General features: G+C 34.7%; 5 protein-coding genes and 1 pseudogene across 5 annotated transcripts; 2 read left to right on the top strand and 4 right to left on the bottom strand.

The window, feature by feature from the left end:
* Positions 1–23,366: 23,366 nt before the first annotated feature.
* Positions 23,367–24,213, bottom strand: LOC146930298 (uncharacterized). Its single transcript, XM_085707527.1, has 2 exons — positions 23,623–24,213; positions 23,367–23,480 (listed from the first exon to the last, which is right to left on the bottom strand). Exons 1-2 carry the CDS (start codon positions 24,211–24,213, stop codon positions 23,367–23,369), a joined length of 705 nt encoding a protein of 234 aa, XP_085563653.1.
* Positions 24,214–26,633: 2,420 nt separating this feature from the next.
* On the bottom strand, positions 26,634–29,141 carry LOC146930297 (uncharacterized). Its single transcript, XM_085707526.1, has one exon. It carries the CDS (start codon positions 29,139–29,141, stop codon positions 26,634–26,636), a length of 2,508 nt encoding a protein of 835 aa, XP_085563652.1.
* A 1,410-nt stretch (positions 29,142–30,551) lies between these two features.
* LOC146930296 (uncharacterized) lies at positions 30,552–35,831 on the bottom strand (annotated as a pseudogene).
* Positions 35,832–41,923: 6,092 nt separating this feature from the next.
* LOC146930295 (uncharacterized) lies at positions 41,924–47,487 on the top strand. The gene is made up of 4 exons (XM_085707525.1): positions 41,924–43,235; positions 43,318–43,341; positions 43,524–44,107; positions 44,158–47,487. The coding sequence occupies exons 1-4, from the start codon at positions 41,924–41,926 to the stop codon at positions 47,485–47,487; spliced, it is 5,250 nt and encodes a 1,749-aa protein (XP_085563651.1).
* A 13,573-nt stretch (positions 47,488–61,060) lies between these two features.
* LOC146930294 (putative xyloglucan endotransglucosylase/hydrolase protein 32) lies at positions 61,061–63,957 on the top strand. The gene is made up of 4 exons (XM_085701865.1): positions 61,061–61,375; positions 61,524–61,624; positions 61,874–62,091; positions 63,081–63,957. The coding sequence occupies exons 1-4, from the start codon at positions 61,141–61,143 to the stop codon at positions 63,439–63,441; spliced, it is 915 nt and encodes a 304-aa protein (XP_085557991.1). The 5' UTR covers positions 61,061–61,140; the 3' UTR covers positions 63,442–63,957.
* Positions 63,958–70,494: 6,537 nt separating this feature from the next.
* On the bottom strand, positions 70,495–71,354 carry LOC146930293 (AT-hook motif nuclear-localized protein 28-like). Its single transcript, XM_085707524.1, has one exon. It carries the CDS (start codon positions 71,352–71,354, stop codon positions 70,644–70,646), a length of 711 nt encoding a protein of 236 aa, XP_085563650.1. The 3' UTR covers positions 70,495–70,643.
* Between the last annotated feature and the right edge of the window lie 735 nt (positions 71,355–72,089).

Here is a 72,089-nt window from a genome sequence, read left to right as displayed (position 1 = left end):
CTTTTCCAGGAACGTAACTTTTGAGAGAGAGAGCAGAATCCTTGTGTTTTTTTAAAAAAAGCAAGAATGATCATATGATGTGAGTCCACAGTATGCTAGTGTGTGCTTTTCAAATCCAACCATTGATCACCAATCAAAACTGACATGTGGCAAAGGTTAACAGTTTTTACAAAAAAAACTAACGGAGAGGACCATAATAGTAAACGGTGTAAGATTTAAAGGACCAAATTGAGACAGTTTAAAGTTAATGGACCAAAATGAAACGCAAAAATAAGTTAAGGGACCAAAGTCTGTATTTACCCAATCTTAATACCATAAAACTTGATAGGATTAGTAAATGAGTTCAAAATATCACACATAATCCTTGAATCACATGTGATAATTTTTCACACATTTCTAATTATTAATATTTTTCATCGAACAGAAGAAAATATATTCACGTTTTCCCTAAAATTAATACATATTATTTAATTTTTAATATTGCACATGCTTCCAAATATGTTATGTGATATATATTGGTCAATTGGTCCACCTGACTTAACACATGAGTATTTACCATCTATGGCAAGGAAAAATAGGTTGAGTTCACCCCATCGAACTTAATAAAAAGAATTAAAAGAATCATAAGTCTTTGAAAAAATAACTTATGTGAATAATTTTTTATCCAAACGAATGCAAAATATTAGTTGACTTTTTTTAAAATTGAATAAGTACAAAGTTTTTTTTTTTTGAGATGAAATACGTTTGAAGTTAATAAGACTTATGTGAATAAGAGTTTTTTTTTTTTTAATAATTATATGAATAAAAGTTGATCATTTAAAATCAAGTTTCTTAAATTTTATAGAATCGGAATAAAACTTTGATCGTTATAGAAAATCGTAGCAGCACAAAATTGGTAGGATTAGTAAATGAATTCAAAAGGAAATTGTTATATATATCAAACACTATCCTTGAATCATATGTGATAATTTTTTCACATATTTCTAATTATTAACATTTCCGTTTTTTTAACATATGTTACTCTAAAGGTCAGCACTCTATCATAAAAAGGGAGAAATAATATTCACGCATTTCCTAAAATTAATACAATTATTTAATATTTAATATTTCATATGCCCCTTTTTCAATTAGTTTTAATCAACACGTATCTTTGTTCCCAAATAATCTATGTCATATTCTTTACCAAAAAAAATAAAAGAACTATGTGATATATATATATATATATATATATATATATATATATATATATATATATATATATATATATATATATATATATATAGGGTTATGATAGAAGACACCTTTTGTGAAGGTGTCTTTTATCAAATTACTCTATGAGCTTTTGTGAAAAGACACCAACTTACTTTTATGAAGGTGTCTTTTAGCAAAGTTATAACTAAAAAGTGAAAATCACACCTTAAGGTGTTGCTTGATAAAAGACACCACCAAAGGGTGTCTTGTAACATAACCCATATATATATATATATATATATATATATATATATATATATATATATATATATAGAGGACATATCTAGTGAGAATGACTTCCTTATGTGAGAATGTGAGAATACATTATCAACCTTTTAGATTAAAATGAAGGGCTTAGATTTAAAGTACCAATAAAAACATACAATGGACCATCACCTTCTTCTATTCATCTCCACAACTGAGAAAAACATCTCCCTTCTTCTGTCTGTTCATCGCTGTCTTCCAGGATTGACCACAACCCTCCCCGACCTGAAGCACGTTGTTGCCACCTTCCACCACCTGTTCACAGTCGGAAACCCGCCGTCGCCATCATCACTGATTCGCAGTCGAAATCCCGTCGTCCCCAATTTCTTGTACCCGTTTGCAGTTGGAAACCCCATTAAAAAAACTTTTCCAGATCTCTCTATCTCTTTTGATTAATTATTGTAATTGAATTGATTTAGATGGTCGATTTATCAATTGGTACAATTTTGGTGACTAATTATATGAGATTCAATCTGGACATCAAATTTATTACATGAATTGATCAAGTAAGAATGTAATCAAAATTAAAATTAGATTCAATTTCTAACACCAGAAAGTAATACCAAAGGTTAGATACTCCTTAGAAATAATGATGCAATTGTTGTTTCAAAGAGGATGTTGTTTCAAAGAAGATGATTCACGCATGCCAACGATTTTGCAGAGGTGGGTTAGAAAAGAAGAAGGAGATTGTCTACTTTATGTTTTTATTGGTACTTTAAATCTAAGCCCTTCATTTTAATCTAAAAGGTTGATAATGTATTCTCACATTCTCACATAAGGAAGTCATTCTCACTAGATATGTCCTCTATATATATATATATATATATATATATATATATATATATATATATATATATATGGGGAATGCTACAACACACCTTCTCATTTTTATGAAGGTGTGTATTAGCAAGATACACCTTCATAAGTTGGACAAAAACACCATTGCTTTTAAATTAAAAATAAATAAAATTGAGGGTATGAATGTAATTTTGCTTCTTTTTCCATCCTCTCACTTCTCCTCTTCCCCAATACAACACTGTTAGCTTAGCTTGTTATCTAACAGATCAGGAGCTTGCCATTCACGAGCAAAAAAAGATCAAGATCCATGGCTTAAGTTATGAATTTAAAATGAGAAACTAATGAAGATGCCAAGTTCATGACTATTTTTTGTTATTAACTAATTAAAAAAAAAAACTGAATCCACTTTTATTAACAAAATTCTGGATCTGAGTTGACCGTGTTCAATTTCTCCGAGCAATCGACGTTAGCAGTTCTGGTAATGGCGTTGGTGATGCCGAATCGGAGATATGTCTGAGGATTGTGTGCATCAGAGATATGGCTGAGGAGGGAGGATTGTTCCGAGGAAGAGAACCAGACATCGGTTATTTGTCTGAGTTAGCGTCCTTCTTTTCCAAGAAAGATGACACCGGACATTTGAGAAGAGAAGTAGCTTTTCGATGGCGAGATGTGTGGCTGCGGCGTTAAGTCATCTAATCTCCGATCTCCGTCATTTGATCACTGCGTTTTGAAGAAGTGGGAGGGATGAGAAGTGAGAGGATGCAAAGGGAAGCAAAATTACATTCCTACCCTCAATTTTATTTATTTTTAATTTAAAAGCAATGGTGTTTTTGTCCAACTTATGAAGGTGTATCTTGCTAATACACACCTTCATAAAAATGAGAAGGTGTGTTGTAGCATTCCCCTATATATATATATATATAAGTACAAAATGTTACTAGTGAAGCACTCAAAATTCTTCACGTCTTGCCTAATATTACTACTAGACTAAAATGAAGTTGATGACAACCATAACCCTAATACAAATAACGCAACATACATTTCAACATTTAATTAAAAATTTACTAAACTAAAATTAACAGTAAATGGTAGAAACTCAAATAACTAAAATAAATACATTTGAAATGCAAAATGTTACTAGTGAAGCATTCAAAACTCTTCACGGCTTTGCCTAATATTACTACCTATTTATTATTTCTTATTGAATATGCCCTTCATCACCCCTATAAATACATATACAGAGTTACTATCTTTGGGATCTGATACTACACCGTTGCACACAACCTTAGGGGATCGACTTTATTACATAAGTAGATTACTAATCTATTATCATATAAGCAGTTCTTGTTGTATCGGCCAAAAACCTTGTTAATATCTTTACGGTGCTTCCTCAAATCAATTAGATCTTTTATCCATAGAAAAAAAGTACCTAGGCATATATATTCTATTTCTTCATAATTTGACTTCTATGAAGTTTCTTTCTTTGCTACAGCTCATAAAAATTGTAGTTTCGAACGATATATATGTAAAAAGCCTATTAGTATTAGTGTAGTTGTTCGTTCTTTTCTTTTTTTCTATAATGGAGATAGTCGCACGTAATGACAGATCACAACCATATTGTTAAAAGCTTGAGGTAAGAAAGGGTTTCGTTCGAGTGCCCTAAAATAATATTCTAAAGCTTATGTATGTTCTCCGTTACTTGTGTGTATAAGGCCTATGTTATAAAGTATATAACTTCGATCATAGGGATCAATTTCCAGCCGCATAGCCTCATAATAATTCTGTAAAGCTTCCGCATAATTTCCTTCAGATTGAGCCGACATCTATTACAGTCGTCATTCGGTTCAAAGAATCTTCGTTCCAGAACCGTACATGAGATTTTCATCTCATACGGCTCCACCTTTATGTGTATAATGATAAACATCCATGGAATCAAATCCAAAAAGATTGCAATATTCTCATTATCAACTTAGCGGGACTAGTATTTTTACTGGAAATCTCTAGCCAACCTTCCTTTATAGGATCTTTTATTAACATCAAGTATGTTATTACTGGATAAATAGTCACTTCGACAATTTCTTTGTCCTCAACGGTGCTAAATTTCCCGGAATTAGTCACTTCAACAGTCTTCGATGTTATATGGGTATCCAATTGTTAGCCAATATATTTTACTAGCTGTAATAAATATGGTCAAAGTATAGTTGACCTAGATTTAAAGAAGATTCGAACAGAGTGTTGTATTGAAAGCAAATATGGGTTCGAAGATGGTAGAAGACTTCGATAGAGCAGTTTTCGAAGGTGGTTATCAACAGTTATTCTTTAAGTCAGTTTGTATTTTAAGTTTGTTTTCAAATAAGTAAAACTGTCGACTTGTGGCAGTTGTAGTTTGAATTTCAAAGAAGTGTAGTTATTTCTAGACTTAGTATAAATAGTAGTTTTTCATAGGAAAAACGGGTCACAATTCCATCATACAAACTTACACTCAAAGTATCCGTATGGAAGCGAGAAACGAGTCACAAGTTGCAATGTATGAATCTGTGTACCAACTTTTATTTAATCAATACAATTTACCCTTTTTTCTTTAAGTGTTCTTGCACTTTACTTTGTTAAGTTCGATTGAGTTCAAGTGGATTGAATTCGATTGTTTTTATTGTATTTCTTACATTTTCGACACCAAAAACACAGAATTTCTAACAACAAGAACAAACACAATATGTCCTAAGATTTACTGGTTGATCTTGCAAGTTACCATTTGTAAACCAGCGGTTGTTTACGAAAATCCAACGTAAACAAATTGGCACGCCCAGTGGGACCGTTTGTGCTTTTTGTTTATAGTTTTTGTTAGAATTTCTTTTAATTCTGGTTTGTTTTGTTGTGTATGCAATTAAGAAATAAGAAATTGCTTCTTAATATGACACGCGCTAACAACCAAAAGAAAACAAATCCAACATCTTCAAATGAAGATGTGGATCAAGTGACGGTTGAAGATGATGTTCCATCCCCAGGGAATGTTAGAACATCACAGGCTGTTCCAACTAGTAATACAGTCACTCAAACATCGTCTCAGGCCATGCCTTCGATGGCCACAGTAATTTCTCAAGCCATGCCTTCGATGGCTACCCAAACTTCCCATGATTATCCAAATAATACTTCTATTCAAGGAGTTTGGGATCATAGATCAATGCCATATGGTATGCCATCATCATTGATGCAAGGCTTACAAACTAGTGGTAATATGTTTTCAGAGGATTTAAATGTTTCATTACCACAACTTTTTGGTCCTGGGGTATCTACAACATATAGAAGTCCCCAACAAAATTTAACCAACGCTTCTATGGCTGCCATTAGGCAAACTATGGAAGAAACTAATCATGATATGGTTAATATGATGACCCAACAAATTGGTACTGTCATAAATCCTTTAATTCGAGACACCAACACTAGTTATCAACGGTTGTCTGATCAAATGGAAAGAATTGCCAATTTCTTTGGCGCTCCACCAATCCAAAATAACCCATTGCCTCAAAATCGAAATTTGAGGGCAATAGAAATAATTGCTGATGAACCAGTGGTTCGAAATCATGAAAATATTGTCCAACCACAAGTAGTACAACCACAAGTTCAGGCAGAACCTGAAAGGCAACCCATTTTGGTTAACAGAAACCAAGATGCCGATCAAGTGGTTTTACAAGCCCGTCGGAACAATTTCGATGGTCAGAATAATATAGCGGGTATTGTCGAGGCTTTGTTAGCCCAAAATGGTTTTAATATGGGTTTACATAGACCAAATTTTGTGTCTCCTTTGTCTGAGTATGTTTTAGACGCTGAATTGCCTAGAAATTGGAAAATTCCAAAGTTTACCAAATTTGCTGGAGAAACTAATGAATCTACTGTCGAACACATTGCTAGGTTTCTCATGGAAGCAGGAAATATTGCAGAAAATGAAAATTTGAGAATGAAATATTTCCCAAGTTCTTTGACAAAAAATGCTTTTACTTGGTTTACAACTTTACCTCCTCATTCAATTTATAGTTGGAACCAATTAGAAAAAGCCTTTCATGAACAATTTTACATGGGTCAATCTAAGATTAGTTTGAAAGAATTGGCCAGTGTTCGACGTAAAAGTCATGAATCAATCGATGATTATCTCAATAGGTTTCGTCTCCTTAAGGCTAGATGTTTTACTTCTGTTCCAGAATATGAATTGGTCGAAATGGCTGCTGGTGGCCTCGATTATTCTGTTCGAAAGAAATTAGATACCCAGTACTTAAGAGACATGGCCCAATTGGCAGATAGAGTTCGACAAGTTGAAAGACTTAAAGCTGAAAAAGCTAGAACTCATAACAAATTTCCTAAAAAGGAAAAAATTGCCTATATAGAAACAGGAGATAGTGAACCTGAATTCGATTGGGGTTTAGATATCGTTGAAGACAATGATATAAACCTAGCAGAATTAAAAGATGGACCTCCATATGCTTGTAAAATGTTGAGGCCATCCAATGGAAAAAATCCTGAAGATCCCAAGAGTGACAAATATCCTTCTAAAACTTATACTTTTGATATTACTAAAAGTGAAGAAATTTTTGATCTTTTAGTTAATGATGGCATAATATTAGTGCCACCTAATATGAAGTTACCTCCTTTGGAACAAAGGAAGAAAAGAGGATTTTGTAAATTCCATGGTTTTTTAGGTCATAACTTATCTCGATGTACTCGTTTCAGGGATTCTGTACAAAAAGCTCTTGATGAAGGGAGGCTGAAATTTGGAGAGAAACCAAAACAGCAAGTGGATGGAGATCCTATGAAAAAGGCAGAGTCCATGTTTGCTGATGTGTCTGCCAATGTGGCAGAATCCATGTTTGCTGGTATTTCTATCAATATGGTGGAAATTTCAGATAATATTGATGCAGAAATGGTTACTGAGGACCATCAAATTGAAGAGCCAGTGGTTACTGAAGATCAATTGGCCAAGGAAATGGAGAAAGCATATCCAAAGGCTGAAGAAGATTTGGTTGATTTCTTAAACCGATGTAAAATATCTAACACCAATGCTATGCTTTGTCCTCGATGCAGTGCAGTGTTCGATAAAGAAGCTGCGAAATCTGTTGAAGGATATCAACCTCAAACAAAACGTAAAGGAGGGTGGTTCGAGAACCGTTCTAAATTTGGCTTTAACAAAAGAGGTGTTCCTTACAAGATGAAAACTTCAGAGAAGTATCAAGTGAAGAATCATAAGAAGACTTTCATTCCTTCATCGAAGTCTCCTATTGATACTTGGGTTTTCTCTGGGGGCAAGAAAACTGGTCATTCTGCGCCTCCAGCACCACCAACAAAATGGGTAAAAAGAGCTGTCAAAGTTCCAGACCAACCAGAGAGTTCTAATCCTAACAAGTATGCTTACAAAAATAACTATAAAGGTAAGAATCCTATGACTAGAACTCAATGGCGCCGTTTTCAACGCCAGAAAAAGGAAGGAGTTTTGAAAGATGTCACTAATGATGACAAAAGTAAGGGAAAACAACCAATAGTTTTCGAAATGGTTAAAAAACCAGCTACTGAAAGAATTTTCCCTCCATTATCTTCTGCTTTAAACATCTCCAAAGGGGATGATGATATTCTAACTTCTACTTTTTCAGATTCTGAACCAAGTCTTGACATTATATGTGTGGTTTCTGTACTACCAATTGAATATGCATATGATGTATCTTCGAAGGCCAATCATGATGATGAATGTGATTTCACTGAGGAAATGGCTCGTCATAGGCCTCTGTGTTATTATGTTATGAACAATGGCTGCATCGAAGATCAACATGCAGTGTTCGAGAAACCTGATGATAACATGAAGCTTCATTTAAAGCCTTTGTTTATTCAAGCTAAATTAAATGGTGTTGGAATTAACAAAGTATTAGTAGATGGTGGTGCTACTGTTAATCTCCTACCACAATCTTTTCTAAGAAAACTTGGTATTTCTGAATGTGATTTGAAACCACATAATGTAGTGCTCACTAATTATGAGGGATCTACTGGACAATCTCTTGGTGCTATCGAACTAGAATTGGTAGTAGGAAGCATAACTAGAGCAACTGTGTTTTTGGTAGTTCCTTCTAAAGCCAATTTCAATGCATTATTAGGAAGGGAATGGATCCATGCTGTAGGTGCAGTTCCTTCTACAATGCATCAAAGGATTGTGATTTGGAGGAAAGATGGTTTGGTAGAGAATATTGAGGCTGATCAGAGTTATTATTTCAAAGCTGAAGTTGATAATCAAGATATCAACAAAAAGAACTTTGACAAACAGCTTCAATTTATTGCACCATTCATGGAAAATGATGCATCAAGTTCTATGACTAAAGAAGAGAAATTCTTTGTAAAACTTGCACCAGAATGGGGTTTTCGTTGGAAAACTGCATTTGACGATGACTTCGTAGTGGTGAACAATGAAGATTGCCATGAAAAGATGCCTGTAAAGGAAACAGATTTGCTGAAGACAAGAAGTACTTCGTACAAGAGGGTTACTGATGACCAAGGATATTCAGCAAATAGAATCTCACCAACTGGGTGGGATATCAATAATTGATCAATGGTTGAGCCCAGCATATGGGAAAAGATTACGGCTTATGTAGCCGAGAAAAACTTCGATTTGGCTGAAACAGCCAAAGAAGAAGAGGTCTTCGATACTTCAGTAGAAAATAATTCTGATGACCTCATTGATGATAAAAAATTAGACTGTATTTACGATGATGAACCTTTGGGTTTTGAAGAAGATCCAATGGGATCTACAATAAAAATGAAGGCCCAAGATCCTCTTGAAGAAGTGGATATAGGAGATGGTTCTGTAAAAAGACCAACATACATAAGTTCAAAGATTCCTAAGAGCTTCAAAGATCGAATTGTGGCGCTTTTGAAAAATTACAAGGATTGCTTTGCTTGGGATTATCATGAAATGCCTGGTTTGAGTAGAAAAGTAGTAGAGTTGCAATTGCCAATCAGGACAGACAAGAAACCAGTGAAGCAAATTCCAAGAAGGTTTGCACCAGAGATTCTACCAAAAATAAAAGAAGAGATAGAAAGACTCCTCAAATGTGGCTTCATCAGACCTGCAAGGTATGTTGATTGGTTAGCTAATGTAGTTCCTGTTAAAAAGAAAAATGGAAGTATAAGAGTTTGTATTGATTTTAGAGATTTAAATCTCGCCACTCCTAAAGATGAATATCCTATACAGTAGCAGAAATGTTGGTAGATTCTGCAGCAGGTTTCGAATATTTGAGTATGCTTGATGGTTATTCAGGTTATAATCAAATATTTATTGCTGAAGAAGATGTTTCTAAAACAGCATTTCGATGCCCAGGGGCATTAGGATGTTATGAGTGGATAGTAATGCCATTTGGTCTTAAAAATGCTGGTGCTATATATCAAAGAGCAATGAATTCAATGTTTCATGATTTTATTGAAGATTTTATGCAAATTTACATTGATGATATTGTTGTGAAATCATCTTCTGAAAACAAACACTTAGAACATTTACGTTTATCATTCGAAAGGATGAGACAATATGGATTAAAAATGAATCCATTAAAATGTGCGTTTGGTGTTTGTGCAGGTGATTTTTTAGGGTTTGTTGTCCATAAAAAGGGCATCGAAATCAATCAAAATAAGACTAAAGCTATAATGGAGGCTAAAGCACCCTCTACCAAAAAAGAGTTGCAGTCTTTATTAGGCAAAATAAATTTCCTCAGAAGATTTATCTCTAATCTAAGTGGCAGAGCACAAGCATTCTCGTCATTACTTCGATTAAAGAAAGAGGAAATTTTTAGATGGGAGCCTGAACACCAAAAGGCATTTGAAGACATAAAGTCATATTTATCTAATCCTCCCATTCTTTCACCTTTGTTGAAAGACAAAAAGATGAAGTTATATATAGCATCATCTGAAAGAACTATAGGGAGTATGTTAGCACAAGAGGATGAAAATGGTGTAGAAAGAGCCATTTATTATCTTAGTAGAGTTTTAAGTGATGTTGAAACAAGATATCATCCTAGTGAAAAATTATGTCTTTGTTTATATTTCTCATGTATGAAACTTAAGCATTATATAAAGCCTTTTGATGTTTATGTTTATTCCCATTTCGACATTATTAAGCACATGTTATCTAAACCTATTCTGCATAGTAGAGTTGGTAAATGGGCTTTGGCACTCACAGAATATTCTTTAACTTATCAATCTTTGAAAACTGTGAAAGGCCAAATAGTGGCTGATTTTATTGCTGATCATTCCATTGAAGAACCTGTGACTGGGGGCATCGAAACATTTCCATGGACATTATATTTCGACGGGTCTAGTCATAAAAATGGTTCTGGAATAGGTATAGTTATTGTTTCACCAACAAATGAGGTAACCAAATATAAATTTCGAATTAGCCAATATTGTTCGAATAATGAGGCAGAATATGAAGCCTTAATAAATGGTTTAGAGATTTTGCTCGAACTGGGGGCAAAATGTTTAATTATTAGAGGTGATTCTGAATTAGTAATAAAGCAAATAACAAAAGAATATAAATGCCTCAAAGAAACTTTGATAATATATTACACTATAGTTAATGCATTACTTAAACATTTTGTTCAAATTGAAGTTCAACATGTTCCTAGAGCAGAAAATCAAGAAGCTAATGATTTAGCTCAATTAGCTTCTGGGTACAAACTTTCGAAGGAACAAGAGCAAGAGGTTATTGAAATTAAAACAAAGCGTAATTCGATAGACATTGTGTCTAACAAATTGTTAAGACCAAAACTTGGGGGCATGGAAGCATCTCAAGGATACCTTCAGAGTGCAAAATTTTCTAAAATTTTGGTCATTAACAATTTGGATGATGATGATTGGCGAAAACCCATAGTCAATTTTTTGGAAGATCCAGATGGCACAACTTGTAGAAAAGTCAAATATAGAGCCTTGAGTTATGTGATAATAGGCAATGAATTATTTAAAAAGACTCCAGAAGGAGTTTTACTTAAATGCCTTAGTGAAGCAGAAGCATATTTGGCTGTATCGAATACTCATAGTGGTGCTTGTGGTACACATCAAGCAGGCCATAAAATAAAATGGCTTTTGTTTCGACAAGGTGTTTATTGGCCAACCATGTTAAAAGATTGCATAAATTTTGCTAAAGGTTGTAAAGAATGTCAAGAACATGCTGGAATTCAAAAAGTACCAGCTAGTGAATTACATTCAATAGTGAAGCCTTGGCCATTCAGAGGATGGGCTTTAGATGTAATTGGGGAAATCAAACCCAAGTCATCCAAAGGCTACAAATATATTCTGGTTGGAATAGATTATTTCACTAAATGGATAGAAGCTGTTCCACTAAAAGATGTTACTCAAGATGAAGTTATAAACTTCATTCAAAAATTTATTATTTATAGATTTGGCATACCAGAAACTATTACTACAGATCAAGGATCTGTATTTACTGGTCGAAAGATGGTAAAATTTGCTGAAGAAATAGGTTATAAATTGTTGACTTCAACACCATATTATGCTCAGGCAAATGGTCAGGTAGAAGCAGCAAATAAGAATTTGATTACTATAATCAAAAGAAAAGCTAGCCAAAAGAAAAAACCCAAAGAATGGCATGAGTTTCTTTATGAAGCTTTATGGGCAGTTCGAACTTCTCCTAAAGAATCTATAAATACTACTCCTTTTCGATTAACATTTGGCCATGATGCTGTATTGCCAACAGAAATCTTACTTCAATCTACTCGAATTCAAAGACAAATCGAAATTCCAACAAATCAATATTTGGATATGATGTTGGATGAATTAGTAGATATTGATGAAGAAAGATTAATGGCTTTAGAAGTGCTTACAAAGCAAAAAGAAAGAATAGCAAAAGCCTATAACAAAAGAGTTAAATCGAAATTATTCCTGCAAGGAGACTTAGTTTGGAAAGTTATCTTGCCGATGGATAAAAAGGATCGATGTTTAGGAAAATGGTCTCCTAGTTGGGAAGGACCATGGAAAATTCTAAGAGTTTTTTCGAATATTGCGTATGAGATCGAAGAACTACAAGAAGATCAGAGAATTATACGCATAAACGGTAAATATTTGAAAAAATATAAACCGATGTTACAAGAAATTAAAATTACACAAGAGTAATTTGATTCGAAATAAAAACTTGGCATTAATTTAAAAATGCCAACTGATGGGCAGGTTACATCGAAATGCTTAAAATGGAAAAACCATTACAAAAGAAAACACAAAGTACTTAAAGATTAAAAAGCATTTAAAGATGGTTTTCACCATTCAGTTACAATCCCAAAACGATCGAGAAACCAGCGAATTTCTGTATCGAGACGACACCTGAAGCAAGCATTGACCAAGTAGTATTCATGATCTGGCCCAGGTAGAAGTGCATACCAGCCTCCAATTCTCCCATCTCCTGCACAGTTGTGGTAGTTGTTGCAAAAACGACGCCTAGTAAGCCAAATAGGCATGGGCCTATTCCACCAAGGACAGCGAAATCGATAAGTTGAAGTTCCTCCCAAAATGTCGCTTCGAAATTCTGCCAATCGATGTGTCCATGCAAGATCTTCGAAGTCTTCGAGGATGTTTTCTGGCATAGGCATGGAGAGCGCATTGATGAGAAGACGGTAGTACTTTGCACTCAGAGAGCCAGTGGCGTTGATAGCAGTAGTAAGGAGACGTTTCATTTCTTCAATGTTTTGATTAGCATCCAACATGTGTTGAGTGCTTCGAAGAATACAGAACATGGCGTTGCCATGATTCCATAGTCTAAGTTTAAAAGCAAACTTAGAATGAGCCACCATAGCATTGTTGTACCATTCATTGGGGTCGTAGAGAAAGTAGAGGACATCATTTCCAAAAGCCTTAGAAACTTCAGAATCCTCACTGACACGCCAATGCCTGCTATTGGTATGGCGAAAGGCGAAAAGATCTTTCCTGCTTTGAGCAGCAATCTTTGCAGCAATCTTGACTAAAAGATCATCACTCAGATTATCAATAGTGGTCATGATGATTTAAGAAAGAAAAAGCTTTGAGTAAGAAGGATTTTTCAGACGAAGACGAAACAAAGAAAAGAGTGATTTTTATAAAAAAGGAAAATCATATTTATAGTGGAGGGAAGTTGAAAGAAGTGGCTCAATCAGACGGTTCTTCTTACTTTGAAGATGATGACACGTGGGAACAGTTATTCCAATGGCCAATGGTTACTTAACTTTGTAACCTGAGGGAAGTTTTAAAGGTTTTCTTTTAAAAAGGATTTATCTGTGTTAAAAGGTCATTTATTGGTTTTATTTCTTTTCAACTTCCTAGACAAGTTTAACTTGTTGGGTTAAACAAAAAAGTTACTTTTTTGTTTCCTCATCATTAAAATGTCTTGGAAATTGTGCCAATCTTGTTTGGATTTAAATAAAATTTGAATTCGATATAAGAGAATAAGAAAGGAATTTCGATGATTGAAAAGAAATTGTCGTTCAAAATAGAAAATGGTCCACAGATTGTTATAAAGACATTACAGACCAAGATATTCGATAAGGCTGAAATAAAATAAAAGTCTTAGAGAATTAAATAGAAACAGAACTAAATCTCAAATGATGAGATGAGTTTCTCGATTTGGCTTTTGTATTCAGCCAGTTGAGTATCGAGAGCATGGTTGTCACTTGCAAGTTGAGCAATGGTAGACTCTAGTTCCTTGGAGAGCTTGAATTTGTTAACAGCTTCATTGGCTTCTTGATTTCTGGCTTCATCCTTAGCCAAAATTTCAGCTTTCTGAGCTTCCAACTCTTTAATCTTGGCATCGATGTCAACCACTTGCTGCTTTGCATTGTTTCTCTCTTGCTGAAGAGTTTTAAATTTCTCTTGGAAAGATGACAGTTCGATCACAATTTGATCATGATGCGCTTTCTTCTCTTCCATTTGAGCTTGATCAATTTTTCTCTTCTGGAAGTTTTGATTAGCACTCTCCAACATTGGTTCAAGATAATTAAACAGGTTTCGAAATTTCCAACCAGTTGGGAGAGCACCAAGCTTTTCGAATAAACTCCTGATTTCAGCAAGAGCTCCAGCATCCTTTTCAATCAACTCTAGCAAGTCGGCTTCGATGATCCTCTTTTGAAATTCTGCTAGCAGGTTGTTCTTTGAAGTCTCAGAGGGATTTCCCTTGGATGAATCAGAAGTTTGGCCAGTACTAGTTGAGAAAAGAGTATTACTCTTAGCTATCAAAGCAAAAGCATTGAAAGGATCATCTTTGGCCAATCGATCGATTTCTTCCAGATCGATCATAGGAGTATCTTGTTGAGCAATCATCTCTGCATCACCAGGAGCATTTTGTCGAGTAGTTATTTTTGTATCTTCAGTAGCAAAGTTTGATACATTATCTCCAAGGGTGGGTGCAGAATGAGATTGGTCATTGTTGAGTGATTCATCATTTACCAAGTCATCAGTGGGTGTTTCTGTTTGTTGTTGTTGAGGAAGATCCACTTTAAGACCTTCTGGACTGCTAGCATCATCATGCTCATCTTCTTTGTCTTCAGCAATTGGTGAAGTGGTCTTCGAAGAAGGAAGAACTTGTCCATGTTGTGATGGATTAGTTTGTTCTTGTTCGATACCCTAAAAAGAATAAGATAAATGCTTAAAACAAGACATTTAGAAATATTTCGTATAAAATATGGTTTCGATAAAATACCTTCGAACCATTATCACCAACATGTGAATGCGCACTAGAATGAGAAGTCTTTCGAAGACGTTTGAATGGTTTAGATGGTGAGATGGGGGGAGAACCTTCAGAAGCTTCCACTTCGACTTCCTTTTCTTGGACAAGTGATATTTGTTCCTGTTTTCTTTTCCTTCTTCCTTCAGTATTGACTTTGGGAAGTGTTACTTTGGAAGCTTCGATCTGTTCTTTAGTTATCTCCACCTCGCTATCATCATCAGAGAGATCGACAGTTGCTTGTTCTTTCTTGTTCTTCGATCTAGAAGGTCCTTTTGATGAAGTTGTTTTCACTTTGGGTTCCTTTGATTTAGGAGGTTCCTTCGATGCAGCCTCAGATTTCTTCGATTCAACTTCTTTAGTTTGGGAAGCTTTCTTTTTCTTCTTGTCAGACTTGCTTTTCGAAGTGTTCTGGGTGCTGGCATCATCGAGCTTTGCTTCTCCTGGAGTTAAAGGCAAAGCTGAAATATGTGATTATACAGATAAGTACTATTTCTTCTAAAAATAGTATTAATATATTTTAGTAAAAGAAAAAATCATACCCATGATACTGGGAGTTTCGATTCGAACTTGGGATAATTCATAGCCAAGTTCACCATTATATTGGTATAAATTGCATTTAGCATAGGTTACTAAATTATTCTGTGGGAATTTGAAATTATAAAGTAACCATTTTGGGTATGGTGGCCTAAAGGCCAAAGCAAGATTACAAGATGGAAGTCTTGCTAGTCTCATTTTCTTTTCTAAAACATAAAGATATTTATTGGGTGTTCCAGGGGGAAAAATTGTTTCTGGAATTTTTTCTCGAACTTTATCTCTCAAAGTTTGAGCAGCATAATATACTGTCCTCTTTGGATGTAAAGGGTCATATGCTGTTTGATAATATCTTTGAAATTGCTGAATTTCTTTAATGTGCGTACCTCTAGTCTTCTTGTCTTTGTTCTGCAAAGTGTGAAAAGTACTGGTCAGTTGAGGCAGCAATTCATCAGGATTCCCTCGATTGGATTGGCGTGTGTAATAATTTCGCCACCATCGAAAGAATGCTTCAGAGCATGCAAATGATGTTGAGAAATATGTATGCTCGAACACAGTTGTTCTCCTGGCTTGAATTATGGATTTCCACACAGGTTCGATCAGAGGAATTTTCCATTCACTTATACTTTTGAACAAAGAGCTGGGTTTCGATTGAACCATACCAAACTGTCTAGCTACATGGTTAGGTTGATAACCATATACTCCATAAGGGCTACCAGGTGTAAGTCTGCTAGATAGATAGGTAGGGGTCAAATAAGCTTCCCATATAGCATTGATTTCTGTTTTGTTGGCTGTTTTCGAAGTAGTGGGAAAGTCCTCTTTGAACCAGTTAGGTCCATATTTCCTAGTGGTAAATGGTGCCATCATAGGGGTGAAAATGGGACAATCAAGCAGGGTTTCATAAGCATTCTCAAAAAGTTGGTGTGATGACTTGTTCCCATCGGGGTGAAACATAGCTAAGCCTATACCTTCAGTGGTTTTTTCTGAGTATGCTGATGTGTAAGAGGAAGGTAGGATCGAAGCAAGTTTTGATCCAAAAATGGCTAAAAGCCATAGTTGGAACAACCATATGGGTCCTGATACAACTAAATTCCCACCAGTTTGGGGATAATCTCTAAGATTATTAGTTGTATGGTTAAGGGTTTCATATAAAGAACCTAGAATCAGTTTGCTTAAACAGATATCTGTTCCTTCATGTATCTGACTAGCTAGACACATGAATTTCTTAGGGACTTGTACTGACCTTGAGCAAAAAACATGCATAGATAACCAGTAGGTCAAGAAAGCTACATGTTCATCTGCAGATACTTCAGCACATTTGGTATCATGGTTGTTAGCTATAAACAAACCATAGGCAGGGCTATCGAAATTTACTGAGTATTGAGAGGTGGTAACATCTGGATTAAAGGTGTATCCAGTTGGTTTTAAGCTAGTAAGGCCAGCCACATCTAAAAGGGTAGGAGTGAACATTCCACATTTCAAGTGAAGGCTGTTGTTCGATGGGTTCCAAAAATGTAAAGCAGCAAATATCAATTCATTATGGTATTTTGGACCATATCGAGATATTTGGATGAGATCAAAAATCCCTTTCTCCTTCCAGAATTGTCCCTTTTGTTTTTTAACTTTGTCTAACCAAGCAATGTATTCTGGATAAGTTTTTGGTTCAGTCCTAATTTTGGATTTTACAAAACTTAGGTCAAAAGGACCTTTTGTGAAAATTAAAGGAGGTTGAGTTTCAATACATGGGAAAAGAGAGTTAATCTCTGGAGTTTCAGGTTCTAGAGAAATGGGGCCTAAGAATGCATGTGGAGTATCAGTACAAGGGATGATTACCTGGGTTTTCCAGATAGCTTTTTCAACTTCATTGATCTCTGGTTCGTTCATAAAAGCAGGAGCAGCACTGGCGATTTCTTTAGTAAAATCAATGGGTTCTTCGCGATTCACATGAGAAGTTCCTGCTGCGTTCGTCATTGTTTAAGTGTTTTTGTGAGAGGTTGATGAATAGTGAAGATTTCGTGTTTAAAGATAGGAGTTGCAGAAAATTCAAAGTTTTTTCTTCGAGAGAATTTTTGGCGGAGAAGAGGAACAGTGAAAGTGAAAATGAAATGGTGAAAAGTGAGAAGAGTAAAGGTGAGTTTGTTTCTATATAGACCTTTGATCATGACACATGTCAAGATCTTATTTTGACAGTTTTACCATTAAAGTGTTGTCTTTTCCAATGTTAGAGAACGTGGCCCACTAACTAAGATTGTGGGGTCAGTATTTAAAGGAAATTTGAATTAATTTTTGAATTAAATACTGACATCATTCATTTCGATGGAGAATGTTAGTTATTTTTTCAAAAACGTCTTTTTCTTCTTTGGTGAAATCGAAAATGGCGTTTCTGGGGGGCAATTTGTTAGCCAATATATTTTACTAGCTGTAATAAATATGGTCAAAGTATAGTTGACCTAGATTTAAAGAAGATTCGAACAGAGTGTTGTATTGAAAGCAAATATGGGTTCGAAGATGGTAGAAGACTTCGATAGAGCAGTTTTCGAAGGTGGTTATCAACAGTTATTCTTTAAGTCAGTTTGTATTTTAAGTTTGTTTTCAAATAAGTAAAACTGTCGACTTGTGGCAGTTGTAGTTTGAATTTCAAAGAAGTGTAGTTATTTCTAGACTTAGTATAAATAGTAGTTTTTCATAGGAAAAACGGGTCACAATTCCATCATACAAACTTACACTCAAAGTATCCGTATGGAAGCGAGAAACGAGTCACAAGTTGCAATGTATGAATCTGTGTACCAACTTTTATTTAATCAATACAATTTACCCTTTTTTCTTTAAGTGTTCTTGCACTTTACTTTGTTAAGTTCGATTGAGTTCAAGTGGATTGAATTCGATTGTTTTTATTGTATTTCTTACATTTTCGACACCAAAAACACAGAATTTCTAACAACAAGAACAAACACAATATGTCCTAAGATTTACTGGTTGATCTTGCAAGTTACCATTTGTAAACCAGCGGTTGTTTACGAAAATCCAACGTAAACACCAATATACGAACGAGATGGATGTTTATTGTCCCAACCATTCTAGTTAGTCCCGATCCCGATAAGAAAGGAAGGATTTATTTTATTTTTTTACAAAGTTTCTATTGTTGTTGATTCCTAAGTGTAGTGCTTCTTCCCCCATGCCGCCTATTGGTACTGTGGAGTAGGATTAACCTAACCCCATAGGTATAACCTTTCGCTTAATACTGTAAATCTAAAATTGAAGCATATGAGGCTGCATTAATCGGAAATACACGACAAAAGGGATTAATTGTTTTATTTCCAAACTTCACCTTCAGCAAGCGTGGGTTTTTTTTCAATTTTTTTTTCTTTCTCTAGACTGAGATCGGTAAAAAAAAAAAATCAAATCGCACCATCTCTGTAATAAGTGAATTCCTCTTTTTCTCCAGAAGTTGTCGGAATTATTCATAATAAGATATTGGCTACAATGGTAAAAATAAGCAAACAACTGAAAAAAGATTTCAAAAATTGTTTTTTTCTAGTTCTAAAATTTTTAAATGAAAGAAAAAAATGGTTTCGAACTATGTTAAAAAAAAAAATAGAAAACTAAAACATCAAAAGGATTCTTAAAAGGATTCTCGTTGAAGCTACTTTTGGTTTTATTAAGGATGGAATATGGCACATAATTAACTCGAGAAGTTACGAATGATTAATTCAAACACATAATCGAAGTTTTGATTTTGAAGCATGAAAGGATGATGAGCAATGTTACAAGAGAATTAATTTCCAATGCAACAAAATAAAGAATTAACATTATAATCGGAAAGATATATATGTAACATAGATGCCTCATTCTCCACGTCACTAAATATAGTAGGTTTGGGTATGTGTTTGTTCTTGCTAAGACAACATGTTTTCCCCTAATTGCGATGTCGATGTTGGGGAACTAGTGAGGTTTGCATACGTCCCTTGAATGGGTGTGCGACCTTCTAACAACAAATATCACAACTATTCTCTAAAAAAACATTATAATTTTTTTTTTTTACCTCTGTACTAACTAAGGAAAATAACAACATAAAATGTTTGTAAAAAAACAACCTAAAATGTTGATAAAGATATTCGTTTGAAGTTGTATTTTTATATTATTGATTAGAATATGAATCTTTTTTGTGTTAGTTAAATGACTAATTTTTGTGTTTTTGGGTGTTATTTTCAATTAAATAAGATATTGTTCTTTAAAAAAAATTATTTTATTAGAGGCCTACTTTTATTTAATACATATTATTCGTCAATTGGTCCACTTGACTTAACACATAAGTATTTAACATCTATGGCAAGGAAAAATACATTGAGTTCACCCCATCGAACTTAATAAAAAGAATTAAAAGAATCATAAGTCTTTGAAAAAAAGACTTATGTGAATAATTTTTTATCCAAACGAATATTAGTTGATTTTTTTTTGAAGGAATAGTTGATTTTTTTAAAATTGAATAAGTACAAAGTTTTTTTTTTTTTGAGATGAAATACGTTTGAAGTTAATATGACTTATGTAAATAAGAGTTTTTTTTTTAATAATTATATGAATAAAAGCTGATCATTTAAAATCAAGTTTCTTAAATTTTATAGAATCGGAATAAAACTTTGATCGTTATAGAAAATCTTAATAGCATAAAAGTTGGTAGGATTAGTAAATGAATTCAAAAGGAAATTGTTATATCACACACTATCCTTGAATCATATGTGATAATTTTTTCACATATTTCTAATTATTAACATTTCTGTTTTTTTTTACATATGTTACTATAAAGGTCAGCACTCTATCATAAAAAGGAAGAAATAATATTCACGCATTTCCTAAAATTGATACAATTTAATATTTAATATTTCATATGCCCCTTTTCAATTAGTTTTAATCAACACGTATCTTTGTTCCCAAATAATCTATGTCATATTCTTTACAAAAAAAGAACTATGTGATATATATTTGGTCACTTGGTCCACTTGACTTAACACATAAGAATTTACCATCTATCGCAAGGAAAAATACATTGAGTTCACCCCATCGAACTTAAGAAAAAGAATTAAGAGAATCGAATTATGAAGAAAAATAAAATTAATACAATACTTATTAAGACTGATGTGAATAATTTTTTTTCTTCCAGAATTATGCAAAATATTAGTTGATTTTTCTGAAATTGAATAAGTATAAAGTTTATTTTAGAGGAAATAAGTACAAAGTTAATATATATATATATAAGTACAAAATGTTACTAGTGAAGCACTCAAAATTCTTCACGTCTTGCCTAATATTACTACTAGACTAAAATGAAGTTGATGACAACCATAACCCTAATACAAATAACGCAACATACATTTCAACATTTTATTAAAAATTTACTAAACTAAAATTAACAATAAATGGTAGAAACTCAAATTACTAAAAATAAATAAATTTGAAATGCAAAATGTTACTAGTGAAGCACTCAAAATTCTTCACGTCTTGCCTAATATTACTACTAGACTAAAATGAAGTTGATGACAACCATAACCCTAATACAAATAACGCAACATACATTTCAACATTTTATTAAAAATTTACTAAACTAAAATTAACAATAAATGGTAGAGACTCAAATTACTAAAAATAAATACATTTGAAATGCAAAATGTTACTAGTGAAGCACTCAAAATTCTTCACGTCTTGCCTAATATTACTACCTATTTATTATTTCTTATTGAATATGCCCTTCATCACCCCTATAAATACATATATAGAGTTAGTTATTACTTGTGCATCTCTCCAAAATGAATTGCCGTTATTTTGTTATCTTTCTTTTCTTCATACAATTATCTTCAGCATCATTTGAATTTTATATGCTAAGTGAACAATGGCAACCAACATTTTGCATGTTTAATCACTGTCCCAACAAGCCACTCCCAATATTTTCGATCCACGGGCTTTGGCCCCAAAACAAATCTTTACCTCAACCAGAATACTGTGATCCTAATGCTGGTCTAGACCCCAATATGGTATCTTATGAATGAATCCATATCTTGTCATTCCAAGCATATGCATGTATAACTTTTTTCCTTAAATAATTTTCCTTAACTTCATTATTTTATTGTTTTATCAGATTAAGCAATTGAAGAGTGCACTTGATAAAAGTTGGCCGTCTTTACAAGGAAGAAACCAAGACTTCTGGACGCATGAGTGGCGTGCTCATGGCAGTTGCTCTTTGTTGTCACAAATTGATTATTTTAATCTCGGATTAAACCTTCATGCAAACAATCTCCTTAAATATATTCTTGGAAATAATGGTATAAATCCAGGTGGAGCACAGCCCATAGGTAAACAGAAAATTATCGATGCTTTACAGAATCATATTGGGAAAAATCAGCCACAAATTATTTGTGACCAATCAAATACTCACCTGCTTGAAATCAGGATTTGCTTCGACAAAAGCAATCCTCCAAACTATACAAATTGTACCACATATTCAAATTGTGGATCTGATATTATATATCCAAAATAGTTATATATATATTGGTTTATAAATAAATACATAAAAAATAAAGTTATATAATAAAATTCCTAGGATTGCCCTTCATGGAAAATTCTCAAGATTGCATAGGCTTGAGAGAGTTTGACAAAATTGTGGTAATTTCTATGGTTGTTTGTGAGTGTTATTAGAGGAAGAAGAACAACACAGTCCTGCTATATACTTAAGCTACAAGTTTCTTCTTTTACTTAGACTAAATAATGTTGCTTAGCTTGTAACTAGGCACATTGTATTTTCCTTGATCTCTATAAATACCTGATATGTACTCTCTTATTCATCTATGACAAATGAAGCTTTTTCCAATTACTCTTTTCCATAATAAGTGTTTTAAAATAAATTTTCTATGTTAGTTTGCAAGTTTATTATGTGAAATTTTCTATGGTTGTGTGTCTCTCTAATTCTTCCTTCTTTATTGTAATCATTCAAGCTTATACATTAGCTATGAAACTTATTTTACTTCATCAATTCAAAAAAACTGTTTAAGGATTCTATTCTACTTCATACATTGTGAGTGTTTTAAAATAAATTTGTTTCCGTAATTTTAGTTTTATTAAACTTTTAAACACAACTACTAAAAAAACAAAAATTAATGAGGGAAAACATGAAATTCCTTTCAAATTCCGTCACTAAATTTTGCGACTAAAGAAATTGTAAGAGATTTTATTTTTTCCGTCATGAATTTCCCTCCCTAATTTTGCTTTTCCTAGTAGTGTACCTTCTTCGGCATAAAAGGTGTTACAAAAGATATATGTAGCTATCACATAAAAATATTCCAGTAACGTTAGTTTAATTAAACTCTTAAATACTTTTGGGATAAATCGTGTCATAGAATATTTAGGCATAACTGTCGCATGAAATTCTATTGAGGGTATCTGATCATGTTCCTTCTTAATGACATGAGGGAGACGAAGTTTCTAAATATGATGCAAGAAAGTATGACCATTGCTATAAAGAACCAAAGAAATTATCTGTCTCACTTACAAATTGTTATTTGTGTATTATTGTTTTCTTGATGGTGGATGGATAGTCAAATAGGAATACCTAAAGAGTGATATGATATGAGAGTTGGCAATCCTCTTGGAGAAATAAGTAGAGACCATATAAAAAATAGAGGGAAAAAAGAGAAGAAAATAGAAATATTCCTCATATTTGAGAGAGCGGATGTCGATGGTTAAAATATTTTTGTAATTAATTATAACAACACGTAAAAGAATTGAAGAACTTACCATAACAGTCCTAAATCTATCTCCAATACTTTTTTTCTTCTTCATGAATTTCACCTCTTAAACTCCCAAACAGAACCTTAACGGTCCGTTTGGTGTACATGATATGATATAGATAGGATAGGATATGAAACTGGATAAGAATAGGAAAAGATATAAACATGATAAACATTTATCCTATCATATGTTTGGTGTACACATGATGGCAAACATGATATGATATATATCATAATTAAATGACAAAATTACCCTTGTAATTAATTATATATTTTAACCTTTTTAATAATATTATCCTTGGCCTGAGTGATTGCAGTGACCATAGGTCTCCACACACTAGGAAGACATCTTAGGATTTTTCTGATCCTATCATGAGTGGAATATGCATTTCCAAGAGATCTCATTTCACTTACTATTGTAGTAAATCTAGCATACATCTCATCAATGGTTTCATTTTCACTCATTTCAAAGACTTCAAACTTTCTGACCCCAATGTCAATTCTAGTTTCTTTGACATGAGATGTACCTTCATGATGTATTCTCAGAGTATCCCATACCTCTTTAGCATTCTTACATTCATCAACTCTTTCACTTTCTTCCATGGTTAGTGCACATGATAAAAAGAGTCTAGCTTTAGAGTTTAACAATACCTGAGCCTTTTCATCTGTTGACCATGAACTCTTTTCTTTGACAGCTCCTTCTTTGGTTGTTGGAACAAAGTCTCCATCTGTGATGACTTGCCACATATCATTGTCTTGAGATCTGAGAAAGAGCTTCATCTTGCCTTTCCAGAAGTAGTAGTTTGAGCCATCAAAAAGAGGTGGTCTGTTTGATGATCCTCCTTCAGCTATGTATTTGACTTTAGACATACTTCCTGAATATTTTCTCTAACACTTGTTTAAGTGTTCAAACCCTTAGAACCAGGCTCTGGTGCCAATTGAAGTAGATAAAATAGTCACAAGAAAGGGGGGGTTTGAATTGTAACCCTTTAAAAATAATCTGTAACTTAAAAATAATTCTCAAGAAAATTCTTGGAATAGTTAAGTTAACTTTCTGAACTCAGAACGTTCTGAAGTTCATACACAGAAACTGATTAATGAAGTAAATGTGTTGGTGTGTGTTGTGTATACTGAAATTAAAGAGTATAAGGAAGAAGGAAAGAACACACAGAGATTTATAGAGGTTCACCCAATGTGGGCTAGTCCTCTCCTCACAATCTTGTGAGAGTTTTCCACTATGATGCTTGAGATAACTTCTCAACTCCTGCACCTTACAAAACTGTGTTCACCTGAACACTTACAACCTGTATTATCTAAGCCTCAGCAGGCTTGCACCTTTTTGCTAAGTTAACCACTTAGACTTTTACAATTCTTGCTCAAGCTAACACTTTAGAACCCCTAAATCTAGATGAGACTTTGTTACAATTTGTGTGAGAGTTTGTTTGTGAATCAGACAAACAGAAGAAGAGAGGAAGGAAGAAGTTATCTGTGACTAAGATAACAAAGAGGGAGAAAGAAAATTGATGTACACTATAAAGAAGGTAAGAAGAAAGCCTTCAGTGATGATCAATTGTATTGCAAGAGCTTCAAACAAATTAAGTTGTTTTCTTGTATGCTTTGCAATGGTGCAAGTAATGCTGAGCCTTTGATCTCTATTTATAGAGTTTTTGGGCTCATATAGCCGTTGTAAGGTGACCAATGGTGTTATGCCACGTGTCCTGGGCCCCACAAGCTTTTACTTGAAAATCTGGGTGAACATTCTGACCATCAGAATGTTGTTGAGTTACCAGGATGAACATCAGAATGTTGCTGTGTTCTTCATCAGAATGTTGGAAATTCATGATGTTCTTCATCTGGGTTCATCATGGATGAATGTTGGATGAATTTCTGGGCTTGCCCAGCACGTGATGTGAGATTTGTTTGAGTTTTATCCTCCAAAAAGTAGCCTTTCCATAAGCATTCAGTTTTGCTGGAAAAGGTGGGATAAAGTACACCAAATCTTTCTTGGACTTTGTGCAGGAGAGAGAGAGAGAGAGAGCAGTGGATCTGCAACTTCAGGCCCATGCTTCAAAGAAATCTGCTTGTTTACAGCTCAGAGGTCAGGTTATCTCTGATGCAAGATCTCTTTTGCTTTGCTTGCTAACTTTTCACCGACTACACTGTTCATTGGTAGAAGCATGCGCAGACATGAACATTCTGACCATCAGAATGTTCCATTTGTGCTTACTTTAGGATGATTTGTAAGACTAGCTTTTAATGTAATCAATCCTAATAGTAAGGACACTACTGAAGTGCAGTGAATGCAACATCTAGGATTAATTTCACATTGGAATATTCCTAGTACTTTAATGTTCATAGTCTTGGATGAACATTAAAGATCCTTTACACATGATTCCTTGTTCATGCCTTTATTTGTTGATAGACCCATGCAAATGTACTTTTCTGGACCTTTCATTTATGTCAAATGTACTAGCAGGTTCTTCATGTTCTTGATGATCATGTGTTTGCTTATGAACACTTTCTGGGTTTCCATCAGAACGTTCAACTTTCTGAACTTCAGCTTCTGAACTTCAGCTTCAGCTTCTGAACTCTTATCAGAACGTTCTGATCAACTCACTGATCAACATTCTGAACAACCTTCTGAACTAACTTTCTGAACTCAGAGTTAGTTCATGATTTCAAATGTCCTTTGATTTGGTATGTTTTAAACCTGTTCCTGTCTTAGTAAAAACACTCAAGAGCACAAGTTAAATACCAAGGAATTAATCAAAGTCCATTTAATCCTTTAATCATTAAAGTTTATTATCTTTAAAATTAATTAGGGATTTTGCCTCAACAATCTCCCCCTTTTTGAAGATGATAAACTTGTGATTTAGGATTATGGATTTTGATTATATATGAAGAATTTCAGAGCTTTTAAAAAAAAAATTTATTTTAATGCTTCCCCTCATTTTTATAATCCATTATGAGTTTTTAGAAGTTATAAAAGCTCCCCCTCATTTTTATAATCCATAGCATAAATAAAAATATGCAAATTTGAACCAACATCAATATTCATTCATTACTTATCATTCATGAAGTACAATTATATGATGAACATGGTTCAAAAACAAAAAAGAAATTCAAAGTACATATGATCATGCAAAAATGAAGTTTTATAAGACTTCAATAACTATTGATCACTTAGCCTACTTAGGGCCTAATACTTAGAAAACTTAAGACATGAAATCCTAAAGCTTCTCCCCCTTTAGTCATCTGCAAAAAGGATAGGGAGTAGGACCAGAAATGATTCAGGGAGTTGAATCCCCAGAATCTGAGGATGGTTCAGACTCAAAGACAGATGGATCATCAAAGACTGGTGGATCAATGGCCAAACCAGGAGCATGAACATTCTTAGTCCAGTCAGCAAGTGCACAAACAATTTTGTGAGTTTTTGTTGAAACTCTAAGAGCCCTAGCAGCCATCTTTTCAGCTTTTGAAGGCTTAGCAGGTGCAGCAGCATCAGAAGGTTCAGCCTTCTCTTTGTTAGCAATCACAAATGTGTTAAGAGAGTCAAACAAGGCAGACATGTTTGGAAGCTTGCTTGAGGTGTTTCTGGTTTGAGGTGGTGGTGGTGTAGATGAAGGAATAATGCTTGGAGTTGGTAGGGAAGACACAAGATACTTGCTAATTCCAGCAGTGGATCCCATGGTTGAAGTAGACAGATTGGCAAACTGTGCATGTTCCATGTTTTGTTCAGAGGGAACATTCTGATGATCCTGAACATTCTGATTAGTTTGAACCAGATGCTGAACTTCCATAGAGGGCAAAGATCCTGAATCCAGTGGATTTGGATCTGCTGACAGCTGCTCAGTGGGAACATTCTGATCTCCTACTTCCTGAACATTCTGACCAGTATTGTTTTGAACATTTTGATCATTTGGCTGAATGTCTTCTCCTTGAGCATCTTGAAAGATCTCATTATAGAGATCATTTGTAGTATCTTCAATGTTGAGATCAAAGTCAGAATGTGTTCCAACATTCACTTGAACTTCATCATCAACTTCCATTTGTTGATTCTCACTTCCAAGAGTGTTTGATGCCAGGATTGCAGCAACTTCATGTGTATCATTATCAACATTCTGAGCATCTTGCTCAGTATTTTCTTCAACTCTTAAATCTCTAGAAGGTACTTCAACTTTCTGCTGACCTTCAGCAGATTCTCCAACATTCTCAACAGCTTTCCTAGCAAGCATGGCTTCAAACTCTTGAGTGCTTGCTTCAACCAGCTCTCTTGCGTGTTCAGCAATATGAGCAAATACTTCTTGAGCTGGGGTGGGTTTTCCTTTCTCATTATTGTGAGAACTTGATCCAATGACCTTCTTGGCATGCTTGTCAGACCTTTGTTTCTTCCTGACTTCTTGAACATTCTGATCAGCAATTCTTTTTACTGATTCAGTCTTTTGAGGAATGGGCATGTTGGAGGAAGTGAGGCGTAGTTGACTTATGGTTTTAGCTGTGAACTTCATGAAAGTATCCAGACTTTCTTCTCCATCCAGAGACACACCAACAGCTTTGAAGATGGGTGTCAGATGCATCCCATATGGTAAACCAGCAACTTTTTGCTTGAAGGAGAAGCAATGGTCAATCATGTATTGAATCATGATATAGCAGAGATTTAGGGGAGTCTTGTTCAAAAGATGATAAAGAATGCAAAGGTCTAGGTCTGTGATTGCATCAAAGGTTCCACATCTAGGTAAGATGGTGTGCCTAATCATGTTATGAAGGATTTTGGGAGCATCTTTGAGGTTTGTGGAGGTGAAATCAAGGTTTGGTTTGGTATACTCTAGGATGAGTTGCTCACGTGTCACATCTGAGCAAGAAAACCAAGTGTTAAAGAGTTGTTTACCTTGATTGGGAATGTTCAGAATGTTTGAGAGAGAGTCTTGAGTGACTTGGAACTTTACTCCTTTGACTGTGGACTCTAGGAATTTTTCTCCTTTTTCTTCCTTGACTCTCATTGATGCATAAAACTCTTTCACCAAGTCCTCAAAGGTTGGTTCTTGTGTAGAGACAAATCCTGACCATCCTTGAGGATCTGTGAAAACTTCCAAGTTCCAGCCCTTTGTTTTGAGACTTTCAAAATCAAAGAACTTTGCTCTGCTTAATGGCCTAGCTGCCATTTTCTCCAAGTTCTGAACCTTCAAAGCAGAGGCAAGAATGGCAATGTCCTTGCCTTTTCCTCTTCTCAAGGAAGGGACTTCTTCCTCAACATTCTCTTCTTTTCCAACTTCTTTATTTTCCAGAGATGGAGAAGCAGTTTTCTCTAGAGGCAGAGCATCAGCAGCAATTTTCTTCCTCCTTTGGTAAACCTTCTTAGCAGTTTTAGCCATTTGAAGAAGAGTTTCACCAGTTTCTTCAGAATTTGCTTCCTCTTGAGCAATTTCTTTTCCCTTATCAGAAAGTTCTTCCTCAACTTTCTCTGTTTTGTCAGACTCGTTCTTTTCAGAGTGTGTTCCTTCCTCAGAAGCTGTTTCCTTTTCTTTCTTCTCATCATCAGAGACTAGGTCCAAGTGAGAAGTGGTTGGTGTTGATGAAGATCCTCTTTTCATTATTGTTGATCTTCTAGTAGCCTTAGGTTTTGGTTTGGCAGATTTTTTAGAAGATTTAGGTTTAGGAGAGTCAAATAGAGGAATGATCTCATCAGGAAGAATGGTATGAACAGCAGTTTCGTTGAGTGGAGAATGATCAGAGTGTTGATCAGCAGCGTGTGGTGGTGATTGGGAGTGAGAGCGTGAGGTGGTTTTGGTTCTCGCCATTTTCGTTAGAAAAAAAAAACAGAGTGTTGAGAATTTTTGAGAGAAAACGAATGTTTGAAGATGTGATGAAAGGTTTGGAGTTGGTTTAATGATTTATAGACCAACGTGTAAGAGTGGAAAGAGGAAGTGAAGGAGTGTTGGCAGTTTTATTGGGAAAGATGAAAACTGAAAAGTTGTGGGAGAGAGAAAGAACTAGCCGTTTGACAAGATGGAAGGGGAGTGGTTGAAATAATTTTTAAGCTTTTGTCTAATGGACATAGCTTTAGCACAACAACCCTTAATCAAGCATTAAATGCTAGAGATTTTGAGAAGATTACTGGATTAAATCCCATGATTTCCTGCGTACAGGATTTTTACCCAGAATCTAAGACTGAATATTCTGAACCTTATGAACATTCTGTCCTGAACTATCAGATGAACATTTCGATGAACATTCTGAACTCTTGAACATTCTGATGAATGTTTAGATTAAGATTGATCTTACTGATTTAAATTAGATAACATCAAGGGGGTAAGTTTTAGGCCCTTAGTGATTTAATGATCAATCTTTATTGGGATTTTTAATGATTTGTAATTTCTCTTTAAGAAAATTAAATCTATCCTCAACAAGGGGTTTTGTGAAAATGTCAGCTAGTTGATTTTCTGTATCAACAAAGCTTAATGCAATATTCTTTTTCTGAACATGGTCTCTAATGAAATGATGCTTAATTTCAATATGCTTAGACCTAGAATGCTGAATAGGATTTTTGGACAGATTAATTGCACTTGTATTATCACAAAAAATAGGAACATTTGTGTACCTTAATGAGTAATCTTCCAACTGATTTCTTACCCATAACATTTGAGAGCAACAACTAGCTGCAGATACATACTCAGCTTCAGTTGTGGAGAGTGCAATGGTGTTTTGCTTTCTGCAAGACCATCCAATCAAAGCTTCTCCCAAGAATTGACAGGAGCCACTTGTACTCTTCCTCTCAACTTTGTCTCCAGCATAGTCAGCATCACAATATGCTACAAGATCAAAACTAGAACCTTTTCTATACCAAAGGCCAAGATCAGTAGTACCTACTAGATATCTAAAAATCCTTTTAACTGCAGTTAAATGAGATTCTTTTGCACATGTTTGAAATCTAGCACATAATCCTACTGCAAACACTATGTCAGGTCTGCTAGCAGTCAAATATAATAATGAACCTATCATGCCTCTATATTCTTTTTCAGAAATAGATTTTCCACTCTCATCCTTATCTAAACTTGAAGATGGATGCATAGGGGTGACCATGATTTTTGCCTCATTCATTTTATATTTTTTAAGAATGTCTTTGACATACTTTTCTTGACTAATGAAAATTCCATTTGGATGTTGTTTGATTTGTAAACCAAGGAAGAAACCAAGTTCACCCATCATGCTCATTTCAAATTCACTTTGCATAAGGTTGGAAAATTCTTCACACATTTTTCTTTGGTAGCACCAAAAATAATATCATCCACATAAACTTGAACAATTAGTAAATCAGAGTTATGTGTTTTTCTAAAAAGTGTGGTATCAATTTTTCCTCTAGAAAAACCATTTTCAATCAAAAATGTGCTAAGTCTGTCATACCAAGCTCTAGGAGCTTGTTTAAGACCATAGAGTGCTTTAGTGAGTTTGAAAACATGATTTGGTTTTTCTTCATTTATGAAGCCAGGAGGTTGGCTTACATAAACTTCCTCATTTAAAAATGGGTAAATACAGACTTTGGTCCCTTAACTTATTTTTGCGTTTCATTTTGGTCCCTTAATTTTAAATTGTCTCAATTTGGTCCCTTAAGTATCTCTCCGTTTACCAAAGTGGTCCCTTCCATTAGTTTTCCGTTATGTTTAATAAAAAAAGTTAAAACTGGTACACGTGTCATTTTTTCATTTCCTTCATCTTCTCCATACAACCATACAAAGTTAGAACTTTTTTTTTTATTTCCTTCATCTTCTCCATACAAATTTCTTCTTAAAAAAGAAACATGATTCATGGAAAGAAGAAAGAATCGTGGAGAAAGAAAAGGAAAGAAATAGAAAAGGAAAAGAAAAAAGAAAAAAAATTGTGATTCATGGAAAGAAGAAACAATCACTGAGAAATAAATAATCATGGAAAAATTCAGAAACCCATAGATTGAAAAGATAAAAGAAAACAAGATGAATCATGGAAAGAAAATCAGTTTGCTATTGTTGTTGTGCTGCAATAACCTAGCCTCAAAATCCAATTCAATCCTTCTTGAATTTTCAATCTTTTTGTTCTTCTTTTTGAATCGATTCGATGTGAAAATTAAAACCAATAAGAGAATTGGTTTCAAGATTTCAAGCAAGGGATGAAAACAAAAATCGAACAGGGTCAAAGAAGCTTGGAGAATCGCTCCTCTTGCGACACCGACATCGACGTCGTAAAGAAGCTTGGAGAATCGTTGCTTTCTGATCTGTTATGGGGTGTTTGTTTTTTATACTTTCGATGGTGAATGTTATTGAGATAAGATTGTGGATGTTGTCTTGTGGGAGTAAATCTGCAGCTCATGCTGTTGCTGTTATGGCTATTCTTGTTTCTTCTGTTGTTGTGGTTTATATTTCAACTGCTATTTATGCCTTTACACACTAGATTTGGAATTGAAATCATGTTTGATTGTTATGTTTTTTGATATATGAAATTGATTGAATTGGATTTAGGAAAGAAGAAATTTTGGGTGTTTTTTTAAGAAGAAATTCACGTGCCATTAGAAATTTGTAGGGAGAAGATGAAGGAAATAACAAAAAAAAAATTAAGTTCTCAACAAATGAAAAAATGACACGTGTACCACATTTAACTTTTTTTATTAAACATAACGGAAAACTAACGGAAGGGCCACTTTGATAAACGGAGAGATACTTAAGGGACTAAATTGAGACAGTTTAAAATTAAGGGACCAAAATGAAACGCAAAAATAAGTTAAGGGACCAAAGTCTGTATTTACCCTTTAAAAATCCATTTAAAAATGCACTTTTAACATCCATTTGAAAAAGTTTAATGCTTTTATGTGCAGCATATGCAAGAAGAATTCTGATGGCTTCTAACCTTGCCACTGGTGCAAAGGTCTCATCATAGTCAATACCTTCTTGTTGGTTGTAACCTTGAGCAACTAACCTTGCTTTGTTTCTGACAACCTTACCATTTTCATCAAGCTTGTTTCTGAAAACCCATCTTGTTCCAATGATGGTTTTCTCTTGATTATTTGGAACTAGGTTCCAAACTTTGTTTCTTTCAAACTGAGAAAGTTCTTCCTTCATGACCTCAATCCAAGAGTCATCAATAATAGCTTCATTGATTGACTTGGGTTCCATTTGAGAGATCATTGCCATGTTGGCATCTTGAAAGGACAATCTGGTTCTTACACCATCAGTTGTGCTTCCAATGATTTGATCTACATGATGATCTCCTACCATTCTCCAACTTCTGGGTGGACTTTGGAAGGTTTGATCTTGAACATTCTGATCATCTTCTTTCTCTGCTGAAGTTTCAGTGTTCTGACTGGGAACATTCTGAAGTGCTGGCACTTCTGTGTCTTCACTTTCTTTTGGTTGAGAATGTTCATCATATTCATCAAATATGACATGCATACTAATTTCAACTGTCTGGGTTTTTAGATTGTACACTCTATAACCTTTAGAAGTTGTAGAGTATCCTAAAAAGATAGCTTTATCTGATTTAGGATCAAACTTACCCAATTTTTCTTTGTTGTTCAGAATGTAGCAATAGCAGCCAAATATGTGAAAATAAGATATGCTAGGTTTAATGTTTTTCCAGAGTTCATATGGGGTTTTATTAAGAACCTTTCTTATTGCAACTCTGTTCAAAATGTAGCAAGATGTGTTAATGGCTTCTGCCCAAAAATAATTTTCAACATTAGATTCATTTAACATTGTTCTAGCCATTTCTTGCAAAGTCCTATTTTTCCTTTCAACAACTCCATTTTGTTGTGGAGTTCTTGCACAAGAAAAATTATGTTTAATACCATTTTCATCAAAGAATGTTTTGAAGGATGCATTTTCAAATTCTCCTCCATGATCACTCCTAACTGTAATGATATTAGAACCTTTTTCATTTTGAACTCTTTTACAAAAGTTTTGAAATGCTTCAAAAGATTCATCTTTGTGTTTTAAAAACAGAACCCATGTAAATCTGGAAAAATCATCAACAATAACAAAACCATATATTTTGCCTGTTAGACTTGCAGTTTGAACTGGACCAAAGAGATCAATGTGAAGAAGCTCTAAAGGTTTCTGAGTTGAGATAAGCTCAATGGTTTTAAAACTGCTTTTTACTTGTTTACCTTTAACACAAGCTTCACAGATCTTGTTCTTTTCAAAGCTAATCTTAGGCAATCCTCTAACCAGATCAAGTTGAGAAAGTTTAGCAATGGTTTTCATGCTTATATGACCAGCCCTTTTGTGCCAGATCCATTTGTCTTTTTCAAGAGACATGAAATAGGATTCAGCAGGCATATCATTTAGTTCTAAAACATACAAATTTTTTCTTCTTGATCCAGAGAAAAACAGTTTGTTAGAGGAGGTTTGTCTTATTTCACATATGTTAGGTTTAAAAATCACTTCAAATCCACTATCACACAATTGACTTATGCTAAGTAGATTGTGTTTTAAACCTTCTACATACTGAACATTTTCTATTTTAGCAGAGTTAGGCTTACCTATAGTACATTTACCTCTGATCTTACCTTTGTCATTATTTCCAAATGTTACCAGTCCTCCATCCTTCTTTTCAAAGGTCAGAAAACAGTTCCTGTCACCTGTCATGTGTCTAGAACAACCACTATCCAAGTACCATGGCTTTGTTCTAGCACCCTGAGGCAGGACCTACATTTGACAAGATAAAAACTTTAGGTACCCATGTAATGTTGGGTCCTTGAGGGTTAGTTCTTCTAAGAGATCTTTCCTTATTGCAACATTCTGTCTTGTAAGATCAGATTTGTTACAGTAGGAACATATCTTCTTAGCCTTCTCAACCTTTTGTGAACTTTCTGATCTATTGAGATGAGAACGTTCTGAACTAAGATTAATCTTATTTTTTCTGATAAATCTTTTCTTAGCATGACATACTGATTCATTATGTCCTAGCTTATCACAATAAGAACATTTCATTTTAATCTCAGTTTTCTTAGGTACAAAACTTTCAATGATTTTGCTAGGATTTTTAAAACCTAAGCCAGATTTTTCAGCAGTACTACTTTGAGATCCCAAAATGTTTTGAAATGTTTCTGTAGATTTTATAAAGCCTGTAAGATCATTTTTTAACCTTTCAACTTCCTTTTTCAAAAGTTTATTTTCCTTTTGCATTTCAGAAGGTATGGATAAAATGCCCTTTTGCTTTTTGTTTAATTCTTTTTGTTTTTCTGACATTTCAAAATGGGAATTTTGCAAAACTTGTATGGTTTTTCTAGATTCATCATACTTGTTTTGAAGTGTTTCTTTTTCTGCCTTTATCTCAGAAAGTTCTTTGATTAAAGAATGACATCTATTAGTTAAGAAGTTTGAATCATATAAAAGACTATCTATTTTACTTTCAAGATCTTTGTAAAAAGAATCAGTTTTATAGATAATTACCTCTTCTTCATCATCTGACCGAGCCATCAATCCCATGTTGGCTTCTTCATCTTCTTGAGGTTCTGATTCTTCCAAGTCATCCCAAGTAATCATTGCCTTCTTCTTGAAGGGAGGTTTCCTTTGCACTTTCTTGATGTCAGGACATTCACTCTTATAGTGTCCAGTTTTGTTGCAGCCATAACAAGTGACTTGGCTTTTGTCAGCTTCAGTTCTGGTGCTGTTGTTGGTGTTTGGAAACTTCTTTCTGATCTGATTTCTTCTTAACATCATTCTTTGAATTCTTTTGGAGATTAGAGCAAGTTCATCTTCAGCTTCTTCTTCATGAACTTCTTCTAATTCTTGTGGTTCTTGCACATCATCATCAGCTACTAATGGAGTTTGCTGAGATGCTTTCAAGGCAAGTGTCTTTACCTTCTTTACTGGTTTGTCTCCTTGAAGTACAACTTCATGAGCCCTCAGTGAACCAATGAGATCTTCTAGATTCATGGTTTTTAAATCCTTGGCCTGAGTGATTGCAGTGACCATAGGTCTCCACACACTAGGAAGACATCTTAGGATTTTTCTGATCCTATCATGAGTGGAATATGCCTTTCCAAGAGATCTCATTTCACTTACTATTGTAGTAAATCTAGCATACATCTCATCAATGGTTTCATTTTCACTCATTTCAAAGACTTCAAACTTTCTGACCCCAATGTCAATTCTAGTTTCTTTGACATGAGATGTACCTTCATGATGTATTCTCAGAGTATCCCATACCTCTTTAGCATTCTTACATTCATCAACTCTTTCACTTTCTTCCATGGTTAGTGCACATGATAAAAAGAGTCTAGCTTTAGAGTTTAACAATACCTGAGCCTTTTCATCTGTTGACCATGAACTCTTTTCTTTGACAGCTCCTTCTTTGGTTGTTGGAACAAAGTCTCCATCTGTGATGACTTGCCACATATCATTGTCTTGAGATCTGAGAAAGAGCTTCATCTTGCCTTTCCAGAAGTAGTAGTTTGAGCCATCAAAAAGAGGTGGTCTGTTTGATGATCCTCCTTCAGCTATGTATTTGACTTTAGACATACTTCCTGAATCTTTTCTCTAACACTTGTTTAAGTGTTCAAACCCTTAGAACCAGGCTCTGGTGCCAATTGAAGTAGATAAAATAGTCACAAGAAAGGGGGGGGGGGGGGGGGGTTTGAATTGTGACCCTTTAAAAATAACCTGTAACTTAAAAATAATTCTCAAGAAAATTCTTGGAATAGTTAAGTTAACTTTCTGAACTCAGAACGTTCTGAAGTTCATACACAGAAACTGATTAATGAAGTAAATGTGTTGGTGTGTGTTGTGTATACTGAAATTAAAGAGTATAAGGAAGAAGGAAAGAACACACAGAGATTTATAGAGGTTCACCCAATGTGGGCTAGTCCTCTCCTCACAATCTTGTGAGAGTTTTTCACTATGATACTTGAGATAACTTCTCAACTCCTGCACCTTGCAAAACTGTGTTCACCTGAACACTTACAACCTGTATTCTCTAAGCCTCAGCAGGCTTGCACCTTTTTGCTAAGTTAACCACTTAGACTTTTACAATTCTTGCTCAAGTTAACACTTTATAACCCCTAAAGCTAGATGAGACTTTGTTACAATTTGTGTGAGAGTTTGTTTGTGAATCAGACAAACAGAAGAAGAGAGGAAGGAAGAAGTTATCTGTGACTAAGATAACAAAGAGGGAGAAAGAAAATTGATGTACACTATAAAGAAGGTAAGAAGAAAGCCTTCAATGATGATCAATTGTATTGCAAGAGCTTCAAACAAATTAAGTTGTTTTCTTGTATGCTTTGCAATGGTGCAAGTAATGCTGAGCCTTTGATCTCTATTTATAGAGTTTTTGGGCTCATATAGCCGTTGTAAGGTGACCAATGGTGTTATGTCACGTGTCCTGGGCCCCACAAGCTTTTACTTGAAAATCTGGGTGAACATTCTGACCATCAGAATGTTGTTGAGTTCCCAGGATGAACATCAGAATGTTGTTGTGTTCTTCATTAGAATGTTGGAAATTCATGATGTTCTTCATCTGGGTTCATCATGGATGAATGTTGGATGAATTTCTGGGCTTGCCCAGCACGTGATGTGAGATTTGTTTGAGTTTTATCCTCCAAAAAGTAGCCTTTCCATAAGCATTCAGTTTTGCTGGAAAAGGTGGGATAAAGTACACCAAATCTGTCTTGGACTTTGTGCAGGAGAGAGAGAGCAGTGGATCTGCAACTTCAGGCCCATGCTTCAAAGAAATCTGCTTGTTTACAGCTCAGAGGTCAGGTTATCTCTGATGCAAGATCTCTTTTGCTTTGCTTGCTAATTTTTCACCAACTACACTGTTCATTGGTAGAAGCATGCGCAGACATGAACATTCTGACCATCAGAATGTTCCATTTGTGCTTACTTTAGGATGATTTGTAAGACTAGCTTTTAATGTAATCAATCCTAATAGTAAGGACACTACTGAAGTGCAGTGAATGCAACATCTAGGATTAAATTCACATTGGAATATTCCTAGTACTTTAATGTTCATAGTCTTGGATGAACATTAAAGATCCTTTACACATGATTCCTTGTTCATGCCTTTATTTGTTGATAGACCCATGCAAATGTACTTTTCTGGACCTTTCATTTATGTCAAATGTACTAGCAGGTTCTTCATGTTCTTGATGATCCTGTGTTTGCTTATGAACACTTTCTGGGTTTCCATCAGAACGTTCAGCTTTCTGAACTTCAGCTTCTGAACTTCAGCTTCAGCTTCTGAACTCTTATCAGAACGTTCTGATCAACTCACTGATCAACATTCTGAACAACCTTCTGAACTAACTTTCTGAACTCAGAGTTAGTTCATGATTTCAAATGTCCTTTGATTTGGTATGTTTTAAACATGTTCATGTCTTAGTAAAAACACTCAAGAGCACAAGTTAAATACCAAGGAATTAATCAAAGTCCATTTAATCCTTTAATCATTAAAGTTTATTATCTTTAAAATTAATTAGGGATTTTGCCTCAACAATAATTCTGCGTGACTTAACTCAAGCTGCGTGAGTTAACTCACGCAGTTTTTCATTACAATTTTCCTTCTTTTCTTCTTCTCTCTTCTTTCTTTACGCAGCATGAGCAATTTTCTAATGTTAATTTTGTAGCGTTTTTCTACTTTTTCTCTTGTGGATAAGCTTCACAAGATGTGACACACACCAATTAAGAAGATGATGATGCACATTTTTCCACGTTGTAACTATCAAAATCTTAGTTGCTTTTCACTCTCTTTCTCAATTAAGACAATGCATATATTACAAATTGTAATTTTTATTTGTATCTTACTTATAATTATTAATAATGTATTTAAAATGTTAACCATAAACCAGACTCGAAGTTTACAAATAAAATTTACACAAAATTTTTGTTAGTTATTGTTCTTCAAAAAGAAATTTTTTTGTTAGTTATAAAAAACAGTAATTTTGTGAAGATGGTATAAGGTCGAAGCATCGGAGATTGTCGAACAGTTGAATTGAGAGGGAAAATTGTGTGGAGGAGTGATTTCATACGATTGAACTGAATTGAGTGCAAGGATTTTGGTTGTTCTTAATTGTGAAAACAACTCACGCAGAGAAGAAGAAGAAGAAGAAGAGAAGGAAAATGGCAGTGAAAAACGTGAGTTAACTCACGCAACGTGACTTAACCCACACAGGGGTATTTTCTTCTTTCCGGTTGGAAGCGTGCAATTTCTGTTGGGTAAAGAGCAGAATTCCAAATATTAATAATAAGCTCATTGGATAAGAAAGTTAAGGCCCACATTTGTACAAAAAATAATGTTATATTAAAAAAAATAGATGGATCCACGACTGCTGAAACTCCATGGTGAACTACTAAAAGGACAAGCAAAGCTCAACTGCACGATATCGTCAGACCTCCGTATTGAGTCATAGGAAAACTGATCGGAGCACCGCCTCACACCGCCATGTGGTCGTCGGAGCTTTGCCACGGTCAATGCCAGCGGTGGTCGTTGACCACCAACTACCACCCTTTCACATTTTCTATTATTTAATTAATAATATTAACTATTTCTGATTCATTAAATTAATTGGGCTTCTATGAAAAAACATTGGGCTAAATAATTCACAATTGGGCTTGTTACATAAAATCTATTGACTTTATTGTTCCCACCCTACCCATTTCTCGCGCGCTTATTTCTTTCTTTCCAAAATGTCCATGCTATTTTCGGATTCCAAAATCTGACATGAGTTTTCACTAGTTCGGATTCTATAATCCGAAATATGCTTATATATGAGCAGCAATCAACATCTTTCTCATTTCAACAGTTTTGAAGTTTGCTTTTAAAAACAACTAAAAAAACGATAAAAACATGTCAAATAAAATCAAAAAATTATAAAAATACCACACAAAAAATCTAAAAAACAAATAAAACTAATGCAATTTATTTTTGGATTTTTCTGAAAATATGAAAAAAAAATTAAAAAAAAAGGTCTAAACGATAGAATTTTGGATTTTGGGGGGTGAAGTCCCGTAAGAAGTCCCTTATAGAGGGAGTCTTGATCCTTGATTTTTTTTCTTCTGATTTTATGACCATGTTTCGGAGCAATCTAATCAAATAGCCTGAATATCCTTTTTTTCCACTGGAAACAACTAACAATGACCTAAAACATAATGATGAGTGTTAGGAAAATTAATATGGTCCTTAAAATGACTATCCATGTTACAAACATGTTCAGAATTTGTGCTAATATAGTTTAGATTATATAATCTGTACTGTTTTTCCATTGAATAAGAGTGATTAGGGGGTGTTCGGATTCTATAATCCGAAAAAGAAAAAAGAAAAAAAAGGAAGGAACATGCCCTATTTTTTGGGGTTTTCGGATTATAAAATCCGAATTAGTGAAAAATTCATTTTTGCATCCCAAAACAAGGAAAGAACTCAGTTCGGATTATAAAATCCGAAAATTTCATGGGCATTTTCGTAATAAAAATAGGATGCGGAGAAGGTGATAGAGTGGAAAAAATATTAGTCAAATCTCTTTAGACTAAATTCATGAACAAGGACGTTTATCTAATAAAATCTAATGATGGATGGATCAAATAAATTTTATTCTTAATGAATTGGATTGGATGAATTTTTTTTTTTCAAAAAAATATTAGTGAATTTTAACATACTAATCAATTATTTTAATCAATCTATTACAATCAAAATCCATATTCATTCAATCCACACATTTTACATCACTACTTCTTTTTCTTTAAGTTGGAATTCAATAATGTGATCCCAATACACGTGAGATGTGCCTTCTGCAAACACACACACACACACACACACACACACACACACACACATATATATATATATATATAGAGTTAGGATCCGTTGACATCAGGTGTAAGTCTAAAGACTTACACCAAATCTTAACAATTAAATTTATTTGATCTTATGGTTTAAAGAATATCAACAAAAGAAACAATAAGAATACATCACACTGGATCACAAAATTAAATTGATCGTAAGATCTTCTTCTTCCCTGGTTAACTTTTCCCATCACACCAATCTGCCATTGACAAGAAAACAATTAAGCTCTAAAACATTGGATCCTTTGCATACTACATATTTTCACGGCAAAATCAAGAACTCTTAGAAAAAAATGCATCGATTGTTTCCCTTTTCTTAGAATTAGTATTTATAGAGAGATTGGCCCAATTTTATTTCAATTAAAAAATTGAACGGTGGTTAAATCTTTCATTGGGAGTTTTTATTGTCACCTTGCACTTGTGAACGGAACAATTGGAATTGTGAAAATCAATCCTTTCTTAGAAAAGGAAAACGTTGAAACAAACCAGAGAATTAGGTCACATGAGTTTCAAGTGTGAAATCACGTGTAGCTTAATTAGTAGAATGATATTCAATCAAAGAACATGATGTTTATAGATGTGAATCGATGATTGGGCAGGAATAAACTGATACAGTGATTCAAGCTAGTTATGCAATGGTAGTGTTTATGTTTAACGTGATGCAAGTCTTTTTGGTGATCCAGTGTGATGTGTTCTTATTGTTTCCTTTGTTGAGATGTTTTTAACCGTATGATCAAATAAATTTAATGGTTAAGATTTGGTGTAAGCCTTTTGACTTACACCTGGTGTCAACGGATCCTGACTCATATATATATATATATATATATATATATATATATATATATTATGAGGTTATGTAAGTCATGGTATTAATTAATAAGTATTGATAATGTTTGATCATCTTCAATTAACACATCTATGTCCTTCATTTCAATTCAAAAGATTCTTATTTCATCATTAGAATACAAAAAATGAATCATTTATTATATTGACGACTTGAACCACCATTTTATTAATTAAATTGAAAAACATAATCACTTTTGTGTACCTAATTAGAATAGGACAAAATTAAAACAATTTCAGATTGACATTTGGAAGAGAAAGGTTTTAACAAACCTCATCCAAGCCAAAGGATATCCTGTATTGGGTGTAACGGCACAATCAAACTTGTCGGGTTGTAGCTTATGATTTGTGTGAGTACAAAGGGCCATTATCACTGTGAAATGACATGAAATTTGTAAAGATTTTTGAATCTGATATCACTGCATGTTGATAATTTGCATGAAGCTTTCAATGGATGGATGTTATCCATCCCCATAGCATGTTAGCAGACTACCATTCATTTTGCACTGTCATAAATTTAGCACATGAATAAATTGTGTAGTACTAAATTCCAATACATCTTTTTTTTGTTGAAAGAAACCAATACTAATCAATTATCTCCTTGAATTGTAACAAAAAAAATAAAAATATTATCTCCTGAATCATGTCGCAATGTAGTCCCGAAATCTCAAATAATAATAATAATAATAATAATAATAATAATAATAATAACAACAACAACAACAAGAAAACAATTACTGGTGATCGAATAGAAAAAAAACCTAGTTTTCTCTCCCAGGGTTAGTTTCTTCCTCCGATCTCCCCTGAGCCGCCGCTTTGCTTAACTTCGTGCTTATCCTTCTTGGCTCCGACTCTATCCCTTGTGAGTGATTTCAGCTTCATCTGGTATACTCCAACCTAGATGCTTCTGTTCAATACTATATATATCGTGTTCTATGGCTAATCCCAAAATCACAGCTAACCCTAATTACCTTCTTCATCACAAATTCATCCTATTTCTTCCCGAATTTCTCACCCTCACCGAAATTATGTCTGCTTCCGACCTCAATCTTGAAGGGCTTACCTTGACTGATGAGGGGTTAACCCTTGACCTTGACCCAGTCTCTGCGGAAACACAAATCCTTGATCACTGTCTTGTTGGTCGTGTCCTCACTGATAAGCAGATTCGCTTTGCCTATTTCAAAGAACGCCTGGGCAATTTCTGGCGGCCTGGAAAGCGTGTATCAATCACACAATCGGACGAGAATCGTTTTCTGTTCCAGTTCTATCACCGTCTTGATGCTGCGAAGGTCCTTGATGAGGGCCCTTGGTTGTACGACAATTACAATCTGGTAGTTGACCGTATTGCTCCCGGGGTGGTGCCGGCAAGTGTGAATTTGAACCACCTTGATATTTGGGTTCAGGTACACCAGTTGCCTTTTGGTATGGTTGAACAGAGAGTGGCGAATGGAATTGGGAGGTTCCTTGGAGAGTTGAAGGAATATGACAAAAGGAACAATCTGCACAGTTCATATATGCGGTTGAAGGTCAGAATTGATGTTACCCAACCATTGAAAATGGAGTGGCAGGTGCGAATCAAAGATGGTAGCTTTGCAACAATCAAATTTAAGTATGAGAAACTTGGTATATTTTGTTACTTGTGTGGTCTGCTTGGTCACACAGATAAGAGCTGCCCTCGGTTATTTGAAATGGAGGAGGACGATGGTGTTAGGGGTTGGGGTGAATCTTTGAAGCCTCTTGTTCGACGTATGGGTACTGCCGCTACAAATGTCTGGTTGCAGGATCCGATACCGAATCGAAGCTCTCATGTTGCACATAGTACTGGAGTAGGCTCTACTTCTGCGCAGAGTGGTAATTTGGCTGCTGGTTCCTCTGTTATGGTGTCTTTGAAGGGTCGTATGTCTGTAGTGCATCAGGAAATTGATGCTATCAAAACTCAGTTGCTGGTTGCTAATGCTTCTTTGGGTGAGTCTTCTCGCATTACTTCACCTTCTCTGCTACCTCTTAATGAAGCACCCCTGTCTCAAATTGTTCTTGGCCTGCCGGCGGTGAGTGGTAATGCTGATGTTAGTTCTCGTGTTCCTGCTGCTGAAAGCATTGAGGATGGCATACACGGTACTGAATTGAAGAAGCGCAAGAGGGCTCTCACTGGAGTGGCTGGACTAGAGCATTCACCTACTGGAGGAACACAAGCTGCACCCGAGTTTGAGTCTGTAGCTGATGGGGTCATGGGGAACACTCTTGTAGGCAATATTGTTAGTGATGGGGGGGGATGTTGTAATGACTGTTAACAATAATCCACTGTATGATGAAACTGATGTAACGGCAGGTCCTGCTAGTCAGGCCTGCCGAGGTAAATGAGTCTGTTAAGTTGGAACTGTCGGGGTTTAGGTAGCCCGAGCGCAGTTCCTGATCTGAAATACCTTGTATGTCGGTTTAATCCGGCTCTCCTCTTCCTAAGTGAGACCTTAGTTCACAAGAATAAAGTAGAGGATTTGCGTTATGTTCTTGGCTTTGATTTTTGTTTTTCTGTAGATAGTATTGGTAGAAGTGGTGGCCTTGCTATTTATTGGCGTGCTAATTTTAATTGTCAAATTGTTAACTACTCCCAAAATCATATTACTGTTTCGGTGTCTGATGCTGTTCATGGTAATTGGAGTCTCACCTGCTACTACGGGTACCCCGAGGGGGGACGTAGGCGTGCGGCGTGGGATTTTCTTCGTCATTTAGCTAGACAAATTACTGGTCCTTGGTGTATCTTCGGAGATTTTAATGACATAATGGATTCTAGTGAGAAACGGGGTAGAAATTGTAGGTCGAATTGGCTTATCAATGGTTTTCGGCAATCAGTAATTGACTCTGGCCTCTCTGATGTGCCTGTTGAGGGATATCCATACACTTGGTTCAAGAGCCTGGGTACTCCTCGGGCTGTTGAGGAAAGATTAGACCGTGCACTTGCTAACAACGCCTGGTTTTCTTTATTTCCTGCAGCAACTCTTGAAAATTTAATTGCCCTGCTTCGGATCATTATCCCATCTTACTGGAATGTAATCCTGTTGTACGTCCTTCGACGTATCGGCGTAATTTCCGCTTCGAAAATGCCTGGAAAGTGGAACCTGGTTTTGATGATATGGTTTGCACTAGTTGGAACATGTATACTGGTGATTAGGTTCTCCCAAGGCTAACTAGATGTGCAGAAGACATGCATGTCTGGAGCAGAGATAACTGCAATAAGTTGAAGCATGATATTGAGGACTGTAGCCGGCGGTTGATTTCTGTCCGCAATCGATATTCTGGAGAAGCTCAGACCCAGATGGCTCACCTTCGTAAGCGTATGACAAGACTACTCACTCAATATGATATGTATTGGCGGCAACGAGCTAAGGCGCATTGGTATAAAGATGGTGATCGCAATACAAAATTCTTCCACGCTTCTGCTACGGCAAGGAAAAAGGTGAATAAAATCTCCTCTCTTGAAGATGGGAATGGCAATAATATCTCAGATAATCAAGGTATGAGTTCTATAGCTAAACAATATTTCTTAGAGTTATTTCAGCAACAACATAGTGTCACTGCCCCGGTCACTGATGTTATTCGCCGGTCTGTCTCCTCTGAGGATAATTTGTTACTCACGGCCCCATTTACGAAGGAAGAATTTCGTGCTGCCATGTTCTCGATGCACCCTGACAAATGTCCTGGACCTGACGGTTATAACCCGGGATTTTATCAGCACTTTTGGCAATTATGCAGTGACGATATTTTCAAGGAGTGTTATGCCTGGTTGGAAAACGGTCAGTTCCCTGCTGATCTTAATATGACTAATATAGCGCTTATTCCTAAAGGCACGGTTCAGACCACAATGAAAGACTGGCGCCCTATAGCACTGTGTAATGTGTTGTATAAATTAACCTCCAAAGTGCTTGCCAATCGATTACAACATGTCCTTCCAAAGTGCATCTCTGACAATCAATCTGCTTTTGTTCCTGACCGATCTATTCACGACAATGCCATGGTTGCCATTGAAGTACTTCATTATATGAAAACTAAAGTTAGAGGGACGGTGGGTAGTGTGGCACTAAAATTAGACATTAGTAAGGCGTACGATCGAATGGACTGGAACTATATGAGGGAAGTCTTGACAAAGATGGGTTTTAGTGAACGGTGGATACACTGGATGTCTATGTGTGTAGAGTCTGTCGATTACTCTGTTATAGTTAATAATGATGTTGTGGGACCGATCATCCCGGGCAGAGGCCTCCGACAAGGCGACCCTTTATCGCCCTATTTGTTTATTTTATGTGCTGAAGGCTTGCCATCTCTCATACGAGACGCGGAAGAGCGCAATACAATAATTGGTGTTTCTATATGTCGAGGTGAACCTTCTGTTTCACATTTGTTGTTCGCCGATGATTGCTTCCTTTTCTTTCAGGCAGATGAAGCTCAGGCACAAGTTCTGAAGAATATCCTAGTAACTTATGAGGCAGCGTCTGGTCAAGCTATCAGTCTACCTAAGTCAGAAATGTATTGCAGTCGAAATGTTCCTGCTGTGTTGAAAGATTCAATTACGCACATTCTTGGAGTTCACGCCGGCCTGGGCACAGGTAAATACCTGGGGTTACCATCAATGATAGGACGTGATAGGGCTTCAACATTCTCATATATCAAAGATCGAGTGTGGCAGCGTATCAGTTCATGGAGTAGTAAGTGCTTATCAAAAGTGGGTCGTGAAGTCATGATCAAATCTGTTTTACAAGCGATTCCGTCATATGTCATGAGCATTTTCTTGTTACCTTCGTCGCTTATCACAACCATCGAGCGGATGATGAATTCCTTTTGGTGGGGCCACGGTGGTGCGACTAATAGGGGCATTCATTGGCTGTCATGGGAGAAATTATCAATGCATAAGGTACATGGTGGTATGGGTTTTAAAGATTTGTCGGTGTTCAATTTGGCTATGCTTGGTAAGCAAGGGTGGAGATTCCAAACAGACCCTGACTCGCTGGTTGCTCGCATCTTTAAGGCTCATTATTTTCCAACTCGGAGTTATCTTATTGCTCGCTTGGGACATAATCCGAGTTATGTTTGGTGTAGTATTCTTCAAGCTCGCTTTATTGTACGTGGAGGTGCCAGATGGCGAATAGGTACAGGTACCAATATTCCTATATTAGATGAACCATGGCTTAAAGATGGTCGGTGTATCAGCAGCAATGTACCTGGGGCTGACTTTGTCTGCAACTTCTCTGTTGACAGTTTGATTGATAGTGAAGCCCACTGTTGGAACACTTCGCTTGTGCAGCAGGTTTTCAGTGAAGACATTGCATCTGATATCCTGAATACACCGTTAATCATGCAGGTGGAAAGTGATAGGCTGATTTGGAAGGCAGAACGAAATGGTATTTACTCGGTGAAAAGCGCTTATCGTCTTTGTGTGGAGGATCTTGTAGACACTACGCATCTACGTCGGCCGGGCTTTTGGACAGGTATATGGAAATTGAAGGTTCCCCCAAAGGTTAAGAACTTAATTTGGCGCATTTGTCGTGGTGTTTTGCCAACTAGAATTCGGCTGCAAGATAAAGGGGTTCAATGCCCGACCCATTGTGTTAGTTGCGAGCACCCAGACGAAGATCTCGAACATGTTTTCTTTCTGTGTCCTTTCGTTGTTCAGGTCTGGAATCAAGCTGGCCTTTGGCAAGCAGTGCAGCAATCGGTTCAGTCTACTAATTCAGCAGCCGAAGCTGTGTTTCTTCTTTTGCAACAGCTGCATTCAGAGGCACGTCACAGATTGGCAGCTATCATTTGGAGCCTTTGGAAGCATCGTAACAAGAAATTGTGGCAGAATGAGAATGAATTATGCGCACACGTTGTAGACCGTGCTAGACACATGTTGGATGCATGGCTGGAAGCCCGTTCTGAACCGAAACAGCAGCACAGTTCAGATCCCTCTGCTGCTGTACTGCACTATGACGCGGCTGGCCAAGAGCTGCTGCATGATCCAGGTGCTCCAGCTGTGATACGGTGGCAGAGACCTCTCCCGGGGCGCATAAAATGTAATATTGACGCGTCGTTTTCCACTGATTTTAATCGTGTCGGGATTGGATTATGTTTACGGGACGAGGATGGTGCTTATATGTTAGCAAAGACCATGAGCATTTCTCCCTTGGTTGATGTTCACGTAGGTGAAGCACTAGCACTTTTTCATGCTTTACAATGGATACGTGACATGCGGTTTGACAACGTGGATTTTGTAGTCGACTCAAAATTAACAGCAGATGCTATCTTATTGAACAGAGATGATTTTTCTGAGTTCGGCCAAATAATTGCAGCATGTCAGAATACTTTGTCCTCCTCTTTCACAAACTCTCGGGTGGAGTTTAACCGGCGACAAGCTAACGTGGTAGCGCATGCTCTTCCTCGTGAAGCCACTGATTCAGCTAGTCTCATTATTCATTTTGATATACCCACTTGTATTGCTACTCTTATTATGAATGAAATGCTATAAGCATCTTTTTGTCAAAAAAAAAAAACAAGAAAACAATTTATGGGACAAACAAGTGAAATGTTTGCATTAGAGTAATATTTATTATCAATTGACAAAACAGAAATATGTAACATAATTAATGGTATTTTGGTAAAAAAAAAAAAAAAAAACTAATGCATGCAGTTAAAAATACATTAGAGAACTCACTTGAGTTAATCTAGTGGTATTGACTTAAAATTTTGGAGTGGGTTGGTTCCAGTGGGTTAGTTTGCTTTCTTCAAAAATAAAATTTAGAAATGTCTTATAAAATGCGACAAAGAAAAAATTCAAGAGTGACCTATATTCAGAGACGAAAGTATATTTCACTAATAGATGAAGGTTATTTTAGACAAATACTAGTTATGAGAGGATAAAATGTTACTTAACTTCTACATATATGTAACTTATTTGGTGTTCCAACTTTTGAAATAGATTCTCCCGGTTGAAAATTAGAAAGTAGAAGATCGAGTTTGTAGTTGTGATATAAAAATTGAAAAAACTCTAATGAAGAGAATCTATTTCCCTAGGCTACTTCTTTCAAAAACGTAACCTATAAAGGTTAGTCTAACCGATAAGAATGGACTCATATTCTACAAATATTTGAGTTTAAATTTCACGGAGGATGTGATTATATCATTGAAACATGGCATATGTTAGTGTTTGTTTAGTTCTACGATTATAAAAATTGATTTTGAATGAACTAATTTTGTAAAATTGACTCTGCTTAAACGTGAGTTGACATGTTAAGAGTAGTTTCAATTAAGAATCAATTCATAAAGCGAAAATCAGTTCTATAATAAAAAACTTCAAATTCTATCTTCAAAATAAGAATCAATTTTGGAAACAAATTCAATTTTAATCCAAAACTGCCGAACATGTCAAAGTTAATTCTATAACAATCTAATCAATTTTTACCGCTTAAAAATGGCCAACAGTTAGTAAACATTCTTCAAACCTTCAAACTATTATTTTGGCTAGTGAGCCTATGACATTCAATTCAACTCTAGAATCAGTATATTATATGCAATAATTCATACCTGATCTTCATTAATTTAAATAAACTTGCACAACAAATATATTAATTTTTTCAAATAAATTTATCATTTTCTGCTATGCTATGGGCTATGGCCCTATAGTATTAAATCCATTTCTGCAATAATTGTTATTCTTTTCTATATATCAACATTGAGAAAACTCTAAGCTTATAAAGAATAATGAATTAGGGAGCATAATATAGCTATTATGCTAATACAAACCTAAAATCATAGCCATATTCTTATCTCATAAATCCATTATTGCTAATTAATTAGATAAAGATTGATCCATACACTTTTTTAAAATATATCAATGAAAAAAAGTCTATGGCAAATTGTTATAGAAAACTCAAAATGGCAACCTGCATTCGTAAGCAAGTTCCACTATAGTTCCTATCCTGCATAAAGACAAAACAGTGAAGATTCGCAAATGCAATTACAGTCTTGTAGTCTTCCCTTGTCACTTCTCTGATATCATTTTCGTCATCAAGAAGCAAAAACCAAAGGCCGTGAGAAATAAAATATTTTCTGATGAATAGTGGTTGATAATCTGGATATAAAGATATATTTCCTTATGAATGTGTGGTTGATGAATGGAGAAGATGGAATTGTAAATTTTAATAAATGGATAAAGATATATATTTAAATGAAAGAAATATAAATATTTATGTATGAATGTGTGGTTTATAATTTGGGGAGTCAGGGGAGCGTCAGGATTTCGGTCGCAAATTAGCAATTTTTTAACAGGGGAAAAATATGATGGAAAAATAAAATACATTTAAAAAATTATTATAAAATGAACAAAACTATTTTAAAAAAAATTGAGTTTGATTATGTTTTAATGAGTCAAATTAATCTACAATTGAAACTATACCAAATTGACTAACAAAGTCTTTTTCAACGTAAACAATTAAGTTATTTCGAAGAAAATCATCATCTAATTCATTTTTTAGTCTTGCTTTGATAATTTTTATTGATAATAAAGTTCTTGACCCTGTCAGACCTAAGATCCTTGAGTTAATGACGTTGAATAATCTTCGGATATGACACTTTTGGCAGTTGGTGTTTTCTTCTTTGCCTGCGACCTTCTTCTCCAAGGGAATGGGGGTGGTATGCTTGCATGTGCTCCGACACTCAAGTCAGTGAGTTACGTGGGACGATAGGTGTATATGTGAATAATGGGTTTTGGATATACCCATCCGAAATTGCCCAACAATAACCACCTTTATCCATGTTTCCTTAAACTGAACAACCTGATCGACCCGGTTAACCTCCCCGAAACCAACGGGCCTTACGGATCGGCTAGATTGGGTCGGTTCTGGTTTTTTTGTCCAAGCCTACCATGGACTCCTATAATGAGAAGCCCTTTTGAATTTATCAGTCATTGTGCGTCAGCCCATACTAGAACAATGACCCCCTAAGCTATTAATTGATTGACTTAAGTGATATATTGTGCATGAAGCAGAATAAAAAGCCTTTGTTGTTGAAGTTCCTTCACACGTCAATCTATTTCTCAAGCCATCTGATATGTTGTTGCGAGTTGGGCCTCCAGTCTTGTGGTTTCAAGAGGTCGGGGTGTGATTTTCAATATGGGTACACTCGGTCCAACCAACTTGTGGTGGATTTTATATGTGATTGTTGAACGCATGCCCCAAGAAGTATGGGCTTGCCGCGTGTGAGTCCGATGTTTCTTCTTTAGGTGTGTCTATTATGACTCCAACCTGACACATAAGGTAGTGATGGAAAGTTGCACTGGTGTACCAGGGGTTGACATCTTTGAGTTGTAGGGTTCCGTCCGGATGTGATGTTCCATTGACTCATTGAGTACGTGTGCCCAAGCGTCTAGTTCAAGATCTAGTTTCAAATCGTGAGATTCCCAAAAAAAAAGTGAAATGTTGGTGGTAAGTTTTATGTCTTGAGGCATTTGTCTAGGAGAACTGTTGGGGTCGTGTGACCGAGGCCTATCACGTGGTTTCGAATCTATGTGGGAAAGTTCTTCATGTGTTTGTTCCATTAGGTTGGGATAGATGGTCATATCGGTTAATTCAAATTGTGATGTTTTGCGTGTGATGTGAATACTGCAAGTAAAAAGTAAATGGATAAAAGAATGGAACACACATAAATTATACTAGTTCACCCAATGTAGGCTACTTCAGTTCCCACCTTAGGTGGGATTTTCCACTATGATACTTGAGACAATCTTCTCAACTCATGCACCTTACAACTTTGTTCCCTTGGAACAATTAGAATCTGTGTTCTCTAAGCCTCAGCAGGTTTATAACTTTTCTTGCTAAGTCACACAGAACTTTACGCTTTTCTTTTTCACTCCAATAACACTTTAAGGCCTGTAAAGTTAGAAGAGATTTTCTCTTACAATGATTTGGAAGTTTGAATTAGGACTAGAAGAATAAAAGGAAAAAAGTTATCTTTAAGAAGATAAGATAAGACTATTTACACACTCTTTAAGATTTTATGAATCTTTGGAGTTGATTTGTGTAATCAGTTTAGCTTTAAAGCTTTAAACATTTTTAATAAGTTGTTTAACTATGCTTGTTAATTTTGTACTTCAATGCTGAGTCTTTTGCCCCTTTTATAGAGTTTCTTGACCTCATGTAGTTGTTAGGACGTGTCTAATAGCCTTGTTCCATGTGTCTTGGTTCTTAACACCTTTTACTTTAAATTCTGGAACAACATTCTGAACTTCAAAATGTTATTGGGTTCATTAAGTTGAACTTCATAATGTTCCTGGGTTCATCTATATGAATGTTAGACGAGTTTTTGGGTTCAACCTATGAATGTCAAATGAATTTATGTGGTTTATCCATGAACTTTGTTCTTTGTATAAACTTCAAAAAGTTCCTGAACCCATGCCTTTGCAGATCTGTCTTGGAACTTGTGTAGGAGACTGAAAAGTGAAACTGTCACTTCATGCACATGCTTTAGGGGATTTGTTGGTCTTTGTGCAATACCTGCTCCCATACGTGTCTAATTCTAATTGAATAAGACTTGATCTTGATTTTTGCTTTTGCATTTTGCTTTTGTACCTACTGTACCTTTATGTTAGATAAAACATGTATCTGGAACGAACCTTCTAAACTCAGTGTTGATTTATTCCTAATGTTTTGTACTTCATTTGTTCATAAGTCTTTAATGAACAATGAATACATCTTTTGACTTTTATCAAAATAAATATCTTTAATCCTTGATTGATTTAAAGTCATAGTACTTTTCTGGAATTTTATTTATGTCACATGAGCCTTGAATGTTCTTGATAATGTTCATACATTTCTGGGCTTGTTCTTGATAAACCATAAGAACAACCTTCTGAACAATCTTCAACATTCTGAACTATGACCAGCCTTCAAAACTTTGACTGAGTTAATAAGCTTTAATGTTCTTTGATTACTTGCTTCTTGGTTTGATTTATACTTTGTTCATGTCTTAGTTAATCACTCAAGAATACATATTAAATACCAATAAACTAATCAAAGTTCATTAACCCTTTGATCATCAAGGTTTGTTATCTTTAAAATCATTTAGGGGTTTTTCCTCAACAGGGGTCCCCCTCTTGCATTTTTTCTTCATCTCTGATTTCCTTTGCATTCTCTAAATTTGTTTCCTTAGGATCCCACTTATCCTTAATAGATCATACGCTTTTCACTCTTTCACATCTTTTAGTTTCCATATTCTTCAACTTTCACACCAGTTATATTCTTCATTCCACATAATTTGCTTTAACTCAACCGATGTTAGGTTGTTTTGATTGACTTCTAGAGCAAGTGCTTCTGGTTGCTAATGACATCTGAGGGGTTTTCTGAGAACCGTAGATGTTTGTCATTTTCATTAAGATTAATAATTGTATGCTTGACTCGTCTTCTGATGTTGGGAAGGTTGGGTCCCCCATGGTTAGGAAGTTCCATTACCCGAAGGATGGACCTCTTGTGCTGGACGTTAACCGGGAGAGATATCCCTTTGTGAGTAAAGAATATTGGGGAGTGCCTTTGATATACTCAGACACAGTGGGGTATCTTCGATTACTTTTAGATTTCTCGTCCGACTCTTTGGATGGTTGGAGTACTGAAGCGCCTTCGTATGGGGATCTATATGTGGATATTTTGGTTGTGCATTCACAATGTATGATTATGCCCTTTATCAATTAAAAGGTTGGGTTTATTTCTCTCGGTTTGAGATAGGGTCCTGAATTGGTTGAAGGTGGCCCCGTTGCAGCTTCATCCTTAATGTTGGGGGTATGAAGGCCTTCGTCAGGACTTGTGAATGTTTCAGGGTGGACATACATCTTGCAACATTCTGCCTTTATGATATTTATCTTAATATTTTTGTGTTAACCTTCCAGTTTTCAAGTGAATAAGACTCTGGAATTCAGAGTTCGGTCGAGAGGTAAGTAAAGTCTGATCAATAATTATTCTTCCTAAAATCGAACCAAAATTCTCCCGAACGATTCATCACTTGATGGAGCTCATTATCCACTTTATTCAAATTATTTGGTTATTTATTTATTTTATTTGGAAAAGAGGACAATTTTTATTAATTAAAATATCATTAAATACCAATGACCATTTTACAAGTTATAATTGTCCCTAAAATTAGGCATGTCAATGGGGAGGGATGGGGATGGGTTTTACATTCCCCATCCCCATACCCGATTCTCATATACTTACCTTTTACCCTACCCATACCCAACGGGGATGAGAATTTGAACTCCATCCCTGTCCCCGACGGATTCGGGTATCATGCCTCATCCCTGTCCCCGCATTGAATAATTTTTTTAATAAAAAATAAAAGTTTTTTTGCAACCCCTAGAGATATGTTGTAATGAATTATCCAGCAATATGTTCACTTTAACATTTGTTAGACCGATTGATTTACGTGCTCCTTTAAATATCAATGGTAGTTTTTATAACACGAGAATTATCAAACAAAATAATATGGCATATCAACATAAAATAATTTTTTGTCACCATACGAACCATTTCTGTTTATAAAATTTAATGAAAAACATTTTTTGTTGGTCGACCTAAAACAAGGGTTTAATAAATATCTTTCGACTTGGCCCTGTATGAGTTAGAAGTCACACATTATGATTGGGTCGGTTATATCGGATACTCAATCGGCTTTTATCAAAGGTCGTCAGATTCTTGATGGCATTTTGGTTGTTAATGAGGTTATCGATGAAGCACGTAAATGTAAGAAGGACCTGATTTTGTTTAAGGTAGATTTTGAAAAGGCTTATGATTCTATCGATTGGAATTATTTAGATGAGGTGATGGTTAAAATGGGGTTTCCAACATTGTGGCGTAAGTGGCTAAAAGAATGTATCGGGACAGCCACTACTTCAGTTTTGGTGAACGGGTCTCCAACAGATGAGTTCACTTTACAAAGGGGATTGAGACAGGGCGATCCTCTTTCCCCTTTTCTTTTTCTTCTGGCCGCGGAGGGTTTTAATGTTTTAATGCAATCGTTGACTGATAACAATTTATTCACTGGTTATAAGGTTGGTAGGACGGATCCTATGTTGGTGTCGCATCTACAATTCGCAGATGACACAATTATAGTGGGTGAGAAATCTTGGGCAAATATTCGTGCAATGTGGGCAGTTCTCATTCTTTTTCAGGATATGTCAGGGTTAAAGGTGAATTTTGCTAAGAGCCTTCTTGTTGGGGTGAATATTCCTCGATCTTGGTTAGCTGAAGCGGCTATGGTTTTAAATTGTAAGGTGGGCTCTTTTCCTTTTGTGTATCTTGGCTTGCCTATAGGTGGTGATGCGCGACGTTTAGCTTTTTGGGAGCCACTTGTTAAGAGCATTAAAAATAGACTGTCAGTGTGGGATTCGAAATTTTTGTCCTTGGGAGGCCGGCTGGTCCTGTTGAAGTTTGTCCTGTCATCGTTGCCTGTTTATGCCCTTTCCTTCTTCAAAGCTCCATCAGGTATTGTCTCCTCTATCGAATCTATTTTTAATAATTTTTTTTGGTGGGGGGGGGGAGTGTAGACCACAAGAAAATTTCTTGGATTGATTGGAAATCTATATGTCGGAGTCAGGAGGTTGGTGGTTTGGGGGTAAGGAGAATTAGAGATTTTAATTTATCTCTTTTAGGGAAGTGGTGTTGGAGATTGCTGGTGGATAGAGATAGGTTGTGGTTTAGGGTGCTGTCGTCTAGATACGGTGTCGAGGATGGTAGAGTGAGGGAGGGGGGCCGTGAGGCTTCAGCTTGGTGGCGAGGTATTTCAACCTTGCGGTCTGAGGAGTGGTTCCAAAGAAATATTGGTCAGTTGGTGGGTGACGGTAAAAATACTTTCTTTTGGTCGGATAATTGGGTAGGTGGAGGGAGTTTTAGAGATAGATTTACTAGATTATATGAGTTGTCAGAATTGAAGGGAGAATCTGTTTTTAATATGCATTTGTTAGGGTGGGGGGTGGAGGGGGCGGCATGGAGGTGGCGTCGTAGACTCTTTGCGTGGGAGGAGGAGTTAGTGGGGGAACTTAGGCTCTTGCTTCTTAATGTAACTTTGCAGGTGGATATGAGTGATAGGTGGACGTGGCGATTGGAACCTTCTTCAGTTTATACTGTCCGGAGTGCTTACAACTTTATTAATGCTAATATTCATGATGATACTGAGGTTCCTGCTTCATCTTTGTGGCTTAAGGATGTACCTTTGAAGGTTGTTTTATTTGTTTGGCGAATGTTTCGTGACAGATTACCTACTAAAGTTAATCTGTTCCGTCGACGTGTTATTAACTTTGATGATCAATTGTGTATTGGAGGGTGTGGGGAGGTGGAAACATCTTCTCACCTTCTGTTTCATTGTACTGTATTTGGTTCAGTTTGGAATCACATACTTAGGTGGTTGGGGTTTTCCGCGGTATTGCCATTGGACGCTCAAAGTCACTATTTTCAGTTCAGTCATATTAGTGGGTGGCTTTGTCAAGGCGTTCCATCTTACAGGTCATTTGGTTTGCAACGGTGTGGGAAATATGGAAAGAAAGAAATAACCGGATCTTTAACAATAAAATCTGCTCTATTTCACAGGTGGTGGACAAAATTAAGTCACTAACTTACATGTGGCTGAAGGGAAAACACGTCAGTCTTCCCCTCAATTATCATGGTTGGTGGCTAAGTCCGTTTTCAACTCTCGGAATAGGCTAATTGTCTTTCTTTTCTGGTTTTTTGGTGGTTGGTTTTGCCTTGTAAGTATTGTATCGTAGACTGTTTGTAACTTGATGTTTCTTCTTTAGCATAACTTGTGCTAGGAAGAACATTTTTGTTGTGGTAATATATTACATTTTAGCTTCTTCAAAAAAAACAATTGTACTCCATCTGATCTTTGTTATAAGAAAACAATATATTTTTTAGTTTCATCGAAGAACTGATGTATCTGGTTTATATTATAGACCACACACATTCGTTATTCGATGAATTTAAAAAGTCAAATTTTTTTTATAAAAGAGATCAAGGGAGTATATATCTAAATGAGTGAGCTCATATATTTAATCTCTTAAATTTTTTTACGAAAATTTGGGGTCTAAATTCACTTATGTGATTCTTCTAAATCAAAAGTAAATTATTCACCTAAGTATTTAGACTCCCTCTAATTAAATTTCCAACTAATTAAATTCTTCCCGTTAGATCATTATTATCTTAATTCCTTAAAGTTCAGGATCTAACTAGAGCAACTAAATCACTATTGTACAGATAATTTCACTCATTGGTTTTTTGTGATAGACAAACTAACATGGTATAGGAAAATATGCAGAGAGAGCTTCTTGTTTTCTGACCACAAGGATTCTCATTCAACCAACATCTTACCTAAGGAAAAACTTGTTCGTTTCAACTTTTCAGCAGAGTCCATTAAAGGAGCTGTCTGCCTCATACAAAAATATTCGAGTCAGTTGAACAATGAATTAAGCTTTCTTTTAAAATAAAAGTGATGTATAATGTAGTATATTTTATAATCTAGAATACTTTTTATTTTAATTTTTTATAATCTAGAATACAATTCTATGAATTGACAATTATTTTGCTCCATAGCCATAAATCATGGAAACAGTGCTGCGAAACATAAGGCTTCTGTATTACTTGTAATGTGGACAAGAAGTTGCGTAGCTTAATTGTTTACTTTTATTTTAATAAAAATATTAAATAAATACATGCACCAAAAAAAAAATTAAATAAATACGTATGTAATATATGGTGATTTGCTTTCGCTAATCTCTTATCTCTTATTTATAAATGTTAACCCGTCAAGCTATCCTTAATCCTAATTAAACCCTAATTTTAATCTCAAAATTTCCCTCCTTTCTCCATGCAATTAATCTAAAAAATCTTTATTGAAAATCTCTTGTTCTTATTTATAAATGTTAATCCGTCAAGCTATCCTTAGCCCTAATTAAACCCTAATTCTAATCTCAAAATTTCCCTCCTTTCTCCACGCAATTTATCTAAAAAATCTTTATTGAAAATCTCTTATTTATAAATGTTAACCCGTCAAGCTATCCTTAACCCTAATTAAACCCTAATTTTAATCTCAAAATTTTCCTCCTTTCTCCACGAAATTAATCTAAAAAATATATATTGAAAAAAACCTTTGCAGGGATTCGAACCCGGGTCTTAATGGCTTCTTCTCAACAATTTCACCACTAAGCCACTGACAATTTTCTCTTACTTATAAATCTTAACCCGTCTCGCAAAATTAAACCTATTTTTAACCTAATTCTCTCGCCTAATTTTCCTCCACACTTTTGCATTTAATGTTTATCTACAGTCAAAATATGTTTCTAATTTCATGCGAAAATTAAGTCCTATTTTTTCTCTTATAAATCTTAACCCGTCTCGCAAAATTAAACCAAATTAAACCTAATTTTAACCTAATTCTCTCGCCTAATTTCCCTCCACACTTTTGCATTTAATGTCAAATATTTACTTTCTAAAATATTATGTTTGTTACAGTACCAAGGACGATGTCATGGAAATATTATGTTATGGTACAGTACCAACATATATGCTTCTTAATATTTTGACATTCAACTAAACTATTTTGTTACCTATTACCGTCAAATATTACCTTCGATATGACCCGTGCGTAAGCACGGGTCAATGGTCTAGTTAGACTTAATAATAATAACAATAATCATCCCCGCGAGCTTACCTCTAGGGATATTGCATATTATATGCAAAGGCCGGGGTTAGAATCCCGGACACCCCACTTCTCCACGTTTAAAATGTGTGAGCTCTAACCACTAGGCTACTTGACAAAAAAAACAATAATCTTGATCAAAATAATGATGATAATGATGATGATGATGATGATAATAATAATAATAATAATAATAATAATAATAATAATAATAATATAAGCTAGAAAATCAAGGGATTGGTCTAGTGAGAGAAGTTGTCTCCTCGATGTGGTGAACCAAACTTTGAATCTTAACTTAAAGAGGTGGCTACAATTTAGTGTTTGATAGTGATTCAAGTACGATCTTTTTTACTGAAAGAAACCTATGGAGAAAACAGATATTCAAGCTTAAAAATTAGGTGTTTTTATTTTGTTCTAAATAATCATGCGGCGAAACTCACACACTAAATTAAGCACAAATAAGTGTAGAACTATATGTTCGACACCGCATCCCAGCATATCAAATGCCCCTACAATTTTTTACTACATGAATTGCACTTAGAAGAAACTTTAATATTGTATAAACAATAATATCTTATATGTATTTATTTATCAAACAAAAAAAATTCTTATACGTGCTTCCTATCCTAGCCAAGGAGTGTTACTCATTCCTAATTACTATAATAACCATCTTTGTATATGCAATTCAAAAATATTTGAGCAATCAATTTGTTCCTTCATACCATGTGAATCTGTCTGAAAATAAGGATGTGCTTTCCAATGTCAAATCAAAATCTTCCTTAGTTCATGAACTAAGAATTTTTCTTCTTAACTTGGCTTGTGCATTGTAGTGGTGACTTAGAGAAGTTGCCGACAGTTTCAAGATTAAAAAAATGGCACTTGATGGCAATTTGTCAACACACTTAAAAATATAATATAACTGTCTTTATCAATTGTTGCTAACTACTTTGAGGCAGGTTTTCTTTGAAGTTTTTTAGAGAGACTTATAATTAAATTTCCAAGTTGTTGAGATTTTATGGTTGCTTTTCTAAATCAACCGAAGATTAAGTTCCGTTAAAATAAAAGAAAATTACTTGCTACTATTAGAGAAGTTTGACAAAAAAACACTAAATTATATTGTGACAATCAAGGTTTTTATTATAGACCTCACTAATTTAAGGTTAATTTAAGGTATTAGTTTTGACTCGTTCAAAGATTCACACATAAATGACCACGTTTTCACCCTTTGATGCCATATTCTTTTTGTTTTTTTTTTAGGGAAGCCATATTCTTTTTGTTAACATTACTTTAAAAACACAAACAAAATATGAAGTTATGGTTCGAATGTTCAATAGAAAATTTCCAAGGTCTTTGTTCTTGGGGACACACGATAAATTTGCCGAATTAAAATATGACCATGCAAGTACGTAAATGTACTTTAGCTTGATATATATTCCTAATATATAAAAAAAAAAAAAAAAAAAAAAAAAAAAAAAAAAGTCAAAAACATGCAAAGCAGAAAGTCATCACCAGATTAATGTTTATGAAATATGAATCCATCCTCTACAAGTTGCTAATTGTTGACTAAAAATCGATCTACTACCAATTATCATAACTAACCTTTCTATATAGAGAAAACCAGTTTACCAATAGTAATTTTTTTTCTTTCTTTTTTCCGTCAAGTAGTCTAGTGGTTAGAAATTCATCTTTTTCAAAATGAATTAGTGATGTGTCCGGAGTTCGAACTCTGACCCCTACATGTATCATACAATGTCCCTACCAACTAAGCGAAGTTCACGTGAACTGGGAAAAAATGTTTTACATTTTATAAAAAGTAAGTACTTTTTTATGTTGGTGTTTTGAAATCCTAATAATATTCAGTTATAACTAACCCTCACCAGTAACTTTTGGCAAGAGAACCTGCCTTAATCACTTTCTGGCCGGCATCCAAAACAAAATTTCATTTTCTATACTTTAATATCACCAATATATTGTGCTTGTTTTTTAAACACCCGAGAAAGGAAAAATTATTAATAATTGTCTCCAAAGGGATTTGAACGATATCATGTGACAAACATGATAGATTCTTAAATACTTTAACAATTTTGTCAAGAGATTGATGTCAACCTCTTAAATAAATTTCAATATCTTAGAAAATCAGTACTCCTTCCGTTTCAAAATACATATCGCAGTCAATCACTTCACACATACCAATGCACAACTTTGACCGTTAATATCTTTAATTATCCAATGTAAAAAATTATAAAAATTTAATATTTTGAAAATATTTGTCGAGACAAATCAACAACATCTTACATGCTAACATTTGCATTTATATATTAGTTCAAAAGTATGGTCAAAGTAAGTCGTATGAATAGTGCACATTGCAAAAATGCGACATGTATTTTGAAATAGAGGGTAAATGAATTACTTTGCTATCACCAAACAAAGCTTGATTGTGCAGTTGCTTGAAGAAATAAACAAGCTAGGTTACATAGTTCCATGATTGAAATTGTGAGAAAGCACCACAACAAAATTCTCATTATTACAAGTTATCCTTTCCCTTCACATTTCCCAAAGAAAAACATGGACATGTGTACATCTAGTTGCTTACGTTTTTATCATCAATATATACCTTGTCTAAATGTTAATAATAATGATCATGATGCTCAAAGATTTGGTAAGGCCAACCATACATATCTATACATCTAAATTTATTCCTTTACCCCCCCCCCCCCCCCCCCCCCCCCCCCCCCCCCAATTTGATATCGTCATAGGTGACCAAATCAATATCATTCCTTCTCCATGTTTAACCATCTAAATGATGTATATTAAGTTTACCAAAACAAGTATTTACTTGAAAAAGGAAGTACCATCCCTTGAAGAAAATAAAAGTAAAAAGTCCACACCATAACTTGGAACTATTTTCCACATGTTTTATTTTAGAAAAGAATGTGATAAATTTAACCAAGTGATCGACAAACTTGGGTCTAGTAGAAAGAATTAGACTTCTACAACGTGACGAACTAACGTTTGAATCTCTGCTAGGAGACAAGCCGATGTTTAGTGTCGATAATATCAGCAAAGACGGGCCGACGTTTAGTGTTGATAATATCTCGAATAAGATTACTTAAAGTGGAGTTGACTTCAAATGGTTAATGAGATCTTGTTATGGATGAATCATTTGGGAGAGCCCTTCTTAAATGGAACAATCTCTTATCATATTATACTTACCTCGTGACGAATTATCTAAAAAACAGGATGTTTAAAAAAAAAGTGATAAATTTTGTCCAAGTGTGTAACTCCTCAATCAACTAACTTATCACCTTTTTTGGTAATGTAGGGCCACAAAATCCTTCTATATATCCAACTGTGTAGCCATACTCTAACATGAATCAACTATAACCTCTCTTATCCTCTACCCCTACCCTGCATTTTAAGCAGAGTCCTCTGTTTAGTATTCACTACTACAATGCCATTATCATCTCAATCCTTTAATTTCTTCCATATGGTTCCTATCTTCTCTTTTGTTGTACTTTCACTCACAATATTTGGTTCTAATGCTCAGGGTCCACCTTCACCTGGCTACTACCCTAGTTCCAAAATTAGTCCTATATCCTTTAGTCAAGGCTTTAGAAACCTTTGGGGACCTCAACATCAAAGATTGGACCAAAGCTCTTTAACAATATGGCTTGACTCTAACTCAGGTATGTAAATTAATAAAGCTCAGAGCAGACAATATCTCAGACTGAGATATTGTCTGCTTTGAGCTTTATTATCGGACTCTCACTGAGTATGTAAACTTGTCTCACTAATATATAGTTTAACTTTAAACTTGAAACTTTTGAAACACAGGTAGTGGATTCAAGTCACTTCACTCTTATAAATCTGGATACTTTGGTGCTGCAATTAAGCTTCATCCTGGCTATACTGCTGGAGTTATTACTTCTCTCTATGTAAGTTTGACTAATGTTGAAAATTACTTCTCCGTCTCACGATATAAGTCATTTTAGTAAACAAAAACGTCGTCTTATTTTATATGTCATTTGAGCGAAAATTGTTCCGCAAAAAAAATAATTTTATCCGTCTCTTAATTCGTATAAAATTTAATAAAACGACTTATATCGTGAGAACGAGTTATTAAATCTATTTCTTGAAATGCAAATTTGTTTTTTTATAATATTATTTCTATATTGTAATTGCAGCTTTCAAATAACCAAGACCACCCAGGAAACCATGATGAAATTGACATTGAGTTTCTTGGAACTACACCTGGTAAGCCATATGTGTTGCAAACAAATGTATATATGAGAGGAAGTGGAGATGGGAACATTATAGGAAGAGAGATGCAATTTCATCTTTGGTTTGATCCAACTCAAGATTTTCACAACTATGCTATTCTATGGAAACCCAGTGAGATAATGTAATTAATTTTTTTCTTTCATTTTCATGCTCATTATTGATCATTTTCACTAGCATCTAAATTATGTGTCATATTTATGGCTTTGTCACAATAATTCTGTTGAAAATGGCCATTTTGTTTCACAAATATAAATATGATGTAAAAATCATATATTCTGCATGATTTTTCGTCTAATAAACAAACTTTTAGAAATATCAATTCATTGAGTGAAAACAAATAATATATCAATTCATGTCATGTTAGTTGAAATGAAAGACAATATTTTAATATAAGAATGAGTGAATTTGTGCATAGTTAAACCTATTCTCGTGTCTTTATCAATCTATTTGATCTTTTGCAAGAGTGTTGTTTAGGACAAATAAAAGTAGAGGACTAAAAAGAAAGAAAAGAAAAATAAATAGAGAGAAGTGAGAGATACAATTGGAAAGAAAAGGAAATAAAAATGACAAGATAGAAAAAAAATTACATATTAGGGTAGACTTCAAAGTTCATAAAACATTAAAAAAGAATATTACATATTATCCATCAACGAAATTTTAACACTGATAGCAGAAATTGAACGCATATTCTTATGAGATATGAATCAACTGCTTATCAATCGGATCAACATCTAATGACGAAGTGAAAAAACTTAAAACATTAAAATTATACTTCTATTTAATGACACTGACACACAATAAAAAAAAGCTTTACACACAATATGTTTAATCAGATTGGACATTTGAATTAAAAAAGATATTAACCTACTATAGCATGTAAAATTCAATAGGTTCACTATTGAATCTCTTTTTTAGGGGCGGCGTATTAGGGACATCCAAAAGATTATATCGCTATTTTTGACTAATCATCATTCATATATCACATTATTAGATGGTGACTATGATTTTTCACCTGCACTAATCATTAAAACAATTTATAATCTTGCTTGTGAATCTAGTTTTTTTGTTAGCTAACTAGTTTGTCTTATAATGGAAAAACAACAAATGCAGATTTTTAGTAGATGATGTGCCCATAAGAAGGTATCCTAGGAAAAGTGATGCCACCTACCCTACAAGACCAATGTATCTCTATGGATCAATTTGGGATGCATCTTCTTGGGCAACAGAAGATGGAAAATACAAAGCTGATTATAAATACCAACCCTTTGTTGGAAGGTACACAAACTTCAAATTACAAGGTTGTACCATTCAAAGTCCTGCCTCATGCCAATCACCATCTGTCTCTCCATCTGGATATGGTAGCCTTAGCCCTCAACAATACATGGCCATGCAATGGGTCCAAAGCAAGTACTTGGTTTACAATTATTGTCATGACTCTAAAAGAAACCACAATCTTATCCCTGAGTGTTAAGGGTATTGTTCGACGTGTCGAATTTCATCTGAAAACAAACCCTCTTACGTATTTTTCAACAGACTCTCAATGATTGAAATTTATACTGGTCTGTTAAACTATGCGTGTTCGCATAATTTAACAAGTTTTGTATAAATTTCAACATGTAGAAAGAAGTGCGTTGAAAAGTGCGTGTTAAAGAGCCTTACAGTTATTATTAATTCTCTCTACACTTAATATTTTAGTTGTGAGAGTTTGTTTTATTTATTTTAAGGGTGGTTTTTTGTGATGGTCCCGCTTGCAAGTGTAAAAGGAAGAGCGGTTGAACGTCCAAACCCTCCTATGATTGGAATGTTTTTGTTGTATTTGTGTGTGTTGTGTGTATTTGGTTTGGGTCCAATATATTTCATGTTGAAATAAATTGATTCAGATGCTTTTCTAAATCTATATACGTGTGCGGGGTGTGAAAAGATAGAAAGGACATGATGTACTATATGAAAATCCTATTGAAATAAAGTTTTGGATTTTTGTTGCTTGCATTGGACCACCATAATAATCATTGTTTACTCTCTAGTCTTCATTCCTAATTTTTTTTAAATGGAAAATAGGACCAATTAATGACTACATGCGTGTTTGATTTTAGGGTTAATTATGTTTTTGGTCCCTATAAAATTGCGACCTTGTAAGTTTAGTCCTTACTTAATTTTAATAGCATTTTTAATCCCTACAAAAAATTTCTACACTCAATATTAGTCCTTATTCAATCCAAGTTTGTTTAATTTATGCTTAAACTCTTAAGTTTTTCAACAATTTTTTACAGACGTGTTAAAAACGTTATTAAAAGGTCCTCCGAAAAAAATATCGCAAAAATTTGATTTCTACGTCCATATTTTTGTTACTTATATCTTAAACTTTTGTCGTTTTAAAAAATTCATATTTAATTTATTTCATGTTAAAAAATTATAGATTTTAGTAAATGAACCTTTCATAGTGTTCTAAACTTGTATAAAAAGAATCGTTAAAAAATTTAAGAGTTTAAGGATAATTAAACAAAATTTATTTTAGCAGGGACTAAAATTATAAGTAAATTTTTTTTTGTAGGGATTAAAAATGCTATTAAAATTAAGTAAGGACTAAACTTACAAGGTCGCAATTTTGTAGGGACCAAAAACATAATTAACCCTTGATTTTATGGTAGTTAAAGAAATTGAGTTTATGTCTCATTATTGTAGCTCAGTTGGTAGCCCAGAGATAATGTATGCAGAGGTTGGGGTTTGAATTTCGGATTTTCCAATTCTTCACCTATAATATGTGTGAATCTAGCCAGCTACTTGACAAACAAAATTTTTTTGAGGTTATAAATTAAATTTAGTTAAAAGTAGGGTGAATATAAAGTATATGATGTTTGCATACATTAGACAATAAAAGTGTAATTTTATAATAAACTTTCAAATCTATTGAAAAATTATTTAGGGAATTACTTTTCCCACCCTACTGCCTTCTCGCGCGCCCTATAAAAATTCCAAAAATACCCCTGGTCTGGATTATGTTTTCCGAACCAGATTGTTAGTTACTTCAGGAACATAAAACCCGGACCAGATGTTGTGCACTTTTTTGTGTCTTTCTTTGATGACAAGGGTCTCTGTTGACCGTTATATGAACCCCACACAAGCTGCAATGCAATTGTAGGGTTCATATGAACGGTCAACAATGACCATGGCACCACCGACACCCCTAAAAAACTAAAAACATTTGAAGAAAATTGAAGAAAAGAGATGAAGAGATTTCTGGAAAATTAAATCCGAACAAAAACGATATGAATATTTTGTGTCTTTCTTTGATGTCAAGGGTCTCTGTTGACCGTTATATGAACCCCACACAAGCTGCAATGCAATTGCATGGTTCATAGGAACGGTCAACAATGACCATGACACCACAAACACTCCTACAAAACTAATTTTTTTTGAAGAGAATGGAAGAAAAGAGGTGAAGTGAAGAATGAAGGTATTTGTTGAAGATGGAAGCCTATTTATAGCCTAAAACAAGTCCTAGGTCATTAATACAGTCAATGAAAACGTGTTAGTGGTTGTAACTGTCCAAACCCACATTGATGGCTTTCTTTCAAAAGTGCTGAATCATTCCGGATTATACATTCCGGAATGTCCTTAGCCATACAAAGAAGTGCCAACTTTTTCCTCGTTCACCATAATCGCATTAATCCGGAAAGTATATTCCAGAAACCAAAGGTGCATTCCGGATTGTATTTTCCGGACCGCGTCAGTGTCATGGCCGGTGGTCTGCACCACACGTTTTTGACAGTGGTCAAGTCAAAAAAACGTGTTTTACCACGTTTTTTGACTGCATTTATGGCTTCCCAACCATTTTTCACCCACCCCTCCCTATAAATACCCTTCCAAACCCCACCATTTCTCACACCATCCCTCTCCTCCTCTTCTTCCTTCTACAACCATGGTTTTCCATCGTTGGCCTTTCATAGATAAGGGCCTCGTTGAAAACTTTCAGGGTTTGTATGAACGGTCAATGAGGATGGAACCACGCTGCAACGAAGGGCGGTTCATCTGAGGGTCATGTGGGTCAGTGTGGTTCTTAGCTTCGCCTGTCTGGGCGTAAGTCTGAGCACCCCCCACCTCCCTCAGGGGCATTGGTTTCTTCTTCCCGCCCTCCTCTTTCCCCCTCCTCCGGTTTTCCTCCAATAGCCAAGCTACTGCTATGTCCTATCACATAGCAGTGGTTAGGCTCTTAGGAGATTAGAATTAGGTTCTTAGGAGATTAGAAATAGATTTAGGATCTTATGTAATAAGCTTAAAAAGCTTGAAAATTATTGTAATGTATTGTTCATATATTAATAAAATGAGTTGTTTTTATGTTTGTGTCTTTTTATTTCTGTTTTTTATTTTATTCGCATTTTATTTTACGAATTGTAGAGCTTAAAGTTGCAAAAGTTCTGCTAAAATACTATTCCGGATTTTAAAATCCGGAATCATCTGAAAAATACAAACAATTCATTCCGGAATATGAAATCCGGATCATGGGTAAAATTGAAAAAAAATAGGGCGCGCGAGGAATGAGATAGGGTGGGAAAAGTAATACTCAATTATTTATCATGTCTCAAAGTTAAAATTTATTTTGGGCCTAGAAGTTAGAACTGTTATCTCTTCATCAAAGTCACACTTTTTATGTACGTGAATCTTAGGCCTAATTAAATAGTAATAATAAGACTCATAATATCTGCACCTTAGGATTTTTGAGAGAACTTTCTTGAAATATCACTTAACACTTTTAACTTCTTCAATCATGTGATTTTGTATTTTCTCAATTAAGTTTGAGTGGGTTTGGGTTTCTCAATTAAGTTTGAGTGGGTTTGACTATCTTTTTATTCAATCAATCAATCATGTGATTTTGTATTTTCTCAAGAGTGGGTTTTCCTCTTTAATGCAATGAAAGAGATCATATTTTACCGACCTCTGTTTTAATTAGTTTTGTTGTGGGGAGATCATATCAGGCTATTTGATTTATGTCATTGGACAATCTCTCATGATGTGTTGCTATAATAATTAACGATGAATTGGTGATTTAGTTAATGAATATGTTCATGATTAGTGTCTTATTAATGTTGTTGGTACTGTTAATTACATGATTTTATGTTATATTGATGATTGTTGTTGTTTATCTGGATGATTAATTTAGTGAGGATTATATTGATATGTTGCTAAATTATGTGGCTTTCTAGGCTTTGGACCAATTAGGTAACATATGTTAATCGACTAGATGTGTGAAAAAATGAGGGGAGAATTCTGCTCTTTACCCAAACTGTTTTGCTCGTTCCCAAAGTAAATATTCATATTGCCCCTGTGTGAGTTAACTTGCGCTACGTAAGTTAACTCACGCTACTTGAGTTAACTCACGTTTTTCACTGTCATTTTCTTCTCTTCTTCTCTGCGTGAAATCACTCCTCCACTGTCATTTTCACAGTTAAGAACAACCAAAAACCTTGCATTCAATTCAATTAAATCATATGAAATCACTCCTCCACACAATTTTCCTTCTCAATTCAATTGTTCGACAACCTCTGATGCTTCAACATTGTACCATCTTCACAAAATTACTGTTTTTTATAACTAAAAAAAAAAAATCTTTTCGAGGAATAATAGCTAACAAATTTTTTGTGTAAATTGTATTTGTTAACTTTGAGTCGGTTGAGAAACATATTATTATTTTTTTGAAGAGGTTGAGAAACAGATTATTAATAATTTATAAGTAAGATACAAATAAAAATTACAATTTGTAATATATGCATCGTCTTAATTGAGAAAGAGAGTGAAAAGCAACTAAGATTTTGATAGGTACTGCGTGAAATATTGTGCATCATCATCTTCTTATTGGTGTGTGTCACATCTTGTGAAGCTTATCCACAAGAGAAAAAGCAGAACCAGGCATGTTGCGTAAAGAAAGAAGAAAATAAGGAAAATGAGCGTGAGTACTCACGTTGAAATTAACACTAGCGCATGTTAACTCACGCAGCGTGTGTTAACATGCGTTGATATTTGCACTAACGTTAGTTAACATGCGTAGGGGTATTTTGGTCATTTACTTTGGAAACGAGCAAAACAGTTTGGGTAAAGAGCAGAATTCATGAGGGGAAAAGACTGAAATTGATCGATTAGGAGTATAGTCCAATCGATTAGGCACTACAAGAAATTTGTCAATAGTGATGATGAATAGAATAAAATTGGTGGCATTTATCTACATATATTCAGGACCGTAAGTAAAGGATCATATATATATATATATATATATATATATATATATATATATATATATATATATATATATATATATATATAGTCAGGATTTGTTGACACCAGATGTTAACGGATTCGTTGACATCAAATCTCAATCGTGTATTTTATTTAATCAAAGGCCAATATGCTTTTATTGTGTGTGTATTCTTCCTCTCAATAGCATACAATTATCTATATTTTATGCATCTTTTTTTTTGGACAAGGTCAGTGCATCTCTTCTCTCAACCGCAATTACTATTATTTCTTTTAATCATTGTAAGACCTAATTCTCCGAATAGGCATGCTGATTTTCCAATCGATCTGTGTTAGAACACCAAAGCCATGGATTACTCTTGAAATATATGCACCAAGATTGACATTCAAATGGTGTTCAATTGAATTCAAAAAGTTTTCCATGTTACCAAAACCTTAAATTAATTATATATATATATATATATATATATATATATATATATATATATATATATATATATATATATATCCAATGTTTTGCATTCAGATGTGCAAATTCATTCATGGTTGAACACCAAACCGAGATTGATACCTGAGATCCCTTGATTTGATATTGAATCAACGAAAAGGGAAGAGAGATGTGGTGGCAGATGGTAACAATCTTTCAAGAATGAAATAAACAACAATCTTCATAAAGTTCAGAATGTTGAAGAACATTAGAATGTTTAAGAACGTCAAGATGTTGAGCATAAAGTACTGTTATCAAAAAAACAGGAACCTAAAAGAAACATTTGAAGTTCATATGAAGAACTCATAAATATTCTGAAGTTCATATGTATGAACTCAGCCAAAATTTAAAAGGTTGTTCAAAAGGTTCATAAGAGAAAACCCAGAAATCAATGGGAATACCATGAACATGCAAGAACATATGTGACATGAACATATCATATGCAGAGAAAGATTTCAATGTTAGATCAAGAAATCATTAAATGCATTTATGGTATTAAAGTCAAAGAGTACATTCATTGGTCATAAAGATAAAAGGAACAATGAAGTAGAAACACTAGGAATATTCTTCTATTTCACAAAGGAAGATAATCCTAGATGTTATACACAATTTTTTATAAAAAAAAAAAAATTATCATTTAAGGTCCTTAAAAACTCGTTAGTATTTCCGAAAACTCAATTATCCGTTTTACAAAACTACTTAAATACATGGAAAAAAAATGTCATTTACAACTTTAACTAAAGAATTGTTTTTTTTTTTGGCAAAACGATATAATTGTTTTTTTTACTAACTAACTAAATTGTTTTTTTTACGCAACTACTCCCTCTGTTTCAAAGTATATATCATGGTCAACATATTCACACATGTCAATGTACAACTTTGACTGATTCAAAGTAATTGTTTTTATAAGTGGGATGTATATATTAAATAGTATAAATGGGTCCAGATCCGAATCCTTCTCTTGGCCCATGATCTCCATTATGGCCTTTTCCCCTATAAAAAAAAAAAAAAAAAACTATGGCAGTTTTCTCTTCAATTGAAAAGCCAAAAACGTAGTTGAAAAATCAATATTTTTCTCTATGTACGGTACGATATTTTGATTTGTTGATTTCAGTTTGTCTGATTTGCTGATTTCGGTTGTGTATTGCTCTCAGGTGTTATTATTGTTGTTCTCATGCACTTTCAGTTTGCTAGTTTGTTCTCATGTTATGTATTCCTATTATTGTTCTCAGGTACTATAATGCTATTAAGAAACTAGCGAGTGCAACTGGAAATACACCGATACAATAATTTCTCCAAGTTACAGTCGTCTTTAATTTTTTTTTTGTCCCTATTATTCTTATGTGTTAAAATTGCAGTCTACTTTTATGAGGTATTATATAAGGGACTTTTTTCTCATATTATGCATAAGACATATAAAACTGAAACGGCAATGATTGTATCAAAATACGTAAATATATAAGTTTAATTAAACTTCGATTTATTTTAACTAAAATTTTATTGTTTATCCTTTTTTTTAAGTTTGAGTGTTGCAATATACCAATTTGGGATACATGTTTTAAATTTATTTAGAAAAAAATTAATTCAAGCATATAGAAATTAACAACAACTATGAGAAACAATTAAAATTTTTGGTATATCACCGTCAAAAACACGAAAACGAAAAGAAAATAGACAAGAAATAAAATGAAGATTAAACAACATGATGAAAACATGTAATGGTGACACAAATTTCAGCTATTAATCTCTTTTTAAACAAGACATAACATAAATTTTGTTCATTTATTCAAACATTAAGAAGACCTGAAAACTACGATGTGAAACACATTCATTTATTCAAATATTAAAAAGACTTGAAATATTATGATGACGAACACTCAAGTGTTGGGGGAGATATCCAACTGCATGTCATTCACATCAGCTGGAACAGGGAGCATTTGCTAATTCAGGTGAGTCGAATCAGCACCCATGACACCAGCATTTGGCGCAAAATCATCAATGGTTCGAGGGACACCACCATTGAAGACAGCCACCCTATGAAACTCTGGATTTTTCAAAAGAGCGGCTGTAATGAAAACAGCACCAGCAGCTTTGACCTTCCCTGCAACGATTCCACCAAACACGTAATTGCCACAATTGGCATTCATATAAATGGAAAAGGAGGAAAATGATGGCTCAACAATTAATTGGGGAGGAACACGACCATGATTGGCTTTCATGTAAGTGCCATGTAAAGATGTCATTTGGTATGTTCCTTCAATTGGAAAATTAGGCACACAGAAAATCGGATGCAAAAGCATCACATTAGAAACTAGACCATAAGCACTTAACACTGTGATTCCAGCTTGACGATACAGAGACAAGTTGATGAGAGTCTCCACAACATCATTCCCCTTAGGGATCTCAATGGAGATCAATTCCACGAGGTTGTCAATGTTTTCCTTGACAATGATGGGTGCTTTGGCCCTGTTCTTAGAGCCAATGGGTCTACCCCTAGGCTTTTTCGAGGAGGTTGCCTGATGGAGAATTTCCACTCTCTTATCTCCTCCCATGACAGAGGAGATACCTGAGAGTGTGGCCGCTATTTTGTTGTGAACAGGTAAATTCTTGGAGTTTGGGGAGAGTGACGATACTCGTTTGTTGTTCGTCATAATTGAGGATTTTTTATGAAGATATTAACAATGTGACCTAGTATTTATAATATTTTCCTTAAAATTTGTACTTTTTTCCTACAAAATATAAATATGTATTAATACCCTTTAAACCATTTTTTGTAATAAAAATTGTTACGGTCAAGAAATCAAAGTCGTCGGTCGTTGGTCAACATCAAATGAATCATATTTTAATCTTGTCAAATTGTATTTAAAAAATCAAACCAATTAATACGAGAGTTGATTTTTTTAATGAAATATATGTTACTTTGACAAATTTAATTTTATGACTACTTATTTTTATTTTATTTTATAACTACTTAGATTTCATAATAATTTTTAGGCTTAATTACATAAATGGTCCCTTAACTAATTATGATATTTCATGTTGGTCCCGTTATTAATTTTCGCTCGATTATGATCCTATAATTTACCTCCGTCCACGACTTAAATTCGTTCCGTCAGTTTTCAATGAAAAAATGTTAAGACTCTAACATGGACGTTGAGGTGACAATTTAGGGTTGGAGATAAAGTTCTAAGGTGGCACATTATTTACACACTCAAGCTACAAACTTCGGAAACTTCAGAGATGTCATCAACTTTATAGAACAATTTTTCAACCTTATTCTCTCTATCGAATTTTTCAATACACTTTGGTTTTTCAACTTCATATTTGAATCTTTCATTTGGTTTCTTCCATTTGGGTGTTTCTGACAACACTTCCTTCACTGTTTC

Source organism: Medicago sativa, chromosome 4 (assembly GCF_051527215.1).
Source record: "Medicago sativa cultivar Bolivia chromosome 4, Bolivia_mono, whole genome shotgun sequence".
NCBI classification, from domain to species: domain Eukaryota; kingdom Viridiplantae; phylum Streptophyta; class Magnoliopsida; order Fabales; family Fabaceae; genus Medicago; species Medicago sativa.
Note: the sequence above shows the minus strand (reverse complement) of the source record. Positions and strands in the feature narration are given on the sequence as shown.

Coding starts and splice junctions, on each gene's coding strand:
- LOC146930297 (XM_085707526.1), bottom strand. CDS start 29,141: ATGGCGAGAACCAAAACCACCTCACGCTCTCACTCCCAATCACCACCA.
- LOC146930293 (XM_085707524.1), bottom strand. CDS start 71,354: ATGACGAACAACAAACGAGTATCGTCACTCTCCCCAAACTCCAAGAAT.
- LOC146930295 (XM_085707525.1), top strand. CDS start 41,924: ATGGCTAATCCCAAAATCACAGCTAACCCTAATTACCTTCTTCATCAC. Junction 43,236..43,317: donor CATGGGGAACACTCTTGTAG/GCAATATTGTTA, acceptor ATGTAACGGCAG/GTCCTGCTAGTCAGGCCTGC. Junction 44,108..44,157: donor TGCCTGGAAAGTGGAACCTG/GTTTTGATGATA, acceptor ACTGGTGATTAG/GTTCTCCCAAGGCTAACTAG.
- LOC146930294 (XM_085701865.1), top strand. CDS start 61,141: ATGCCATTATCATCTCAATCCTTTAATTTCTTCCATATGGTTCCTATC. Junction 61,376..61,523: donor ATGGCTTGACTCTAACTCAG/GTATGTAAATTA, acceptor TTTGAAACACAG/GTAGTGGATTCAAGTCACTT. Junction 62,092..63,080: donor TGGAAACCCAGTGAGATAAT/GTAATTAATTTT, acceptor CAACAAATGCAG/ATTTTTAGTAGATGATGTGC.
- LOC146930298 (XM_085707527.1), bottom strand. CDS start 24,213: ATGTCTAAAGTCAAATACATAGCTGAAGGAGGATCATCAAACAGACCA. Junction 23,481..23,622: donor AGGATAATATTATTAAAAAG/GTTAAAATATAT, acceptor ATTCTTATCCAG/TTTCATATCCTATCCTATCT.